This window comes from Equus quagga, unplaced genomic scaffold (assembly GCF_021613505.1).
Source record: "Equus quagga isolate Etosha38 unplaced genomic scaffold, UCLA_HA_Equagga_1.0 146_RagTag, whole genome shotgun sequence".
NCBI lineage: Eukaryota > Metazoa > Chordata > Mammalia > Perissodactyla > Equidae > Equus > Equus quagga.
The window spans coordinates 2,004,100-2,076,188 of record NW_025796728.1 but is presented as its reverse complement, the minus strand read 5'-3'; the positions used below and the strand labels follow the sequence as shown (position 1 = coordinate 2,076,188).

Here is a 72,089-nt window from a genome sequence, read left to right as displayed (position 1 = left end):
TTCCTTTAGGGTCTGGCTGTGTATCCTTACTTGGTTGTTAGTGCCGTTGAGTCAATTCTGACTCTCAGCGACCCTGTTTACACAGAGCAGAACCCTGCCTGGTCTTTTTGCTCCGTCCTCTCACCTTCCAGCGCTGTATCAGACAATGCTCCACTGCTATTCATAGGGTTTTCATAGCCAATTTTTCTGGAAGTGGGTGGCCAGGTCCTTCTTCCTAGTCTGTCTTAGTCTGGAAGCTCTGCTGAAACTTGTCCACCATGGGTGACCCTGCTAGTATTTGAAATGCTGGTGGCATAGCTTTTAGCATTATAGCAACATGAAGCTGCGGTATGACAACCAAGAGACAGGTGGTGTGGTTCCCTGACTGGGAAACGAACCCAGGCCACAGTGGTGAGAGCACCAAATCTTAATCACTAGACCACCAGTATCCTTATTCCTTGGCTGCAGTCAATCTTAGTCATAAGTCATAACTATACACTGAGTCCTGTGAGTCCTTCTAGCAAATCTGCAAATGTAGCGTTGGTCTTGAGGAGCCCCGAACAGTTCAGGGCTGGTGGGACAGCTCCACAACGATAGGGGCTCCTGCTACATTTGGTTTGCTGTCTTCAACAACCATCTGGGCCTCAAGGTCTCCATCTAACCAGCAGGAAGGAGGAAAGGAGCAAAGAACAACAGCGCTCTTTCTCCACCACTACTTAATTACAATTCCTGTTATAAAGGCAATGACATCTCATTTGCCAGGATTTAGTCAGATGGCCACCCTCAGCTGCAAAGGGGCCTGGGAAATGTCATTTGTTCTGGGCAGTCATGTGTCCAGCCAGCATCCTGGAGTTCTCTACTGGCACAGGAGAAAATGGATATTGGGAAACAACTAATGATTTCTGCCCCAGAAGGCAAGAAAATAGTAAGTTTTTTTTTTTTTTTAATTGAGATCAAGTTAAGAAATTTTATACTAATAAGCAAAGTTAAACAGTTCGAAGCGTTACATCAATTTTAGGCTGGATCTTCTAAACAATGAAAAAGAGGTAGGCTTCTTGCCTATAAAAAGATTTATTCTGGGAAAGGGACCAGCTGCTAAATCATTTACAAGCTATTAAATGATTTACATGTGGATGGAATTGAGATTTCCTGGACATTGAGTCCCTACCACTTTTCTCACTCTCCTTCTCACCTCATTTTCTAAATATTTCTAAAAATAAAGTATTTTTACTGGAAATCTTTAGACCAAATGGAAAAATCAAGCCTATGATACTTGGTTCTCTATACATCTCATAAAACACCTAATACATGAGACTGTACCAGGCCATCATATTGTAACTCTTGTCCTCAAGAAATTTCCAACTTAGTGTATGACAATATTGAATATTATGACATGCTTTTATGCAAATGTATGACTACTATTCAGCCACAGATGCATGGGTTATTAACCTGGGTATTCGTGGATGGGCTCCATGGAGTCCTACGGACAGCCCTGAAATGTGGAAAATTATGTGTGAACATGCATTTTTCTGTAGATTTCATCAGCTGATCAAAGCTGATGATGAACCTTTTCATTCATGGTCTAATTTCTAATTCTCCAGGATGATAGATATGCTGTGATCCATTCACACTAACTTCCCAGTGTCCTAGAGAGTAATGGTGAGGAGGAATTCACTAGCCAGCCAGTCAGGGCTAGAGCTGTGGTGTCAACAAGAAGCAGATCAAAGCAGCAGGCGCTAGGGTGTTAGAACTCACGCGCTCAGTCTTAATTATAGAGCAGCTCTTCCAAGCAACACCTTTTCTTAGAACAAGTCTCTCCTAAACAACGTGTCTGACTTTCATTTAGGATGGCTGGCAGTCTCCTAGATCAGCAGTTGGTGCCACTCCAGGGACCTCATTTTCCGTATAAATCCCAAGCTTCTTCCACACAGGCCTCCCGCAGCAGTCTCATATCATAAGCGTGACTTCTGCTTATCCTGGTGAAAGCTACAATGGATTAGGGCAATTAAACAAAAATTCAGAAGCCCAAATTCCAACAGGTAGTAGAGCACATCTTCTTGGGTATCCTTCAATAGCCAAGGTCGATGAGATCTGATAACAAGTAATACAGTCAGTGTGTTCAGGAATAGGGTGAGGAAATTGGGTGATGAAACACTTTTGTTTGGCAGATTTCCTTCATTTGATTAGAAGGTTATGGGGCAATGTAATGGTGATCTGAGCCATTCTGCTCAGTGATGGGGAAGCAGACTTATTCTCTTGAGATTAGCAGTTTGGTTGCAAGAGTGATTACAGTCTCCTACCATTGGATGTTAAGTGTGTGCAGCGCGTGGTCTGACATCTGAAGGCTGAAGTAGACTTTTAAAGCAAAAGGACGTCCAGGATCACACCATTTAGAGGTTAAGTCTAGTAATACTAGAAGGCAAATAGGCCTTTGTCAAGGGGCCTGTAAGTAGCAACCCATCGCAATTTGCGCTTTTCATATATCTGGAATGCGACAGCTCTGACACCCTAGGAAATTTTGACTAGTGCTCTTGCATTATGGAAATTATAATAGTTAGGGAGTAATGTAGGAGACAAAAAAACTATTGTGGGTCAAATAAGATAGAAATTTCTCTTTTACTAGCCCCCCAGAGGTAGGTGGTTATCCAAGCTCCACTCTACCAAAATGGTCCAGGGACCCAAGTTCTTTCTAACTTGTTGCTCCATTATATCAGGGAAGACCACCAGCACCATGTCCATGCTCCAGCCTACAGAAGGCAAAAGAAAGAAAGTGGGGGGCGGGGAATCTCCCTTTAAGGATGTGATGCCTAGGTAGCTCACAGTTACCTCCACTCACACTCTATTGGGGAAAACTAAATCACAAGGTCATGCCTAGCTACAAGGCAAGCTTACAGGTGTAAGCCATAGCTGGGCGGCCATGTCCTCTGCTAAACTACTGGGGAGTGGGAGGGAGTCAGTTCTATTACTAGACGGAAGAAAAGAAGGATGGATTCTGGGGAACAATGATCTGTCTCTGCCACAGTGTGGAGTCTCTTTTAAAGACTTAGCCAGAGGCAGTAGAGTGTAGTAGAAAGATCATGGGCTCTTGAATGAAACGGTCACCTCTCAATCCTGTGTCTCTCACTTAAGATGTGTATGATCTTGAACATATTACTCTACTTCAATGAATCGCAGTCTTCTTAACTATAAAACAGGAATAATAACACCACCTAACGCACAGGTCTACAAAGATTAAGTGATTATATGTCTGTAGTGTCTGGTACACAGAAAAACTCTGTATGAACATCTATATCATCGCTTTTACCAGGTTATGCAAGGAAGAAGATACAGAAAAGGTAAATGATCAAGGTTGCATTGACCTTGAAAATGGAAATGAGAAATGAGGTCCCTTTCCCTTATAAGAGTTCCATTTAGTCTGTGCCCTTAACTCGAGGGCACACTCATTTCTGAGAAGGAAACGAGACAAAATACTTCCCTTGTGTTAATGAGCCAGCAGATTTTCAGTCTAAGATGCTGCTAAATAATGGATTGAGAGCACCTGAGTTGATGTTACACTTAAAACTTCAGGTTTCACCAGGAGTTTTAAGAGTTTGAACTAAATATTTCTTCCTTCTCTGTGATATGCTTTATCGTCTCTCATTTTCAGAGTCCTGCTCTTAAGGCCCAGCTTACATGCTAACCCCTCCTCCTCCAAACCTTCCTTGTTCTCTCACAGACAGAATGAATTGCTTCTTCCGCTCTAGTTCCAAAACTGTGGCTTCTGCCCCCTTTCAAGCCCTCCCGCCCCTGGGACGACTGGTGGTCGGCAGGTTGGCATCCTCCAGAAGACTTTGAGCAACTTGAAGGCAAAGACCATATTTTACATCTTATTTATCATTGTCTCCCCTCTCCCTCTCCAGCCCCTAATACAAAACTTTACACATAACATATGAAAATAATCAACAGTGACTAAATTAATAAATGAAGGAATTCCTGCTCGGCCACTCCAGGCCAGTGACTGTATATTCTGAATAAAAAATTGAGACGTCATCTGATAAAGGAACATATCAAGGATAAAGAGCATATTGTTTTCAATCTTAACCTTCGTGGAGAAGATCTGAAACATTTGGCGCTGTTCACAAGTCATGCCTCTCTCAGTGAGTTAATACAGCTCTTAGTTTTGTTTGTCTTAAGTCACTTGACCTTGATGGCTTCTCATTCCTCTTGGCCCAATGCGGGTAATAATATTTGATCTGTCCACCACACAGGGTCGCTGTATGAGGAACAAATGAAATCATGATGTGGGTGAAACCCCTGTGGGAAATTCTAAATCACTGTAAGATCTGAGGTCATAGTTACAGAAGTAGCCTCCCATATCACGGGACGTAAAAGTTAAGCTCCCAATTTTGACCTTCTGGCCACAGAGCTCCATAATCCTTCATGGCACAGGTTCGTGTTTTTTTCTTGTCTTTGGAGCAGTGACCTCTCATTTTTCATAGCTAAGAAGACCCAAGACTTGGAGGCCACTTAGTAAACAATTCTGAGTTAGTCCAGTGAATGAAAAATTTCAATGAGCTGGTGCAGCCTCTCATTTTAGCCCATAGAGACTGGACCTGCTATTTCCTTTTTCTATCAGTTATAGACTTTCACCTTCTGCCCTGGAATGTATAATAATCTACCTTCTTGAAAGGAAATTCTGCAAAAATAAAGTCTCACTGAAGTGATGGATGAAGGCTACCCTCACTGTTAAGATGTTAGGTTTCCGCAAAAGCAGAGCAGATTGTAAATTTGAACCTTAACGGGGTCCGCATCAATCTAAGATATGGTCTAGTTGCCTAAGGCTACAATCTACTAACATTACAAAGAAAGTTTGATTAAGGACGTGGTTTTATGGTTTTAGAATTATGCCAAAGAGGAGGAAAGAAAGTACAAAATCCTCCAGGAAACAGGACAACTGGAAGATCAAAGGCTCTTGTCCTCAAAGTAAGCTTTTATTATTCACACAGTCCTTTTTGAAAAACCAGAAGGGTCCAGAGGAAGCACGGTGGATAAGTGATATCCGAGCACAGGAGGCCTTCTCTTGTGTCTGAGCAACACAGAATACAAAAGAGTAATTCAGCAGGAGGATGTAGGATCGCTGCTGGTGGGGATGCTCCAATGCTAGGTAAGCCATGGGATGTGATGCATTTTTAATATTTTACTTTTTTTAGAGAAAGGTTTCTCAGCCTCAGCACTACTGATATTTTGAGCCAGAGAATTCTTTGTCATGGGAGGCTGTCTTGTGCATTGTAGGATGTTTAATAGCCTCCCTGGCCGCTACCCACCAGATGCCAGTGGCATCCCCCAGTTGCAATGACCAAAAATGTCTCCAGACATTGTCAAATGTCTTCCTGGGGACAAAATAGCTGTCTCCCGCTGATTGAGAATCATCGTCCCAGAGCCTATGAGTACTGGGGGTCAGGGCTTAGCCCCCCAGCTCACGCTTACTGTAGAGAGAAGTTCAAAGCATGGTTCAAGAATGTAAAACTGCCCTGTGATTTTACCAGACATAAATAGAGTAGGCAAAGCTAGTGCAGAAGGCATGGACTCAGGAGGAGGGAAGGGCTGTTCTGGAAGGAACTATAGGTATAGCAGGTAAGGATGGAATTCTGTGGCAGAGTGGGCTGGGTTGGGGGAAGAGGGAAGGGCCAGTGGATGATGCTGCAGGGAAGTACCTGGGAAGGGAAGATGGGGTAGGTAAAGTCAGCTCAGATAGGATGAATCTGGTCAGCACCACAGGCCAAGGCAAGCAAGATTCAAGAATCCGGAGGGTGGGAGAACCCACACTAGTAGCAGCAGCCAATGAAACCAATTTCTGGCCCAGAAGCTGCACTAAAACTGCACCTCGTGCCTCTAAGTCTGATGCACTTTTCACTGGTTGTCCTTTATAACTGCATCTCTATTACGCACTAAACACTTTATATAATGGTGTCCCCTCAGGATGGTTTGAGCTGCAATTATAGAGAACTCAATTTAAAAAGGCTTAAACAGTTAAGGCATTTATTATTTCAGATTACAAAAAAAATCCTGAGGTAAACTGTCTTCAGGTTTGGATAATTCTGTGGCCAAACAATGTCATTGGGCATTCAGGTTCTTCTTTCCTTTCTACTCTGCCATTCTTAGTGGATTGGCTTGTCCTTAGCTAATTCCCTTCAAGGCTCCAGAATGGCTGCCACCACTCCCAACATCACAACATAGAGGCAATAGCAGAAGGAATCACTTCTTGTATACCTCTGGCAAAAGGAAAGAAATCACTTTAATTGGTCTTCCTGGACTGCAGATGGAGCTCATCTAACTTGAGCTTGAGCCTAGAGAGGTTCTGCAGATCCTCAAACAAAATTGTGATTCATAAGCAAGGAAGAAATGGAGGACTACTATGAGTAGGCATCCAAGGGTATCTGCTATGCGTGGATGCTGTAATTTCATCTAAATTTCACTACAATTCTGTGAGGGAGGTTTTATTATTAACTTCATTTTACAAATAAGGAATTTTGGTAAAATTAAATGCCTTGCCAAAGGTGGGGCAAATGGTGGGGTAATATTTCAAATATGTGGTTTGACTTCAGACCTCATGTTTCTTAAGAGTCATTCTATTGTCATCTATTCTGGCGACACTGGTTTCCCCCGACATACACACCACATTGTTTGTACTGAACTGGGCTACCGCTAGCACCCCGCCCCATTAGTTCCCACTAACAGGTCATACTTTCAAGGTCCTATTGAAGAACTGGTAAGTTTTCATGAGAGGTGTGTGTGTAAACACAAAAGTGAATAGGAGAGTTTTTCCTTTCTTTTCTCTTTCTTTTTTCCTCTCTCCCTGCATCTCTCTTGACTTACTCTTTCATCCTCTTTAAACACCTAAGTGAATAAACAGAGACTTTATGAGGATATCACTTCTGTTGTTTTGAATCCCCACCCAGAAATCTGTGGAAATATCTGCGGGGCCACCCAAGAAACTGCCACCATTTCTCCAGTTACGAAAAGTTTGGTCATGATGTGTTAAAAAGAGTTTAAGTAAAAGGAAAACCCAAAAAATATATTCTGCCACAAATCATAGTAATTTAAAGTTCTAATGTCCCTGATATTATTTACCTATTTTAAAAGGAACTTCAATTCCTCTATGTTTAAAAAAAAAAGACCAATTCACCAATTCACTGAGTTTACTTGCTTCTTTTAAGTACTTAAACAGGATACAACCTCGTTTCTTAATATAAGTCCACCTTCTGGCAAATTACTAAGGTCTCCGAGCCTCATCTTTCCTATCTGAACACAAGGACAACGATGGCTACCCCTCCGGGCAAGGTCACGTTGAACGATAATGGAGCCGATGTGTATTGAGCATGTAGCACAGTCTGTGCCCATGTAGAAACTCAATTCACTTTAGTTCTCTCCACTCTTCTGCTTGCTAATAAGTTTTTTTGTTTTTAGTGCCATGGAGTCAATTCTGACTCCTAGCTACCCTGTGTACCACAGAGCATAACCCTGTCCGGTCTTTTTGCGCCATCTTCTCACTTACAGCACTGTATCAGACAGTGCTCTGTGTTATTCATAGGATTTTCATAACCAAGTTTTTTGGAAGTGGGTACCAGGTCCTTCTTCCTAGTCTGTCTTAGTCTGGAAGCTCTGCTGGAACTTGTTCACAGATGGGTGGTGTGGTTCCCCGACCAGGAAACAAACCTGGGCCGCAGCGGAGAGTGCTGAATCTTACAGCACAGTTTGGGAACACCAATTTTCATACTGCCACACTTCTTGAGAGCCTACACACATGCTGCTCCTTCTGCATGAAAGCTTCCCCCACCCACTCCCAAGTCTCTTTCTCTCAAATAACTCTTACTCATCCTCCATGTCTCGGCCTAGACATCACTTCCTCAAGAAGCCTCTGATTGCCTCCTAGACTAGCCATGTCCTCCTGTTGAATCCTCTCTTGACACCACGTATTTCTCCTTTAAAATTCTTAATACTCTTGTGATCAAACTATTGGCATGATGAGTTGTTTAATGCCTTTCTTTACCTTCAGACTAAAAGCTCTCTGAGGAAAGTTATATCCGTCTTGTTTACAGTTGTATCCAGAGCATACAGAATGCACTCATAGAAGGATCAATTAAATGCATGAATGAGCTCCGAGTAGCGCCCTGTCCCTACCCGCCACCACCACTTTAAGAAGTAAGCTTCACCTGAAAACACATGGGACCTCCCATAAAACTGCCTTGGACTGGGCAAGAGGGCCCCACGCTTTAAAGCATCCTGCTCTGGCCAGTGTCTGGCTGCATGCCTGCCCACTAAGTGAGGACTCTCTGGGCCGAGAGGACGTGCCCCGGGAGTCTGTGCTCCCACGAATGCACTACGCCCAGTCTGTTTGCACCCCTAGACCGGAGAAGCAACCGTGGAGCGGCTGTTTGTGGGTATGTGGCTGGAGCTTGGAGAGAAAGCCTAGGGGTGTGGGATGGGACTAAGGGTGGGAGGAGGAGAGCAGCAGGCTGCAGGCTGCGGCTGGGGATTGATCTTCCTATGCTGCCATGTTCAAGCTCAGATCTCTGAGGAGCCCAGGAATTCTGAATTCAAACCTGGCCTTCTAGGTCTTCATAAAGGTATGTTTGTCAAGGTCAGAGGATATAACATTTTATTTAACAGTTTCAGTTGATTTATAACTTCTAAATGTTTAGATGTCAGGGATACAATACCTCCCTTTGTGCCTTGCCCAGGGCGCTGCAAAGATCTGGGGCAAGCCTGTCTCGCAGGGGGTGGAAACTTTCTGGATACCCCTCCCATCCCTCCGCGTTGATTCGGATCTTCCTCCTTAGGCGCCATGCCTGCTCAGACAGCAGTTGGCAATGGCCCCCAAGGCCTCCCTTTGTTGATAGCTACCTTGGAGGCAAAGAGTCCGCTTTCTCAGGTCCCTCAGAGCCGGATTGCAGCGGCCAGTCTCCATCCTTCCTGAACCAGGTCTTCATCAGTAGCCAAAACCCTCCCTATGGCAGGGGGCTAGATTCAAAAGTGGGAGGAGGGGAGACACTACTCCAGTGAACACCCGGAGGCAGGAACCACTGCTCTGACTCCTCAGCTCCAAAGAGAGCTCCTGGGGTAGCTCAGGGCCTGACAGAGTCCTGCTGTCTTGCCTGGACACAAGCCAAAAAAGCAAGACCTTATTTTTATAAATCGAACACCAATCACAGAGGAAAAATTCTATGAGACCATCTTCAACAATAAACGGAGGCGGTCACGGCTCGCTGCTGAACGGAAGTCTAGGAATGAGAATTGGGTTTGTGTGAAATGTATTGAATGTTAAATCCGCCAAGAAAATTTTATGCATGCAGTTAGGTCAGAGACCAAATTAACAAAACCGACACCAAGATGAGTTGCCTCTTAGCATTCTCAAGGTTTGTTAAATATTTTCTCCTAAACGCAGGCTGGTCCTGATGCGTTTAGAATGCAGAGGCCAAATCAAGAAATTCCTTGGCACGTGGCCACTTCTCTGTTACATTTTGGGAGTGCAAAGGTTAAGAACTTTACTTTTTCTGGCACTTAGTTTTATAGAAATTTCTAAAACTAGCCTGTAGCAGTCTCTCACTTACTTGAGAGTTAATTGGCTAAGTCGGGGATTACCCGGAATGCTGAAACAATAGCCAGGTCATCTATGACCTTCTGTCTTTGCAGGTAGAAACTTCTCTTCTGTTTCTCTGCCTTTGTCAGGATTTGGCTGCATTTAACAGGGAAAGAGAGAAAGGGAGAGAAAGAAAGCCTCTACAGCCATACAGGATCTGGGCTTTGCAGAAAATCACTGTCTTGGAAGATGAACGACTTTAGAAGTCCTCTTCCTGCTGGTGAAAGCTTAAGAGTTTAGAGATTTATTTTTTACCATCATGATAAGCTGTGTCATCAATGTGTCTTTATTTTGCTGAGCTTTAGCTATAAAACACTGAAATTAAGCCAAATGTCTAAATTCTTACTTTATCATTTTTTTCCCAAGAATCCAAGAACTTTAGAGCCAGCCCTGTTGGCCTGGTGGTTAAAGTTCAGTGCTCTCACCACGTCGGCAGCCCAGGTTTCATTCCCAGTCGTGGAACCACACCATTTGTCTGTCAGTAGCCATGCTGTGGCAGTGGCTCACATAGGAGAACTAGAAAGACTTACAACTCTGATATACAATCAAGCACTGGGGCTTTGGGGAAAATAAGAAGAAAAGAAGAGGAAGATTGGCAACATATATTAGCTCACACAATCTTTCCCTGCAAAATAAATAAATAAATCCTCTCATTTAAAAAAAAATCAAAAAACTTTATTTTCCTCTCCAGACAATGTGATTTTTAATTCTTTTGCTATTAAAAGAGTTCCACAGCTCTAGTTAATGTTATGCATGCTGAAGTACTTGAGGAGAAGGATACTGAAGTCTGCAACTTCCTTTGAAATGCCTCAAAGAATAAGAAGGATTGCTGGATGAAAAGGGGATTGACTAGATGCATAGAAAGTGATACATTTGGTATAGTAACATGTTAATTACAGAATCTAAGTGGTGAATATGTGGAAACTTCCTGTAAAATTCTTTCACATTTTCTATATTTTTTTAAACTTTCATAACAAAATGTTAAGTAAAACAAAAAAATAAAAAAGACTTCCATAAACTCCCTGACTGTGAGTAGTCCAACCATACCCTCAGTCAAAACATTTGGGCTGCTATCATCCTCAGTCTCCATTGTGCAAATGACAAGAAAAACTCCAAAAGAATGTGCATACTTGTGTCTAGTTTAAGAGGATAAAGAAATGACATTTTGATTAGTTTTTTAATAGAGACATTAGAACATTTTTATTTTATAAAGTCAAACTGTATGGCCTTGATAGCCTTGAATGGTATCCTCAAAATTATAGTATCACATAATATCTTAAAAGAATTACTGTAGCAGTAAGGGTTCATATTCTATAGATAGTTGTTTTGTATTAGATAACCTGTATAGATTTCCAAGATGATAGTTTCAGTATTATGAATGCAGAGAAGTTATAGCCTACATTATTTCATTAATTTCTTTTTCCAATATCTGGACTGCTTTTAATCTTTTAAAGCTTACCTAAAAATTATGATTTGTAATCCTTTACAATTTCCTTTATTGACATTTAAGCATTACATGTCCATGAAATGAAAGATGAAAATTTTATAGACAATCTAACCACTATATATTTTTTATCCTATTAGCATTATTTTATCACCTCTAGACTTTAACTGTTCATAAAAATCTCAGTTCAACTGAGAATATAAAAGAGAACCATTTTCAATTCTCCACACACTTTTCAAGTACAACATAGACACAGAAAAACTAAAGATACCATGCTCCCCAAAATGAATTTCTATTTTGTTAAATGTATAGTTACTCAATAATTTTCCCCTTAAGACAGCCTCACACTAATTTAACTACCTATTTAAAAGTTCAGTTAAAGAAAAAAAACAGACTCTGAAAAAATATAAAAGAATATATTTTCTTTGGCTTGAGATTATCAAGGTACAATTGATGTATTTCTAAAATAGCAAAAGCCATTTCTGCCTTCATTTTTTATGTTTCTTTTATTGGTTGAAAGACATTAGATTTATATTTGGGGATTTTGTCTGTTGGAGAGGAAATTACACCTAATTAAATATCTAATTAAGTTAGCCAAGAAGATTTACTTAAGATCAACTAAAACAATACGCTTATGTTCACAGTAGCTATATCTTCATTAAGTGAGCAGCTGTATAGTATTCAGGAGTTTAAGAACTACTTCATATGAGGGCGGAAGCAAATCCAACATATATGTACATACACAATCACATGTGTATCCTGGGGTTCCCACGTGCATCTTGAGAAAGGGAGGAGTATGGTGCACGCAAGTTATGACACTAATAACATTTATATACTGTGCAGATAAAATCTTTGATTACACAAAAAAATGATATAGCAAGAAAAGAGACATTGTATACCGCTCATTCCATTTTTACAGCATGAAAGCAGTTCCATCAATTGTTTATTTTGCAGTAATTCTTATCAGTGATTTAGAATTTGTATGAGATCCATAAAAATGGCCTGCATTTGTTCTCATCGTTTAATTGGTTCTAACATATACTCGGCATGAAGTTCAGTTCCTCTGTCTGACATTCACTACTCAATGCAGATCTCTCTTGCTTTTTACATTGCCTTATGCATTCCAAGGAAATTTTACCGGAAAAGAATAGATGAAGCTAAAAGCACAAAGTGAGCTAACATGAGGACCACCAGGAACACAGCTGCTCTTCTGTACATGATTAGAAGCACATCTTCAAACGGAAGGAGCACTTGGAGAGAGAATGATCTGTGAGTGTTGTGCTGCCCAAGATGAGACCAGGGTAGTTTTTGTTTCTCCAAGTAAAAGGCCAAGGACTGTTGACCTCATGGGTTCAGGCACTGTGCATGTGGCCATTCAGGATCAGGTGAGGCTAAAACCACCCCAGTAACTTCTCTGAAGCCTCGAGGAGGCACACCACATTTATCCTTAAATGCGCAGAATCTTCGCCACAACATTTAGCATCACATCTCCAATAAAGTGGATGCTGCTGCAGGACTGGGCTGCAGCAGGAAGCTGTTGCTTATCTCTACAGCGGCTGAAATGGTGTTCCTGCTGGTCAGAGACATTCTGTTTGTGAGAAATTTCAAAGAGTTCAGCTGCTGGGGCAGAGCAATTCCTGCAGCCATTGCCTTTCAGGGCAGTGCTGTTTGCCGTTGCAAAATTTATCCCTTTACAAGAAAACAGCTTTTCAGAGTTGAAAACGTTCTCAAGTCATCTTACTTTGTGTATGTCTTCATCCAACAGTGGAAGTCTTATTTTTTTATTTAATTTTTAATTGAAGTTCTATAGGTTTATAACATCATAGAAATTTTAGGTGCATGTCATTATGTTTTGACTCCTGTGTAGGGTAGAGTGTGCTTAATCCATCACAGCCACTCAAACTTGATTTTCTCTATATGCCATCTTCATTTTACTCACTGACTTGAGAATCTTGTTTGTTTTTTAAAGATTGTCACCTGAGCTAACATCTGTTGCCAATCTTTTGTTTGTTTGTTTTCTTCTTCCCAAAGCCCCCCAGTACATAGTTGTGTATTCTAGTTGTAGGTCCTTCTGGCTCTGCTATGTGGGACGCCGCCTCAGCATGGCTTGATGAGCGGTCCCATGTCTGTGCCCAGGATCCAAACTGGTGAAACCGAGCTGCAGAATTGGAGCGTGCGAACTTAATCACTCCGCCAAGGGGCCAGCACCCTGACTTGAGAATCTCAACCCTGATTAAGATACAATCCCACTCCTTTCTGTTTTCTAACTCTCTCATCATGGCAGCTTTTTTCAGATTTGCTGCTTGTCATTTTTTATGTGAAAGCACTTAAAGCTGCAAAGGGACTCACAAATAATAAGAACCTGTGTCATTGGGAGATCATGTTGTTTGGTATCAGAAGAACTTGGATCAAGTCCAGTTCTGCCCTTTACCAACTGTGAGGTCTTGGGCAAGTTACTGAACCTCTCTGAACTGCAGCTTCTTCATCTGTAAAATAAGGATCCTTATATAAACCTCATATGATTGTTGTGAGGATTAAATCAGACATTACGTGTGTAGGGCCTGCCAGTACTAGGAACTCGAGAAACGGTGACTATTTTTATTGTTAGGGACAGTTTGCATTGTTGATGGTTCTTTAACCAATTCTGGTCAAAAGATACTCTCCTTTGCTTTGTGGTCTGGTTTCAGTGCTCACTGTAACAGTAATCATCAGACTTCAGTCAAGATAATTACAAACTGTGAATGAAAGCAGTCAGAAGCGTCTTGAAAATGAAGATCCATAGGAATCTGTTTGCTTGTGTATTTTTGAGGATATGATTATGGCAGAAGGCAGTGACCCAAAGACCAGCAAAAAACATCTACCAGAGGGCTGACAATCCAGAATGAGAGAAATAAAATAGTTGTGGAAGCACAAAGGAGCGTATAAGAGGACAGTGACATATTCTAGCTTTGGCAGAAATTTTTTGAGTCCAGTTCCTCTTTTTTGATTGTATCTTGGACTCATTTATTTCTTTGTCCTCTGAAAAATCCTGATACCAATTCTTTTCTATTCATCAATCCTCATTGTAAGTTTAAAAGCTTGTCACTGCTTAGAATTTCTTTGTTGAAACTGAAGGAGCATTTTTAATAATTCAGGCTTCTTCAGAGCCTCTAATTATCTTTTTCCATTTACTAATCAATGGTCCTAACTGTTCTTTTTTTCTCATTTGCTATTGCCTTTCTCTCATCTGGCAGGTTATAACTTGCTTCAGCCTTTGCTTCTTGATTTTTGCTCCTTGCTAGCTGTCTTGTTTAGGAGCTTATAAAGCTTGCCTGGGACTTTTTAATTGCATTCTATTTGAACACAAATGGCTTCTGAACTTTTTATTCTTCACATTTCTGCAACGATAATAACTAATAGAGTCAAATTTAACTAAAGAAGAAGAATATCAAAAGTTCTCTCAAGTAGAACACAGAATAATGCAGCATTTCATTAGTTTTCAACACCCACACCAGAAATCTCACTTGCTGATAATTCTTTTCCATTCGTTGCTATTGCTCCTGCATTCACAATGTCTGCCATTATTTGAAAAGTGCCAAAATAAAGCAGTGATTCCTTCCACAGGGAAATGGAGGGCTGAAAATGAGCTGACAGCTAATAAAGGAAAAATACCAGCTGTACGGAATATTAGAATGCCACATCTCAAGTGTCTATGGCCTATATGAGTGCCTACTGTATACCTAGCAATGTACAAAAATGAAAATGAAATATGTCAAAAGCTCCTCCCTTCTCTATATCATCTCCTGCTTCCTTTCATTCTAAGCAACCAATTTTTATCCCAAATATTCTTTTTTGAAAAACATGAACCTTAAAAGCTCCCCAGGTTTGACTCTCCAGCCCACCAGAATATGTAGGTACAAAGAATCCTGATGGTCCAAGGGAGAGGACTGCCAGAGCCCCACCACGGCAAATGTAACACCACTCTGGTTTGTGAGGGTCCTTGCTGAAACAGCCCAGGAGCAGGACTGGATGGCGAAGGAAGATATGATGGAGCGCTTCTGTTTTGGCTGAGGAGTCTGGAAATCTGCTATAGAACTTGCTTATATGATTAATTACTTTTTTTTAAGGCTATTATCATGATAGTAGGCTGAGGAGTGGGCATTTGAAGACCTACATTAGCAAAGTGTTCTGAGCCACCATCTGAGTTTATTGCTGGCTTTTGTATTTCTAAGACTTTTAAGCTTTTGTAGTCAGCTAAGGAAAAATATATCTTAAAATGATAATGCTGTATCATAAATAAATTCCCAATAAAGATAATGAAAATAAATGTCTATGTAACTGACTGTCGAAAGCCAAACTAAGAGATTTTTTTTCTTCCCTACACGATAGAGTAATTCTTCTTGAACCAATCCTCCTGTTGAAAACAACTACAAAATTGAAAACGACACAGGAAACAACTCATTTCTTTGACTGTAGGAAGTGCAGAACCGTAATCCCTGGGTGAAGGGAAGCAAACGAGCGGAGCCCACAACTGGCCCAGCGCTTTCTGGACTGTGGCACAGGAGGTGGAACACTGATGGAGACTGGCCACCCAGAGAGCTGAGGGATGGGGACCAGACTTCAGAGGCTGAGCTGGCTGATGGGGCCCACCTGAGGTGCAGAGTACTGCCCGGTCCAGTCATGGCCTTCTAGAAGCAGCTTGCAAGGCAAGGTGTAAAGGCTAGACCTGAAACTCTAATGAGCAAAACTGGCTCCCCAGCGCCCTGCCTGCCAGGTTAGCCAGGGCTGGTCCAGCCTTCACCGCAGGTCAGCTTCTACTTTTACCCAGTACTCCTTCCTCTCCTGATGGAAGTGTTGATCACTGACGGACGTCTTTCATCCTCAGACTCCATCTCAGCATTTGCTTACGGAGACCCCAACCAGCCACACTGCTGAATTCTAACGTTTAAGGAGGAAATAATAGCAATCTTGTACAAACTCAAAAAATGGAGGAGGAGAGAACACTCCTAATCCATATAAGGTGGCCAGCAGACCCTGATACCGAAGTCTGACCGGGATGTTAGAACATCAATATCCTCAAAAACATAGATGTAAAATTCTTTTAAAAAATATAAAACAAACCCAACAATTTATAAAAAGGAGACTATGTCATGATAAACGGAGTTTATACGAGAAATGCAAGATACAATTAACATGTGAAAATCAATATATGTAAATTACCATATTAACAAAATAAAAGAGTTAAGTCGTATGATCATCTCAATAGATGCAGAAAAACCTTTTGACAAATTTCGGCATGCCTTCATGATTAAAAACTCTAAGCAAAGTAGAAAGGAATGTCTTTAATCTGATAAAGAGCATCTATGAAAAAAATCTACAGATAAGATACTATTTAATAGTGAAGGAATAAATTCTTTCCTCCTAAGATCAGGAATAAAGCAAGGATGACTAATCTCATCACCTCTATTCAACATCATACTGGAAAGTCTAGCCAGTGCAATAAGGTAACAAAAAGAAATAACAGGCAGAATGTCTGGAAAGAAAGAGTTACAGCAATCTTTATTCACAGACCACATGATTATGTATAAAATCCTAATAAATGTATAGAAAATGTTAAAACTAGTGAATTTAATAAGGTTGTAAGATACAAGGTCAATATACTAAAATCAAATGTATTTATTCATACCAGCAACAAAAAAACTGGAAAATACATTTTAAAATAATGCCATTTATAATAAGAAAAAATACCAAAATATTTAAGGATAAATGTAATGAAAAAACACATTTCTCTGTATTGAAAACTGAGAAATTAAAGACTGAGATAACTAGAGAGTAATTCTATGTTCATAGATTGGGAGATTTGATTTTATGAAGATCTCATTTTTTCCCAAATTGATCTACATATGGACTGAAAGGAATCCCAATCAGAATTCCAAAAAGCTTTTTTGTAATAATTAATAAGCTGATTATAAAATTTATTTGGAAATGCTAAGACCTAGAATAGCCAGAACAATCTTGCAAAGAAGATCAAAGTTTGGGGGCTTACTCTACTTGATTCCATGACTTAGCATAAAGCTATAGAAACCAAGACAATATGGTGTTCGTGAAAGGCTAGACAGATAGAGCAACGCAGTCAATCAGTATAGAGTCCAGAAATAGTCATATACGGCCGACTGATTTTGACTAAGTTGTCAAGGACATTCAGTGGAGAAATGATAACAGGTGGTGTTGGAATAACTAGCTATAGCACATGAAGGGGAAAAAATCTCAATATTTAACTCATACCATATAGAAAATTAATGTTAAGTGCATTATAGATCTAGGCACAGAAGCTAAAATCCTAAAACTTCTGAAAGAAAACATGTTAAGGAAATTTTCACAACCTTGGAATAGGAAAAAATTTCATATACGGGACACCAAAAACACAAACCATAACAGAAAAAAATTGATAAATTAGACTTGCATCAAAATTAAAATTTTCTTCTCTTTGAAAGACAACATTAAGGAAATAAAAAAGCAAGATGCACACTGGGAGAAAATAATTGCAAGATATATTCCTGACAAAAAACTTATTTAAAGAACTCAGTACTAAAAAAGGCAGACTGAAATTTCTTAAAGGGTAAAATATTTGAACAGGTACTTCAAAAGGAGATGGAAAATGGCCAGGAAGCAAACGAAAAAATTCTCAACATGATTCAATCATTTGGAAAATGCAATCATGAGATACAAGTTCACATGCACTAAGATGGCTATAATTAAAAAGACAGCTAAAACAAGTGTGAATGAGGATGTGGAAAACTTGGAACCCTCATTGATAGTGGGAATGTAAAATGGCATAGCCACTGTGGAAAACAATTTAGTAGTTTCCCAAAATGTTAAACATAGAGTAACTCTCTGACCCAGTAATTATACTACTAGGTATATACCAAAGAGAACTAAAAACATATGTCTACACAAGAACTTGTACGAACATTCATAGCAGCATTATTCATAATAGCCAAATAATGGAAACAACTCAAATGTCTGTCAACTGATGAATGGATAAGTCAAATGTGATATATCCATACAATGAAATTCTGATACATGCTACAATGTGATGAACCTTGAAAGCATTATGCTAAGTGAAAGAAACCAGTCACAAAAAGACCACATATTGTAAGATTTCCATTTCTACGAAATGTCCAGAATAAGCAAATCCATCTAGACAGAAAGCGGATTGGTGGTTGCCAGGGGTCAGGGATCAGGGGAAATTGGGAGTCACTGCTAATAGGTAAGAGACTTCCTTTTAGGGTGATGAAGATGTTGGTCTCAAATTATAGTGGTGATGGTTACACAACATTGTGAATATACTAACACCCACAGAATTGTACACTCAAAATGATCTTTATGTTGTGTGAGTAATATCTCAAAAAAAGCTGGGGTTTTCAATAGCATAGAAATATAATTATTGGCACAAATCCCCCGAACACCTCAGTCATTATCAAACTACAGTTTCCATTAACTCTTTCCTAAAAACCATTGATTGACATAATTTTGGGTACATAAAATACTGTCATTGTATGCACAGAAATGGTGATTCTTCTCAGGGTCTGTTCCACAGAGGCTAATAGTTTGCTCCTTCCACCCACACACAAGGGAGAATGAGGCATGGTGTTACTTACATAAACTCTGGCGCAGCAAGAGGTTAATTTATTTTTTAGCTTTGACAAATCAAATCCGGATTCTATTCTGCTTACTGCAGAGTGCTTACAGCATTTCTCTGTTCTAACACTTGTGTTTTTACTTGGTGATGTTGGCATTTGCTTGTGGAATTCAATCACCAATCCAGCTCCCAGACAGATTTTAAAGGATGTTCTGTTCCAGGGCTGACCATTAAAATAGCAAAATAAGTTTGTTTTCCACATCTTCCCATCATTTCAACCTAGGAAAAAATTTCATATAAAAAGTGAATTTTTATTTTACAGTTTCTATGGAGATTGCTCAAATAATAGGAGGCCTAAGGTCAACTGTACTTGAGAAGCAGTACATGACTATGCCCCTTAGTAAAATACAATGTATTTTCATCTGTAATGTGATCTGAAAGACAACGAAACACTCTGTGGAGAGAACATGAGATCGACTGTTAGAAGACTAGATCTACTCCCCCATTTGTGGCTACCTAATTTGTGGGGGCCACAATGGTTCTGGAACATCTCCCATCTGTTACATTTAGGGACTAAATCAGTGGCTTTCAGTTCTTTTTTTAAACTGGTGTATTAGGATTCTCCAGAGAAACAGAACCAAAAGGATATATATATGTGTGTGTATATATATTTTTATCTACCTATCTATCTATCTATCTACCTATCCATCTATCTATCTATCAAGAGAGCTTTATTAAAAGGAATTGGACTCATCTGATTATGGAGGCTGAGAAGTCCCAAGATCTTCAGCCAGTGGGTGGAGACACAGGAGAGCCAATGGCGTATGGTCCAGTCTGAAAGCTGGGAGACTCCAGACCCAAGAAAAGCCAATGTTTCATTTGAGTTTGAAAGCAGAAGAAGACCAATGTCCCAGCTCAAAGCAGTCAATCAAGAAGAGTTCTGTCTTATTTGTCGGTAGATCAGCCTTTTTGCTTTATTCGGACCTTCAACTGCTTGGATGAGGCCCACCCACATTAGAGAGGGCAATTTGCTTTATTCAGTCAACCAATTAAAATGTTAATTTCATCCAAAAACACCTCCACAGACACATTCAGAATAATGTTTGACCAAATATCTGGGCACCCTGTAGTTCAGCCAAGTTGATACATAAAATTAATTGTCACAACTAGGTAAACCTTTCTTCAAATAGTATCTGATGCAGGAGTCAACTATGTTAAATAAGTGAAGGAGATGCTGTACCTGTTGGAAGGTTTGTTGCAGGGTCACTCCCCTTCATCCTGTGATGATCCCAAGGGTGGATGCAGAGTAAGAGTTAGGCCAGCCACTTGCCCAAGTGCCAATCTCCTAAATTAAGTTCCTGCAGAAATAACTCCTTTGTGCCACAGAATTCTGAGAGGCCCTTCATGGAGAAAGATGGAAACATCTTTGTAAATAACGATGGCTTCTTTGACTGTGCTTTTTAAAACTTCTGTGATCTTGTAAAAGAAAATTTGCCTATGATAGGAGAGCTAGGAAAATTGGCTCAGAACATTTTTGTAGACAATATATTCATACCTGCCTCCACTAATACACTCATGAGTCTGTGAATCTGTAGCCAATCAAATGGAAGACATAAAGTCTTTCAGGAGCACCTGTATCCGTGTCTAGAGGCTGGCCAGCTTGTGACTATTCTAATGCAGATGGACAGCCACAATAAAATGGATTTCAAGAATAAATATATCATTGAGTGAGACATTCTCTTCTGTAGTGAAAAAAGAGAACTTTCGGATAATTGAAACTACCTCAACTCAATGCAACTGAAGAAACACTTCCTGAGAAGCCACTATATAATATGTGCCGTGAAAGAGGCGGGGACGAAGAAGAATATCTGTGTCTTGGTCCCCAACTAGGTTAGCAATGCAGTAGTCTAGACTAGTCTAGGCTAGCCTGGTTAAAATACAAAGTACATTTCTTTTCAATTGTCCTTCACTTCTCATTATCTTAGATGGGGAATAGAGTCTTTCTGCAATTTGGTGAGGTTTTGCTACGTTTCAAAACAAGCCTAAATGAAGTGCATCCTTTTTCACATTGGCAGAATATATTGCAATAGCTCTTCTGGAGTTATAATAGTCTGTTATCCTCTTTTGCTTGCTCTGTGCAACCATGCTGTACTTTCATTGGGGACATGCAGGAAAACCTACAGAAATTCAGCTGCACTGATCTAATGTGGCTGTCGACTTCAATAGAGTTTGTTGTCTTAGTCACAGTAATTACGAAACAATAGCTTTTAACAATCCCAGTCGAGGCGGTCTCTTGCTTTGACCTTCTTGTTTCTGCCTGTTTCTTCATTGATAAGAAAGATAAATTAGGTTTACAGTTAAGCCAGAGCTCTGCTTCATTTAGAAAAGTCACATATCCCAGTCAAACCAAGAGCCTGATGTTTAATTGCAGAACTAAGAAGCCAAAGGGCTTACCATTCTAGGTTGCACCTCTGTAGTTTCCAGCTAACATTCATGCTGTGCCAAGGCGAGTCTAACTCTAGAAACATGGTTCCGGTGGAGATAGATTCCTTTGTGCTGCAGAATTCTGAGAGGTCCTCCGTGGAAAAGAAGAAAGTCTACATAGAAATATATTTTCTCTTGTTGGGACATTAACACCATGCATCTTCATATTCTCCATTAAGGTAAATAGTCCAAGTGTGGTCAAAACACAACTATGTAGTAAATTGGGTTATTTTGGTGGGTCAGTGATTCAGTCAATGAAATTAAATTTTCTTTCCAGAAGTGGCTTAGTTTATGATCTCATTGATCCCAACTCCTTCCTTTTCTCTCACCCTGCTGCCACTCCTCCACCTCCAACGATAAATCAAGTCATCAAAACCCTGAAAACTTACCCTCTCCCTAAAATTGATCAGCTCACACAAACAAGCACAGGCTTTCTCTTTATAATTTTACAATTTCTTATAAACATCCCATACACAAATGCTCTGATGTTTGTTCATCTAACTGAGAAAATCTTCAATATTTATTCCTAATAAATAAAGACCAAAAGAGAAGGAGGAGGAAAAGAGAGAGGGAGAAGAAAGAGGAAAGGAAGAAAATTAGGAGAAATGGGAGGGGAAGGAGGAAGAAGAGCAAAAGACGAGCAAGTCAGGTCTGAGAGGCCAGGCAGACTAGTGAAAATAACCTGCTGTTAATTCCTGTTTCTTCCGGGCTTCACAAGTTCACCCTTCACCATCTCTCAGCTCCCAGTGTAATCGTTCCTTTCACAGGGAACCTTTTCCTGACCTCCCAGCCGAGTCAAACCTCCTTCACAGGTTCCCACGTCACTATATACCTCTCTTTCCTATTCTCTAGGAGAGACTAGATGTTAGGTCACAAAACAAGTCTCAATAAACCTGGAAAGACTGATCTCATACAAAGGATCTTCTCCAATCACAATGGAATGAAATTCGAAATCAATAATGGAAGGACGTATGGACTACCCCCTAATACGTGGAAATTAAACAACACATCCTTAAACAAAGGAGAAAACACAAGGGAAATTAGAAAATACTTCAAGATGAATGAAAAGCAAAACACAATATACCAGAACGTATGGGATGTGGTAAAAACAGTGTTTAGAGTGAAATTGATAACTGTAAACATGTATGTTAAAAAGAAGAGAAATATCTCAAATCTCTAACATAACTTTCTACCTTAAAGAACTAGAAAAAGAGGCGCAAACTAAACCCAGAGCAAGAAGAAGGAAGCCAGCAATAGAGATTAAAACTGAGATAAGCGAAATAGAAAAACAATAGGGAAGATTCATGAAATCCACAGCTGCTTTTTTGAAAATATCAACAAAATTTATAAACTTTTAGCTAGATTGATTAAGAAAATCCCAAGAGAACATTCAAATTACCAAAATCAGGAATAAAAGTGGGGATATTACTAATGACCTTACAGAAATAAAAAGGATTATAAGAGAATACTCTAAACAATTATACACCAAAAAATTAGATGACCTATGTGAAATAGACAAATTCTTAGAAACACACAAGCTACCCAAACGGACTCAAATAGAAATAGAAATCTGAATGGACCAATAACTAGTAAGAAGATTGAATCAGTCAGTAAAAAACTTCCATCAAGGAAAATTCAGGACCAGATGTCTTCGCTGGTGAATTTTATCAAAGATTTAAAGAAGAATTAACACAAATCCTTCTTAAAATCCTCAGAAAAATAGAGGAGGAGGAGGAAATACTTCCTAACTCATTTTATGAGGCCAGTATTACCTTGATACCAAACTAGACAAATATGTCACAAGGAAAAAAACCTACGGACCAATGTCTTTAAAAAATACCAATGATGGAGCTGGCCTGGTGGCATAGTGGATAAGTTCATGCACTCTGCTTTGGCAGCCTGAGGTTTGCAGGTTCAGATCCCAGGCAAGGTCTTACACACCACTCATCAAGCCATGCTGTGGCAGCACTCCTAAATAAAATAGCGGCAAATTGGCACAGATGTTAGCTCAGGGCAAATCTTCCTCAGCAAAAAAAAAAAAAAAAAAGAAAGAAAAAGAAAAAGAAAAAATCCTCACCAAAATATTAGCAAACCAAATCAAGGAGCAGCATATAAAAAGAATAATACACCATGACCAAGTAAGATTTATCACAAGAATGTATAGGTGATTTAACATATGAAAATAATGTAACACAACATTAGTAAAATGAAGGAAAATAACCACATGATCATCTCAAGTGATGTAGAAAAGGCATTTGACACAGTCCAATCTCCTATCATGATAAAAAACACTCAACAAAATAAGTACAGAGGGAATTCACCAATATGATTTAGGGGATCTATGAAGACCCATAGCTAGCATCATACTCAAAGGTGAAAGACTGAAAGTTTCCCCCATAAGATCAGGAACAAGACAAGGATACCCATTTTTGCCTTCTCTATTCAACATTCTACTGGAATTCTAGTCAGAGAAATTAGAGAAGATAAAGAAGTAATAAGCATGTAAACTCAAAGGGAGAAGTAAAATTCTCTCTCTCTGCAGATGACTTGACCTTGTATATAGAAAATCCTAAAAACAAAATCAACAAAAAAACTATTAGAGCTAATAAATGAATTCATCAAAGTTGCAGAATACAAGATTAGCATACAAAAATAAGCTGTATTTCTACATAATAGTGTGGGGAACTGGAATTGGCCACCCCAAGATATGTCTCTTTGGCATGAGGATTATTTGGGGCTGGTTACTTTTAAAAAACTGCAGACAGGAAAGAAATTCTGAAAAGTAGAGTTTACTTACCCCTGGTTAAGAGACATTTACACTGTAAAGGAAATCTCTGTCTGTAAAGGTGTCTCCCTCTCTGTACCAGGAAGGACGGATGACCTTATCTCTAGAAACTCTTATCAATGCAGAAGGCAAGGACTCAAGTCTGCATAAGAACATGACCCTTGTTTACTGTACTTGTCTGGTAAACTCCCATGATTGACACCCCCTCCACACCCAACATCCTCCTTTGCCTTTAGCTGAAGATGATATTTAAGGTGGTGGCTTCAGCCATTTTGGTGAGTTGCTTAGTTTGCCTGAGCCTCTCCCATGTATACATGTTATAAAGCTTTGTTTAATTTTCTCCTGTTATTCTGTCTCATGTGAATTTAATTCATCCTCCAGCCAGAAGAACCCAGAGTGGGTAGAGGAAGTGTCTTCCTCCCCTGCAATAGCAAAGAACAATCTGAAAATGAAATGAAGAAAACATTTCCATTTATAATAGCATCAAAAAGAATAAAATACTTAGAACTTGAATGTAAGACCTGAAACCATGAAACTTCTAAAAGAAAACATAGGCAGTATGCTGTTTGACACCAGTCTTAGCAGCATATTTTCAAGTACCATGTCTGACCAGGCAAGGAAAACAAAAGAAAAAATGAACAAATGGGACTACATCAAACTAAAAAGCTTCTGCACAGCAAAGGAAACCATCAACAAAATGAAAAGACAACCTAACAATTGAGAGAAGATATTTGCAAACCATATACCAGATAAGAGGTTAGTATCCAAAATATACAAAGAACTCATAAGTCTCACCAAAAAAACACCCAATAAAAAATGGGCAAAAGATCTGAACAGAGATTTCTCCAAAGAAGATACGCAGATGGCCAACAGGCAAGTGAAAACAGGTTCAACATCATTAACTATCAGGGAAACGCAAATCAAAACTACAATGAGATATCACCTCACTCCAATCAGAATTACTATAATTAACAAGACAGGAAACAACAAGTGTTGGAGAGGATATGGAGAGAAGGGAACCCCCATACACTGCTGGTGGGAGTGCAAACTGGTGCAGCCACTATGGAAAACAGTATGGAGTATCCTCATAAAATTAACAATAGATCTACCATATGCTCCAGCTATTCCACTGCTGGGTGTTTAAACAAAGAACTTGGAAATACAAATGCATAAAGATACAAGCATCCCTATGTTCATTGCAGCATTATTCACAATAGCCAAGACCTGGAAGCAACCTAGGTACCCATCAAGGGATGAATGGATAAAGAAGATGTGGTATTTATACACAATGGAGTACTACTCAGCTATAAGAAATGATGAAATCCGACCATTTTGTGCCAACATGGATGGACCTTGAGGGTATTATGCGAAGCGAAATAAGTCAGAGGGAGAAAGTCAAATACCATATGATCTCACTCATAAGTAGAAGATAAAAATAAAGACAAACAAACACATGGCAACAGAGATTGGATTGGTGGTTACCAGAGGGGAAGGACGGAGGGAGGAGGGTGAAAGAGGTGATTAGGCTCACATGTGTGGTGATCGATTATAATTAGTTTTTGGGTGGTGAATATGATGTAATCTACACAGAATTTGCAATATATTATGATGTACATCTGAAAGTTATACAATGTTATAATCCAATGTCACTGCAATAAAAATAAAAATTAAAAAAAAAATACTTAGGACTAAATTTAACAAAGGAGGTGAAATCCTTGTACACTATAAACTCCAAAACACTGTTGAAAGAAATTAAAGAAAATCTAAATCAATGGAAAAACATAGGGGTAAATATTCATGACCTTGGATTTGGCAATGGATTCCTAGAAACAACACTAAAAGCATGAGGAACAAAAAGGAAATATGGATAAATTGGACTTCATCAAAATTTTAAACTTTCATGCATCAAGGGATACCATCAATAAAGTGGAAAGATAATCTACAGAATGGTAGAAAATACTTGCAAATCGTACATCTGGTGAGGGTCTAGGATTCAGAATATATAAAGAACACTTGCAACTCAAAAACAAAAGATAAACAGCCAACCATGGAAAATAGTTTGGCGGTTCCTCAAAGGGTTAAACATAGAGTTTGTATAACACACTAGTTCCACTCCTGGGTGTATACCAAAGTGAATTTAAAACTTATGTCTACGGAAGACTCGTACACTAATGTCCATAGCAGCGTTATTCACAATAGCCAAAAGGTGGAAACAACTCAAATTTTCCAGTTAATGAATGGATAAAGGAAATGTGGTATATTTATGCAATGTTGTATTATTTGGTCACAAAAAGAAATGAATTTGTAATACATGCTACAACATAGATGAGCCTTGAAAACATTATGATAAGTAAAAGAAATCGTACGCAAAAGGTCAAATATTGTGTGGTTCCATTTATATGAAATGTCAAGAATAGGCAAACTTATAATGACAGAAAGTAGATTAATAGTTGCCAGAGACTGGAGGAAGGGAGAAATGGGGATTGACTGTTTATTGGTAAAAGGTTTCTTTTGGGGGTGATGGAAATATTCAAGAAAATAGACAGTCGTAATGGTTGTACAACATTGTGAATATCCCAAAAACAACTGAATTGTATACTTTATTATTTTTTAATTAATTAATTCTTCTTTTGAGGAAGACTGGCCCTTAGCTAACATCCATGCCCACCTTCCTCTACTTTATATGTGGGACGCCTGCCACAGCATGACTTGACAAGCCATGTGTAGGTCTCCACCTGGGATCCAAACCAGTGAACCCCGGGCTGCTGAAGCAGAACATGTGAACTTAACTGCTGCACCACCAGGCTGGCCCCGAATTGTATACTTTAAAATGTTGGGGGATAAAGGTGATTATTGGCATGTTTCATGCTTAAATAAAATACTATCAAGCTGTAATAAAAATCAGTGAACTAGAAAACAGCAAAACAACAAATAAAATGAAAACAAAAAACTGATTTTTGAGAGGATCAAAAAAATCAACAAACCTTTAAGCCAGACTTAAGGAAAAAAGAGAGAAGACACAAATTATCAGGATCAAGAATGAGAAGGATGACATCATTATTAGTATTCTGTGTGAGAGAATATTGTGAACAACTTTATGCCAGTAAGTTCAACAAGTAAGATGAAATGGACTAATTCCTTAAGAGACACAAACTACTAAAGCTCACTTAAGAAGAAATAGGCAACCTAAATAGCCCTGTTTCTATTAAATAAATTGATTTCATAGTTGAACTTTCCCACAGGGAAAACTCCAGCCCAGATAGCCTTCTTGGGTAATTTTATCAAACAGTTAAGTAAGAAATAATACAAACTAAACAAACACTTTCAGAAAATTCATTCTTTGAGGCTAGTATTGCTCAGATACCGAAACCAGACAAAGACCTTACAAGAAAGAAAACTACAGAATAATTTCACTCCTAAACTTAGATGCAAAAATTCTTCAAAAAATTTTAGCAAGTCAAAGCTAACAATATATAAAAGAGTAATCCATAACCAAATAGAGCTTTTCCTAGTTATGTAAGGTTGTTTTAACATTTGAAAATTAATCAACGTAATTCGCTATATTAAGAGATTTGTGTGTGTATGTGTGTGTGTGAGAGAGAGAGAGAGATCATCTCAATAAATACAGAAAAAACATCTGATGGTATCAAACATTTATTCCTGGTAATGCCTCACAGTAACTTAGAGTAGAAGAAAATTTCCTCAACCTAAAAAGGAGCATCTGTAAAAGCTCTACAGCGAACAATATACTTAATGGTGAAAGACTGAATGCTTTGCCCCGAGATAGGGAACAAAGTAAGGATTGCATTCTTGCTGCTTCTATTCAACATTGTATTGGGGTTTTAGCCAGTTCAATCAGGCAAGAAACATTAACTGAAGGCTTAAAATGGAGAAAGGAAGAAGTAAACCTATCTTTATTCACAGACGACCTGATGATCTACCTAGAAAATCCTATGGAATCAACAAAAAACTACTAAAGTGATACGAATAAGTGACCGTATGAAGACTGTAGGTTGTGAGACCAACATACGAAAACCAAGCATATTTCTTCACACTAGAAATAATCAAAATTGATATTTAAAAAAACAATGCTATTTCAACTTCTGTATAGACCACATTATGTTCACCACTAAAAGTCTAGTTGCCATCTGTCACCATACAAATGTGTACAGTGGAAACATAATGATGTACACAGGAAATTTATATAGTGTTATAAACCAATGTTACCTCAATTTACAAAAAAATACTATTTAAAATAATGTAAAAAAAGTGAAACATTTTGGGATAAACCTGAGAAAATATTTGCAAGGCATATAGACTGAAAACTCCAAACAGTGCTAAGAAAAATTAAATACCCAGACAAACAGAGGAATATACTATGTTCTTGGATCAGAAGACTCAATGTTGTTAAGATATCAGTTCTCTGCAAATCAAGCTATAGATTCAACACAACTCCAATCAAAATCTCAGGAAGTTTTCTGTAGAAATTGACAAGCTAATTGAAAAATTCATGTGGAAATGCAAAAGACTTGGAATAGCCAAAACAGCTTTGAAACAGGAGAAGAAAGTTAAGGACTTAGACTACCTGATCTTAAGCCTTGTCATAAAGCTAAATGACTGAGACAGTGTGATATTGGCATGAAGACAGGAGAATAGATCAATAGAACAGAATAAAGAGTCCAGAAATAGACCTACTCATATGTGGTCAATTTATTGTCAACAAAGTTCTAAGGGCAAGTCAGTGGAGAAAAGATAGACTTTTCAACAAATGGTGCTGGAATGATTGTATGTCCATACACAAAACAATGAATTTCATAGCATACCTTAGTTAAAAATTAACTCAAAATGGATCATAGACCTAAATATAAAATCTTGAACTGAAAAACTTCTAGAATAAAATATGAGAAAATTTTTGTAACTTTGAGTTACTCAGATATTTCTTATATATTACTCTAAAGCATGATACTAAGGAAAAAAAATTGGATAAATTGGTCTTCTTCAAAATTAAGACTTCTTTTCTCTGAAAGGTATACTGTTAAGAAAATAAAAGACAAGCCACAGACTGGGAGAAAATATTTGCAAATGACATACCTGATTAAGGAGTTTTATCCAGAATTTTTTTTTAAACTCTCAAAACTCAAAATGAGAAAAACATCCCAATTAAAAATGGGCAAAATATTTGAACAGACACTTCAGCAAAGAAGATATATAAATGGAAAATAAAAATATGTTCAACATTATTAGTCATTCAATTAAACGACAATGAGATAACACATACCTGTTAGAATGGTCAAAATTGAACAGCCATTCAAAGCTGAGGATGTGGAGGAACTTGAACTCTCATACACTGCTGGTGGGACTGTAAAATGGTACAACTTTGGAAACCTCTTTGGCAGTTTCTTAAAATGTTATACGTCCTGCATATGACCCAGACATTTCTCTCCCAGGTATTTATCAAAGAGAAATGAAAGAATGTGCCCATACAAAGACATATATACAAATGTTCATGACAGCTTTATTTGTAACAGCCAAAACCTGAAAACAATCCAAATGCGCATCAACAAGTGTCTTAGTCCATTCTTGCTGCTGTAACAAAATACCACAGGCTAAGTAGCTTATAAACTATCAAAATTGATTTCTCACAGCTCTGGAAGCTGAAGTCCAAGATCAGGGTGCCAGCATGCCTAGGTGAGGACCGTCTTATGGGTTGCAGACTTCTCATTGTATTCTTACACGTTGGAGGGGGCAAGCAAGCTCCCTGAGGCCTCTTTTATAATGGCACTAATCTCATTCATGTGGGCTCTAACCTCATGACCTAATTATTTCCCGAAGACCTCACCTCCCAATACCGTCAACTTGGGCCTTAGGTTTTCAACTTATGAATCTGCAGAGGACACAAACATTCAGACCATAGCAATAGATGAGTGGAGAAACAAATTATGCTATATTCATACAATGGAAGGATACTCAACAATGAAAATGAATGAGCTTTTGATAGGTGCAAAATCACAGGTGAATCTTAAAATAATAGTGCTGTGAAAAAAGCCAGACAAAAAAGTGTACATACTCTATGATTCCATTTATAGAGAATACAAACTAAAATAGAGATCAGTGGTTGCCTAGAAATGAAGGAAGCAGGAAAGGGAGGGAGGAAGGGATTAAAAAGGAGCACAGGCAAACTTTTGGGAGCAATGGACATATTCATTAACTTGATTGGGATGATGGTTTCATAGATGCATTCATATGTCAAAATTTATCAAATTGTACACTTTAAACATGAGAGTTTATTGTATTTCAATTATAGCTTAATAAAGCCATTTAAAGAAATAACTACATATTCCAAAACAAATTAGTGAGAAAAGTGTCATTGCTTGACATTTTTGCACATCTGTTTTATGTCACACTTAATAAAAGACAGCTGGATTCTCATATTTGCTTGCTGCATTCAGTATGTCGCACTATGTTGTCTTAGTTCAAGTATATAAAGAAAATCCATCTCCACACAAATATATATTGTTGGAAAAGGGAGAAATATTTTAATAGCCTTTTCAGATAATTGTGGATACTCTTCCTTGATAGATCAAAATTTGACATGTGGTAGTTTCTTAAAGGTTAGTTGCAGTGTGGAATCTGAAACCAGATTAATAAATTTTTTGTACTGTAATATTAAAATCCTTTGGTCCATTTTAATACTTTGAATAGATGCTTTTCCAAGCATAGCTTTATAACAGCATGCATTGGTCATTTGGAAAATATTCGTTCACTGAGTCATGCAGAACTTTCAAATGTTGACGCATTTCATTATACATATATATATATTTCAATATTATACCACTAATCTTATCAAAAAGCCTTTAAGTATTGGAAAGTATGGTCAAATTCACTGTGGTGGATACAAGTTTTCCAAAATCCTAATTTTCTCCTCAAAACTCAAAGTTTATAATTGGCAACAGATGCTATTGGCTGTTTTACTTGAAACGACAGCCTCATTTCATTTGTTTTCTAGGAAACGTCTGCCAAATATTCAAATTTAAACAATTGTAATTTCTATGTCAGTCATTTTTTAAAAAATGGTTTTCTCTAAGAAAAATAGCTAGTTCAGCTTGTAGCTCAGTCTCATAAGGGCTTTTCCTTGAACTAACCATTATATGTTGCTATGCAGCAAAAGTGTTTTATACGTACTTCTCATTTCATCACGCCAAATATTAAAAAGTCATTTACTCAATGGTTGAGATTTAATATAGTTAGTTTTTACATCAAGAACATTCTTAAGTGAAACAGCGTCTGTTGCCAATTATAAATAATAATTCTTTTTTCTATGAGTGCGCAGCGGTGAATGAGGCATTGGGTGCAATGCTACTACTGTGCAGTTTGGTGCCACTGCTTTAATTTGTGCTACATCAGCAGCAGCTTTACACACCATTGTTTTTGAACTATCACTCCAAACGTTAACGCAGTGAAAAAGGGTCTCTCAGACCCCCATGGGTCCAGAAAGCACACTTTAAGAACTGCTGCCCTAGCCTGAAAGTACAACTCTGTGCTTGACCCATATCACACTGCCTAGAAATCAGCGTGCCCTTAGCAAGACGAGCCCAGCTTGGAGAGTTCCACCTCATCCATCGCACAAGTATTTACTGAGTGCTTACTCTGGGCCACGTCCAAATCTAGCTGAGAATGGAGTGAATGAAACACAACCCCCGCTCCCTTAGATCTTATGTCCTAGAAGGGGGAGACAGACAACAAACAAACAAAAAGTAAATATTTAGGATGCCTGATGATGACGACAAGTGTTAGGGAGACAGGCAAACCCCGTTAGGAGATAGGGGGTGCCAGTGTAGGGGCTTTTTTCAATAGGGCTTTGGGAATAGGGGAAAGCCACATTGATAAGATATTTGAGTTAAAACATAAAAGAAATGAAAGAGTTAACTGTGCAGTAAATTCTTACAAAATAGAAGCATACACGTGGACATTGCAGTAAAGAATCAGGGAGTTATTATAATTCTCCAAAGAAGAAGGACCCATCCTGAAAACTGATGCAACCTTGCAAAGCAAATATCCACAAGCTTAAAATGAAAATTTAAAGATTGTCGCATTTGATGGAAAGAGCACTATTTTCATATGAAGCAATTATTAATGAGGAAGGCAGTTTTTAAAATTAATTTTTCCCTGTATTAAAGGTACAGCAATGAAGAGCATAAACAGGCACCTGCAGTTTCCTGTACTCCCTCTACAGGTTACAAGAACTGTCAGAGGAAACATACAAATGTTATTGCATAATTCATACTTAAAATTAAATTCAGACTGACAAGAAGCAGATTTGTATGAAGAGTTAAGTCTTTTTAGAAAAACTGTTCTGTGAGAATCAGCAGCTCTAAATGTACTAAGATTTATATTTTGAAATAATTTATCAAAATGTATCCCAGTGCTGTTACAAACTGTAAAATAATCTTCATAACTCCAGAAACAGTTGTGTCAGCAGAAAGAGCCTTCTCAAAATTAAAAATGATCAAAAATTATGTGCAATCTTGTATTTGCCGAGAGGAACTGAATCTCTCAATTATATCAATTAAAAATAAAATTGCTAAAATTATGTTTTAATGAACCAATAAATGAATTTGCAGAGAAGTGAGCCAGAAAAATATGATGATCAAGATATCACATTAATAAAGTATTATGTATCATATTGTGTAAAAATACGACAAAATTTTTTTCAATTTGCAAGTTTTTGTTGTTACTCATGTATTATTCTTACCCCTATTACATCTTATAGGTAATAAAATGTTTTCCATGGAAAAAGCTTTCTATTTTAGTCACTTCCACAGCACTTTCCCCCCACTTTTTTAAACAAAGGGCACATATCCGACAAGAAAGCCTGACAAAGCTTTCTCTGGGTCTCTAATCAGAAGTGCACTTCAGACTCTCCACATCGTCCACAAACCACAGGGCAGTCACTGGATCAGGACTCTAACTTCAGGTTTTTAAAATATGGATAAATTTTTTAAAAATACAGATATTGATTTGAGTATGGAGACTAAAAGAAACAAACCAGTTATCACACATAGTTTATTTAACTATGACCAAATTCATCTCAGAGTATGCATATCTTTTCTATGCAAAAGTAGTTTTACTCAAGACCAATATAAATGTCATTGACTGAGGTCGAAGTGTAATGAGGAAACATTCATAAGACCCATAGGTTCCAGCTGGAGTCTAAATGAGAGCCAGATATGTGTGGGCACATTTGGCAGATTGGTGGGGTGGGTCTGCCAAATGTTGACTGGCGGGAAGACTAAAGGCGTCTCAGGAGAACTCATCCTGGGAGAAGAAGATGCTGGATAAAACCAACTGTGCTCAATAAAACATCTATAGTGACTAGGGAGGATAGTGGCTGGTTAGACCATGCTGATTGTACTTGGCTGCCTCTCCGATCCAGCCCCATAGCTGGGTAAACAGGGTTAAAGAGAGGAAAGTAAAAACTGTAAGAGCTACTTGGCTAAAGTGTGTAATTGGAGGACAAGCAGGACTAGTCCAGGGCAGCTTTAACAGTGTGTGGCACCATGGAAGTACAGACACCCACACAGTGAGAGACAGTGGAGGGACATGCGTCTCCACGCACTCTCACCTTCCTTCAGTCCGATCTCCAACCAGCAGCCAGAGGAATCTTTAGAAAACAATCAAAGCAACAAGTTCTGCCTAAAACCTTTCGGATTGCTCCAAGGACATAAGATCTTGGGATGGAGAACAAGCTTAAGTCACAAACATATCCACTAAACTGCTATGCAGAAGACTGTGAGGGAAATTATTTTTACTCTTAGAAAAGATCAAGGAGAAGAGTGAAGAAGCAGGTGTCCAATCGCAAATTATCAGTAGAGTGCCCAACACCCACGGATGTTTGGTGTGAGGGCACGACCAAGGCAGGATGGGCGGCATCTGGTGTCCAGGATACAGGAGAGGCCGGAAGAACCTGAGTTTCCCTGGTATTTGATGGAAATCCCTAAGAGACCTTTGGACTTTCACATACCACAGAATGGGGGTGTTTAAAGAAATCTCTTCTAGATCTCAAGGAATAGGGAGTTCCTGGTTGACATCTGAGATAAGGTTGAATGAATGTGGGAATGAATGAGAGAGTTGAAGTTGTCAGTTACTGAAAAACTAGAGTGGAGGATTTCAGCATTCTATATACATCAGTACTCATAGAGTAGTCTAGAGAGTGATGTGTGATATCTGATACTCCAAAGTCTATCCATTTGACTAGAAATACTTCCTGATAATACTTTCATTCACTTGAGCACTAGATTTCTAGTTAGCACGAGCCTAAAACGTTGAGGTCAACCTTGTCTCCTCTCTTCCTCTCATACTCCACAACCAAACTGTTAGTAAATCCCAATGAGTCTATCTTCAAAATGTATCTTGGACCCAACCTCTTCTCACCAATCCACTGCCTGCACTCGGTCCAAGCCACCATTGTCTCCTGCTGGATTACGGCAGTCGCCTCTTCACTGGTCTCCCACCTTCCACATTTGCCTCTCTTGGAATTGATCTCAACCCTTTTAAAAGTTGTTAGGTTGTGCCCCTCCTGCCCAAAACCCTCACCAGTGGTTTACACCTTGGCTGTTGTGAATAATGCTGCAATGAACATGGGAGTGCATGTATCTCTTCCAGATAGTGATTTTGTTTCCTTTGAATATATATCTGGAAGTGGGATTGCTGGATCATATGGCAGATCTATTTTTAATTTCTTGAGGAATCTCCATACTGTTTTCCACAGTGGCTGCACCAGTTGACATTGATAGATGTGTTAACTAACTCGATGGGGGAAATCCTTTCACAATGTATACGTATACCAAATCATCACATTGTGAGCTTTAAATGTCTTATAATTTTGTCTGTCAATTATACCTCAATAAAGCTAGAGGAAAAAACCTCACACACTTCTTATTTCTCTCAAAGTAAAAGTTATAGTCCTTACAATGGACTGCAAAACCCTACATGATCTGCCTGCCTGCCCCCGCCTGATCACCGTATCTCCTACTGTCGTCCCACTGCCCTCCTCTCCAGCCACCCTAGCTTCCTTGCTTTTCTTGTATGCACCTCAGGGCATTGCACCAGCCATTCCCTCTGCCTGGAACATTCTCCCCCCAAATAGCTGTGTGGCTTGCTCCCTCGCTTTCTTCAAGGCTCTGTTCAAATATCACTCTCTCAGTCAGCCTTCTCTGGCCACCCTTTACAACTGCGAAGCTGCCCCCTCCCGGAACACTTCCTCTTCCCCTCCCCTGCCTTATTTGTTTCCAACTGTAAATCACCATCTGGCATAAAAGGTATTTCACTTAATGGTTTCATTTGTTGTCTCTCTCTGCCCAATAGAGTGAAAGCTTCATGGGGGCGGGGATTTTTGTCTATTTTATCAGAAATGTATCCCAAGCCCCACTAAACAGTTCCTGACCCTGTAGTAGGTACTCAATAAATAGATGAGTAAATACATTGGTCATTCTAACTCTGATCTGAGGCCATGGCTACTTGCAAACGTCAATTTATTTACAACTCTCTTAACACCAACTCGATCCTGGCAGCTGACAGTGACAGGTGAAGTAAATCACGCCTGGAAAAACACAGTCCATCGTCAGAAGCCCTAGAGGCATTGCTGGGGCAACAGAGATTCTGTTTTAGCTAGTTTGGACTCAACTGTTTCCTCTTATCATTCATAAATCTGGAGCAGAGACTGGCAGAGAACAAGTTGGCTCAGGCTGCGCAGCGGTTAAAAGGGGACCTTTAATAGGCCCCCCGAGAAGTCCAATGACCCTGTCCGAGAACCAGCTGGACTCTGGCAAAATCCCCAGAATTCTGGGAAGCCAGGCCTCAGCACAGGAAGCAATAATTCTCCTCTTCTGGGGCTGCTCACTGGCCTTTCCCCACAGAAAAGTTCTCCATGAACAGCAACAACCACTACGCCAAGACCAGACCAATGCCCCTGCATTGCTTGGGATATTGATGTTCATCGTCTCTTGGTTTTGAGATTAAAACCATGATATCTTACACTGGCTGTGCCTCTGTCCGCGAAACACAATAATTATAAGTCGTCTTTTCATGATGCTTTCTGTAAGAATGGTCTCTGTGGGGGGACGTTCTACCATGGGTGAGGTGACCTTGCCTGCCCCGTCCAGGTGAGCCAATCCAATGCCCAGCCACTCTACTTTACTCTTACTCACCAAAGCAACAGAAAGAATCGTCCAGATAGAAACAAGATAGATTTCACCACCTGTTATGAGCTGAATTGTAACCCCTCAAAATTCATATGTTGAAGTCCCAAACCCAGTAACTCAGAACGTAACTGTATTTGGAGATAGGGTCTTTAAAGAGGTGACTGAGTTAAAAGGAGGCAATTAGGGTGAGGCAGTAATCCAACATGACTGACGTCCCTACAAGAAGAGGAAGGGTTAGGGCACGGAGGAATGACCATGTGAGGACACAGCGAGCAGGCAGCCGTCTGCAAACCAAGGAGGGAGGTCTCGGAGGAAGCCTGCTGGCACCTCGATCTTGGACTTCCAGCCTTTAGAACTGTGAGAAAATAAATTTTTGATGTATAAGCCCCCTAGTCTGTGGTATTTTATTATGAGAGCCCTAGCGAACGAATACACAAACTTACTTCTCACACTCTATCTCTGTTCCCCTCTGCCCTATCAACAAACCATGAAATGCTGGAAATTCTGAAGACGTGTGTGCCTTCCAATGCAAATGCAGTTCTGAACTGCCTGCTGCAAAGTTCTTGTAAATGCCTTTATAAATTACAGCCCACAAGGCAATTCCTATGGCAACGGTGAGACGGTTTTTAAAATAAGCTTCCATGGTATAACTTAGAGACAACCACAAAGTTGACTTGCAGGAAAAAGCAGACCAGAATCTTGCTCTTAATCTTGTGAGTATGCCAGAGTGGGTCAAAAACAAGAATACTGACTTTTGCCATTCAAGCTCATTGAAATATATAAACCAAATCCCAAATGTAATTACTTTACAGTGAGTTATCTTTTTCTGGTGGCTAAAGTACTGCTATTCCTCTCCGAGGCACTGCCTTCCCACTCACAAAATAGAGTCATGTGCCACGTAATGACGTTTCAACCACTACAGACCACATATATGATGGTAATCCCATAAGATTAGTACCATAGAGCCTAGGTGAGTAGCACGCTACACCATCTAGGTTTGTGTGAGTACACTCTGTGATGTTCACACAACGAAGAAATTGCCTAACGAGACATTTCTCGGAATGTAAGCCCATCATTAAGGGCATGGCTGTACTATGGAAGACATATTGGCGACTTGGGATTGTGGAATCAGATCAAAGGAAGGTGGTGGATGCTTAGAGAGATGTTCTTCCAGGTCGTGGTCCCTGAGCCACTGGAGGCTCCTCCCAAGGCACGAGAAAACTGGTACCCTCCAGATTAGCATCTCTCTCCCCTGGGCAGGGTCAGGAACACACCGCCAACTTTGCGGGGTCCAAACTGGCTCTGCCCTTTTCTGTCCACCTAGTCTTTATCCAAAAAGGACGCAATTCAATTGATCAAACTTTTTCTAATGACAAATCACGTTCGGGTTGGAGTGTTAGCTGTTCCAAATTCTCTGAGCCCTCATTTACACAGCTTCTTGCTTCATTCTTGGAGACAACAATCATTACTATCGTATGTGGATTTTATTAGATAAACACTGAGGGCAGCCATTTCTCCAGGTTTTAGGGAGCACATTACTGTGATCTCCTGAATGGACAATAATACCTGATTTTCAGTAGGAAAAAAATATATTCTCGGCACTCTTGTTTATTTTATCACCCTTCGGCAATTCCTGTGGCAGCAGCAGTCCTAGCAGAAGCTGCCCGTGGCTGCTCTTCAACTGTTTCATGCCCTCTCCTGTTTGTGTTCAGCTTTTGTGGCAAGTTCCTGTTATGGCACCTAACATCCCTCTTCAGTACATAGAGCAATAGAAGTAACAGAAACTCCAAGTGAGCTCATCAGAATTTGTTTGGTTGCAAGAAATACCCAAAGTCGCTTGAATAGAAATAGAACTTCTGGGGCCGGCCCGGTGGTGCAGCGGCTAAGTTCACATGTTTTGCTTCGTGACCCAGGGTTCATTGGTTCAGATCTCGGGTGTGCACATATGCACCGCTTGGCAAGCCATGCTGTGGCATGTGTCCCACATATAAAGTAGAGGAAGATGGGCAGAGATGTTAGCTCAGGGCCAGTCTTCCTCAGCAAAAAGAGGAGGATTGGTGGCAGACGTTAGCTCAGGGCTGATCTTCCTCAGGACAAAAAAAAAAAATAGAACTTCTTACAAAGATACACAACCTATGGGAAACTGAAGGGATTAGGCCCAAACCTCACCCAGGCAAAGCAGCTCCAATTTGCTGCAGCGTGCAGGGTGGGAGGAAGGGAGGGTTGTAAGAAGAACAGGAACTTTCCTAATACTGCGGCTGATTGAACACAGCCTCTGTGAGATCTTGTATAAAATGAACTTCAGAGTTACTTGGACATCTAAGGAGAAAAGAAAATTGTTAAAATATATCTTCATGGGACTACTTTTAAACTATAAAAAGCACTCTGTGTTGCCTCTGGGTGAGAGAGTTTTTGATAGCACAGATGCCCTCTGTTCATCTTCCCTGTTCTTTCTCAAAGGACGGTTGGAAGCTTGGTTACGTAGAGTCTCTTGCAGAGCTCTTTCAAGCAGACCTTCTCCCTCTCATCTGGAGTCTCATCCCCATTCCTCTTTGCGCCTCTCCTGCATTCTTTTCCCTCGCACGGTCTCTCGGTCAGCTACCTTTCTCAACCTACACCTGCTTTCTCAAGCTTAACTTGGTACGTGGCTTTGCAGTCCTTTATTTAGCCACAATACTTATCCTATATGATCTTTCAGTGCAAATTAGCAGCCTCTGTAAATCTCAGGTCAAAATACCAAGAAGGAGACCCTGACCAGTCGCAGGCCATCCAGCAGCTTCGTAGGTCTGGGCCAGGCGTCCACCCGCCGTGTAATCAGCAGTGACTAAAGATGGAAGGTGGCCACTTGCTAGCTGTATAGGATGAAGCACAAGAAGCCAGGAGGGGTTGGACGGGGCGCAGACAGATCCATGTGTCCTCTACTCCCAAGTGTCGTAGCTTTCCGTGAAAAACCAGCCGTGGCAGCCAGGGCTTCTGGTGCCAGTCCCAATTCTGATGCCACACGCCCTTGAATATTTACAGTGACTATGCTAAAAACAGAGTTTCTCCATCCAGAAATAGACCCATATATATGCTGTCACTCGATTAACCACAAAAGTGCCACTGTACTACAGTAAACAAGGATAGCCTTTTCAATAAATGTGCTGAAGCCATTGGATAATCATAGGGAGTGAGGGGTGTAAATAAACCTTGACCCCCACCTCATATCACTCTCAAAAATTCATTTGAGGTGTATCATAGTTAAAATGTGACGGGTAAGATGATAAATATTCTAGAAGATAAATAGGAGAATATTTTCTTGCCTTTGCATAGGCAAAGATTTCTTCAATGGCACACAAAAAAGCACCAACTATAAGAATAAAAAATTTTTTTTATAAATATGGTCTCAATAAAATTAAGAACTTCCGTTTTTCACTATCAAGAAAGAAAACAGACAAGTCATAGAACGGAGGAAAATATTCATAATAATACTGCAACAAAGGACTCATATCAAGAATATATAACGAATTCCTACAAATCAATAAGAAAAAGACAATTGGCTCAAAATAAAAATAGGCAAAAGAAACTCATTTCACATTTAAAAAAAAAAGTGGCCTATAAGCATATGAGAAGTTGGTCTACACTATTACTCACCAGGGAAATGCAAATTAAAACCACGAGTTACCACCACACACCCACCAGAATAGCTAAAATTAAAAAGACTGGGATACCAAACACTGGTGAGGGTATTGAATGACTAGAACTCTTATATATTGTTGACAAGAGCTCAGCCATCAGAACAGTGTTTGGCAATAACCACTAAAGTTAAACATACACCCACTCTATGAGCCAGCAATTCCACTCCTGGGTATATACCAAAGAAAAATGAGCGCTTGTGCCCACTAAAAGACATACGCCTGTGTGTTTCCAGCAGCTTTATTTATAATGACCCAATATTGAAAACAACCCAGATGTCCATCAACTGGAGAATGGATCAATTCTGATGTAGTCATATAATGGAACGCTACCCCCAATTTAAAAAAGAAAAATCTACCGATGCAAGCAACAACATGAATGAATCTCACAGACATACGGAGCAAAAGAAACTGACACAAAGGAGAAACACTGTGTGAGTCCATTGACATGAAGTCCATGAGGAGGCAAAATGAATGGATTGTGATAAAAATCAACATACAGTGGTGGTAAACTCTAGTGGGGGGCCAGGCATGGACAGAAAGGGGCATGAGGGAACTTTCTGAGGTGCTGTAGACTTTTACTTCCTGATCTGAGTGGTAGTTACATGAGAGTATACATGTGTAAAAACGTACTGAGCACTACACTTATAATTGTGCATTTCGGGTTTTTAAATATGCACTTCCATTTTGCACCTCAGTAGAAAAGTAAATATATAAATCCTATGTAAAATGCTAAATGGTGGAAGCAACGATTCTCTGCATTTTTTCATCTTTTCTAGACTATGTTTGAAGTCATATGAAATAAGGGATTAGAAATTAATAGCATTGATACAGCAATGAATCCTGAATAGTCTCTAAAATAACCATAGCATCACAATATTTGAGATTTTTGAATCATTTTTCAAGAAATCCCTATATCCTCTCAAATGGAAATGGACAACGCTGTACCATTTTCAAGGTTCTGAGGGTCCTGAGTTTTCTCACAATCTAAGGTTTAGCTCTGACAATTCAACACACAGCACACTCTCTACCCTTCCATCATTCTGGAAATCAGTGAAGTTAGGAAAAGCAAAGCAAGGAAACAGTTCTTATCTTCTCCAATGAGAAAGAGGAAGACTGAATGGATTTCTATAAATAAGGAATAGAATGGAATTGTTGACACTATTTGCCGTGTAGGCAATGGCTTCTCTGGTGGGCAATGCAGCTGTCACACAAGTACTTCTCACCCTGGGCCTCTTGTTTGTTAGAAACAAGATGTTCCACTGGGAAGATAAATCTCAAGCAGTCCTCTGCTCCAGACAAAAGAGGCAAGAGAAGCAGCCACCCCTTCTAGACGGAAGGGGAGCAAAGGCAGTGTGTAGACATTGAGATACACTCCAGGAAGCACGAGGTCTTATCAGAAGCAATGTGCGGAAAAGTAGAAATAAACTTGAGCAGATGGAAACACTTGGGTCTGAATGACAGCTTGCCCTCATCCTTAGTGCCCTCGTGCTGACCTCCCAGAAAATTAGACATGCACCTGAGGGAAAAGTCTGTATACGTTTCCCTAGCCATAATTTATTATTTTAAAAAATACTATTAGACAAGAAAATAATAAAAGTAGCAGCATGATGGGATAGGAAGAACTTTCCAAATATTTCTTGAAGACCTGGTTCTGCCACGAATGGGTTATATGGCCGTGTGGGAGTCCCCCAACTTTTCTGAGCCTCGGGTTCCTCGTTTGCAAAATGGAGGGATTGAGCTGGACCATTTCTATGAGCCTTCCCCGCCCTAACATTAAATTGTGTTCCATATCCTCTATTTAAACAACTTGGAAAATGTGTGATAAAGTTTTAGAAAGATTTTCATCAAATGTGGTTTAAAAAGAAAATTTGGGGGCCGACCCTGAGGCATACTGGTTAAGTTTGGCATACTCCACTTCAGTGGCCCGGGTTTGTGGGTTCAGATTCCAGGCGTGGACCTCAATGACTTGTCAGCCATGCTGTGGCAGGAACTCACATATAAAGTAGAGGAGGATTGGCACAGACGTTAGCTCAGGGCTAATTTTCCTCAAGCAAAAAAAGAGGAAGATTGGCAACAGATATTAGCTTAGGGCTAATCTTCCTCAGGAAAAAAAAAAGAAAATTTTGTCTTTAAAGGGGTGAGCTTCCAGGGTATGACATTTTACTCATCTGAGCATCTCCTCTGAGCTGGTTTCATTTTGGTACTTTTTTTCTCTGCATAAGGTTCTTCTAAATGCCACTTCCTCGATTATCATCAGCCTCAACTCAGAGTACCAATCAAATGTTTTATTTCTTTTTCCTGCATGGTCTCAGGAGCCCCAGATAGAATGCCACTGGAAGAATAATTGTTTTTATCTGTTCACGTAGACTGAGAAGGGGCCATAATGACAGCCCCAGCTACCTCCTTTTGGGTCCTGGAACATGAAAATATACCAGCAACATGGCGGGGGGGGGGGGCTCTAAGATCAGCATCCCTACCAGAATTTCTCCCCTGGGCCTCCAAAGCAGACCCTGCAAAATCTGAAGACAGATATAAACATCACACCACACACAAAGGAGGCGGTGGATTTTTTTCTTCTTCATTTACAGTATGCTGGATCCTGAGTCTTTGCTACCCTAAAGTTTAGATCAAATCTGTAAAATGTCTCTGAAACAGAAACAACTTACAGTTCATAAATTCGATACAGAATGTGTTTAACTCTGGACCAACAAATTTCTGACACGAGGTGCATTTTTTTGAAAATGGAATTGCCTTTTCTGCTAAAAAGCGTGGCTGAAGATGGTATCACCAGCTGTACTTTCTCATTCAGGTGGCCAGGAAGACATTTGACACAAGTCCGCTAGGCTGAGTGAGTTAAAAATCCTCTCTTCATTGTAAAACTTTTTCTTTTATTTGGGAGCCAGCAGGAAGCATAAGGTAAAATGCTTTGAACACAGTTAACCTCGAAGATGGTGGTTTGGTCTCAGAGGCGAATGATCATAATCTTGAGTACAGCTCGTCAATACAAAGAAAGCATGGCAGCATCAGACACCACACCCTCTTCTTTCCTGACTTTTGTGCATGAGATACCCCGCTCTCACCTTTTTAACCTTTTCTTGCTTCTGGAATTTGTATCTAAAATTACCAACCACAGACACAAAAATAGCATTTTAAAAAATGTGATTCCCAAAACATGATCCATGGACAACAAGCATCAAAATACACTGGAGGGAATAGGGATGGGGGTAGGACATGCGGTCTTGGTTAAAACGCAGATTCCTGGGCCCAACCCCAGAGGGAGTAAGTCAAAATCTGTGGAAATGAGTCCTGACAATCACGCTTTTAAAAAATGTCCTGAGTGATTCTAAAATACAGTGAATTTGAGAACCACTTATAAAGCTTCACTGGCCTGAGCGAAACTGAGGTTTCACTGTTCAATTTTAATAGCAGCTAAAAAAAAAAAAAAAAAACACAGAAAAGAGCCTTTAGAAAAGAAATTTAAATGACCATAGCTTTGATCCTATAATCCAGAGCATAATTTTTTTAAGTGCTTTTCAAGTGCACAAGACTCTCCTGGGGACCTTGTTAAAATGCAGATCCTGATTCAGTGGGTCTAGGGTGAGTCCCAATCTTCTGCAGTTCTGATAAGCTGGTGCTGCTGATCCATAGCCCACAGTTTGAGCAGGAAAAGTGTAGAGCTTTGAGAGCCACTCTGGCGTTCTGCATCTGTCTCATAAATAAGGGATCTGGTCTCTAGCATCCTGTTAACCAGGATATCCTCTTACTGACACGCCTGCATCTGAAACATTACGGTAATTCATTTGGGAACAACCCTTCAGGTGCTGGTAGTATTCTAGAAACAGTGATTAGAGTTTGGGAGCTACAAGTTTTGGCTTCGTGTCCCACTTTCACTACCTATTTCCTGTGTATGGCATTAGGAAGAATATTTAATAACCTGTGCCTCAGTTTCTTCATCTATGAAGTGGGTACACTACTAATGCCTAACCCTCTGAGTTGTTGGGAGAATCAGGTGAGGAGACAAAAAGTGAAAACACTCTGAACTGCTGAGGACAGTATCGACACGGGTGATTGAGAACGTAGGCTCTGAAGTTCGACAGAGACATCGCTTTCCAGCTGTGGGACTTTGGATGCGTCCCACCATCTCTCTGGGCTTCAGTTTCCTCATTTGTGCAATAGACCTGTCTCTAGGAGTCGTTAAGAGAATTAAATCAGAGAATGTGCAACGCAAGCCACAAAATTGATATTTGTTAAATGTTAGTTAAGATAGTGTACATTACTTCTTGTTTCTCTGCTACAAGTATTTTATTGCACTCCGATTTTTTATAGAAATATGGGCTACACTCATTAATCAGATCCATAAATCCTTGCTCCTAATGTGACAACCTTCCCTGGGTTTACCTAACAACTAAACCCAGTTAAAAGATGAATTTCCTGAAAAGGACCATTAAGAGGGATCAATGGTGGGTATTTGGGTAGCGAGGGGTATTATGGGCTGAATTGTGTTCCCTCAAAATTCATATGTTGAAGTCCCAACCCTCAGTACCCGAGAATGTAATATATTTGGAGATGAGGTCTTTAAAGGAGGTGATTAAGTTAAAATGAGGCCATTAGGGTGGGGCCCTAATCCAATATGATCGGTGTCCTTATAAGAAGAGGAAGAGACACCAGAGGTGTATGCACAGAGGAAAGATGTGTGAAGACACAGCAAGAAGGCAGCCATCTGCAAGCCAAGGAGAGAGGCCTCAGGAGAAACCAATCCTGCTGACACCTTGATCTTGGACTTCCAGCCTCCGGAACTGTGAGAAAATAAATTGTGTTATTTAAGCCCCCACATCTGTAGTATTTTGTTACAGCAGCCCTCACAAACTGATGAGGGGTGGGGGAGGAAACCTTGGGGTAAAAGGAGCTTCTTTCATGCACAAACCACACTCCACAAACATGCTGCCATTTCCTAGGAGTGCCCCAAGTCCATATAACTTTGATTATAGTCAATAAAAATACTTAATGAACAGCTAAAATGTGTCATTTTCATATTTTCACATGAGTAACTTTTCCTATGAACCACTTTATGAATCTGGAGGGAGAAGCTTTTGTCAGACTGCTGTGTGAATTTCCATTCATACTCTGGTCTCCTTCCCTCTAGTGCACGTGGGGCTCATGCATAGCAGCCACCCATGGGGATCGCCCTGTTATCCGCAGGCCTGGGGAACTGGGCAGCTTGATGAGTGGTGGGCAGAATAACGGCCCCTCAAAGGTGTCCACATCCTGATCCCTGGGACCTGTGAATATGGTAAAGGGCCCTTGCAAGTGGGATTAAATGAAGGATCCTGAGGTAGGGAGAGTATCCTGGATCAGCCAGGTGAGCCCAGTGTAACCACAGGCATCCTTATAAGAGGGAGGCAGTGGGTCAGAGTGAGGAGGAGGAGATGCAGGCGGCTTCTACAAGTTGATGAAGGCAAGGAAACAGATTCTTCCCCGAAGCCTCCGGAAGGAACACAACCCTGCCAGCACCTCAATTTTAGACTTCTTACCTCTGTATCTGTAAGAGAATAAATTTCTGTTGTTTTAAGCCACTAAGTCCATGGTTATTTGTTACGGCGGCTATAGGAAACAAGGAATTATCACTCTGGTTTGCAGAGGTGATGGTTCCCAAGAAGCAGGCTGTCTCTCCCCTGAGGGACAGTGAATGAGCAGGGCTAAGAGACTCAGTGGGAAGCAGAGGGAGGGATGCAGCCTGGAGGAGTGGTGTTGGCCACCCCTGCCTGCTCACAACTGTCTCCCACAGAGCTGGGCAGTGCCAATCTTCTGCAGCTATCCAGGCGCCTCCCATACCTGGGGCAAGTCTCAGCACCCCAGCCTTTCCTGCCCTGCTCAGGGCACAAGCAATCAGAACCATTCATGTAGGAACTGGAGCAAGGTCTTGGAGGCTCCAGACTGTAGGGGTGCTTCCCTTTTTGTTGCTGGATCCTGGGGGTCCTGCAGGAGAGGTCTGGGCAGCTGGGGGCAGCAGGAAGCAGCAGAAGGACACTGAGGGGGCCGGGGTAGTGACTATGGAAATATTTCAATGTTTTAGCATCTTTGACAGCCTCACTTATGCAACCTGCTGCTGTTGCAGCCTGGCCACACTCCTCCTGAGGTTTTGTCCTCAGTCTCTCCCAGAGATGCAGGCCCAGCAGGTGGGCTATAGGGACAAGGCAGTTGGGGTGTCCAGCACACTGACACTCAAACTGGCAGCACACCCAGGCCTGGCAGCAAATTATAGCCCAGCCATGGGTCCAGAGTCAGACTCCAGTGTCTGAGAGAGGAGGAAATGGCAAGAGACCATTTAGTGGGGCCAGAATAGGAGACAGGGGAGCCAGAGAGGCCACAATCACTGAAAGAACTTCAGCATCACCAACCAGTAGGTAGCAGATCTGAAACCCACAGTTTCTCACATGCTGCGGTCCTGCTCATCTATGATGCCTTATTGCTCTTAGAAACAACAGTGCCCAAGAACCACAAGCAAGAGATCCATGGTCCCTGGCCCAGAAACAAGGAAGAAGAACCAGCACGGACAGCATCTGCCCATGCGCTGACTATCTGTCTGTCTGCAGCAATCTGTCTGCAGCTGCACTTCCTGGTTAGAATGGAGACGATCCTTCTGCCTTCAGACCCTGGTGACGTCATGCTGGAGAGAGTGTCCAGGGAATGCTGTGGGAGCAGGAGTGATTTTAGCCTATGCAGCATTTAAGAACTCAGATCCCCACCTGTGTTTCCCCCAAAAACCCGTTTTTGGACTCTTTGAAAATAATTCATTAGTCTGATAAATGTCATCGGGGAAATTGCATTTAATGTGAGATAAACGCAGGACAAGAAGTATCCAGTATCTTGCTCTGTGCTCTCTCTCTGCATCTGTGTGTGTGTGTGTGTGTCTGTGTCTGTGTGTGTCTGTGTGTGTCCTTCCCCCTGCTCTCTGTTGCTGTCTCATTGTTTCTTTCACCGTCTTTGTCTGTCTGTCCATCTTACTGGTTAACCATCTCTGTCAGTCTGTCTCTCTGTCTGTATGTCTCTCTGTGTCTCTTTCTGCCTGTCTTTTTCTTTCTGCTTCTCACTCATTCTCTCTCTCTCATACTTGCTTTGAGTCATGCAAATCTAGAGAGCCCTGTTGTTTGTGAAATATTCAGAACGATAATGCTTTTTCAATAGGAACAGACATTCAAAATGTCCAGTATCCATCTTTAATTTCTGTTTCCATTCATCCATACAATACACACACATATACACACACGTATATCACCTTGACCCCTCTGTGATCCTCAGGGCCACAACACCTCTATGCCTTTGGGACTGGAGCTCTGCAGCTGACTGCCAGGTCAGGAAAGCATCAGCCTTCTGAAAGGGGATGTACTGATAGCTGGCGAAGCTTCAATCCTTATGTCAGCTGCCTGTCTGTGGGCAACACCATTTTATTCATATCATGAAATGAACTATGAAGATTATTTGGATATTTGTGATTATTTCCAGATGGTCTCAGAACCTGCCTGGACAGACCAGCTCTGCTCCTGCCACACAAGGGAGCTTGCTTTTTGCCTTAAACTTGGAGGCCCCCAGAGAAATGTGCATTCTCCTAATTACGTATGGAGCACTTACGCTGGCGTCTTGGGGGTCATACCCTCTTCCCTCCTGCTCCGGAGTTTGGAGCTGTGGGACACGAGACGAGAGCTGGACACCAGAATGCAGCCCCAGCACTGATGAAGTGCCTGGAGAACGAGGCTTTAGACTGTGGACAAGTGAGTGTGTCACGTCTGATCCCTGAGTTGGGCTGGGTCACCAATTACTGACAGTGCTCCCCAACCACAGACCCTGAGCCCAGAGCTTGTCCCCCTTAGCTTACCACATGCAGAGACAGACCAGAACACACCCCTCTGTGGCCTGGCTTGTTTCAAATGAGAGTCACTGAGGTGTTGAGCTCCTTTCTTCTCCCAGATTCCACCTCAAAGAACTCACTTCTCCTTCTGGGGAGGATGGAGTGAGAAATGGGGAGAGAAGTGTTGCCCTAAATAAAGTCCCTCCACCTGGAAACACAAAGAGTGGAGAATACAGGTTCCCCCAACCTTTCTCAGCTTGGAACCTGCACTAACCATTTCTTCAGCAAGCATTAGCTCATATAATCCCTAAAGTAACCTTGTGAAGTAAGCCACATTTTATGAATGTGGAAACTGTAGCTCAGAGAGATTAAGTAACTTGCCCAAGATCACACAGCCAATGAGTGGTAGCATTAGGAATTGAACCCAGGCAATCTGATGCCGGAGCAGACATGCTTAAACCACCCCATTGGACTGCCTCAGTCTATCAGTTTTCCTAACATCCCTGAAGAAAGAAAAACACAAAGATTATAGTCTGAAAAGCAGAGTTGCACCCAGCTATTTCATCCTTAGAGAAACTCATGCACCTGTGCACCAGGAGCTAGGTACCAGAAGGTTGAAAGCACCACTGTGAGTGAGAGCAAGACCTGGAAGCAGCCCAGATGTCCACTGATAGGGGAATGGATAGAGAAACAATGGTCTCGCCCAACAGTGGCATTATACGGTAGCAAAAGGGAAGGAGCCACAGTACACGAAAAGACGTGACTAAATCTCAAGAACACAATGGTGAGAAAAGCAAGCGAGAATAGACCGAAGTTTAAAAACATGGAACCTAAGTCTAAAAACACGGAAAACTAAAATATCCACTATTTAGGGATAAAATCGTAGGTGATAAGGCTATAAAGAAAAGCAAAGGCTTAATTAACACAGAATTCAGGAGAGTGGTCACTTCAGGGGGAAGGGAGGGGATGCAATCGGGAGGACCACACAGGAAGCTCTGGGCTTTGGGAATGAACTATTTCCCGGCCTGGGGTGTATATCCTTGTGTTGTGTTATCCTTAACATTGTACAGATATGTTTTATGCACTCTTGCATATACAGTATGTTCCACAATAACTTTAAAAATTAAATCTTAAGAACTTTAATATTCAAAGAAGTCTGTGAATTAGCTCAAGTCCACAGTTCATGAAAAAACTAAGAACAAAACTCAATGTTCTGATGTATTTAGATTACAACTGTTACGGCAAATTCTCCCCTAGGTATGCCCAGATCAACATTAGCGCATGCAGTGGGAAACAGGAGCGGGTTCCTGGGCCTTGCAGAACACCAGCTGCAAATAGCCTCCGTCCTGGGGAGGCAGCGTTAAGCGTGCAGGCTCTAGAGACTGGCTTCGCTTGTAAAATGGGCCTAAAAATCACACATCGTTTAGGATTGGTATTTCTTAATGGTAGTACATATACAGCACTTCAACTAGTTTCTGTTACAAAGCAAAGACTCAATAGCTAACAACAATTATTACCGGCCTAGAGATGAAAAATCAGAAAACTCAACTTTCAGGGCATTAACAGAGTAGATGTTTTACACCTTTGAGGACTTTTGTGCTGAGAGTGGGATATGTTCTATGGTCTTTCTGAATTATGAAATTAGTGCACAGAGAAATCTGGATCTGCAGTCATTGGAAGACTTGGCTGCGGTTATGACACATTCAAGGAGTAGGATCTGGAAACCATGAGGTCTCGAGTTTTCACCTGTCAGAGGCTCTAGTTTAACTCGACTTCCACCCGCCTCCAGTCTCTTTTGCACCTGAATTTTCAGGGATTGAACTACTCTCATGTTCCCTCCCAAACTGAGGAGTCTCATAGGATCTTCTCACACTGGGGTCTTTATCCTTTTACCTAACTGGCCTGAGCCAGGGGCCTGCATAGGCTTGTTGATATTGTTGATAAGACAGAATTGGACAAGCAGATCTGTTCCCTCTCCAGGGCCCTTAACACACATCCCCCTATTCCTTAAACTCTGTCTTCACTTGGTTTCCAAGATGCCAGGACAGCAAGCTAGAGTTGGGTGAGAACAAAGGCTCTGAAGAAAGAGAAATCTCGGTCCAAATCCTAGGTCTGCCTCAGGCTAACAGTATGACTTTTGGCAAGTTCCTGACTCTATCTAAGCCTCTATTTCCACATGTGTAAAATGGGCATAATATCAATTTTGTAACAGTTTTGTTGTTATGAGAATCAAATCATATAACGCATAGAAATTATTTAGCATAGTATCAGACATATGGCAAGCATTCAGTAAAATGTTAAGTATTCTTACACTCCTCTCAGTTTTATCAGACTCTGAAACCACCCTGTAGGTTTCATTGCTTGGTTCCCCCTTCTCTGCCTGCACCCTAAATTTTGGGGTTCATTTTCTCCCCGCATTTTGCCCACTTCTCTGTGGAATCTCACCCAGTTCCATGACTTTCACTGCCACCTACCTTGCATGACACAGATGTTGATGCTGCTCAGAGCTCTCTGTCCAACCCTGATCACTTGTCCAATTTCTTGATTTATATTTCCAACTATTTACCATGTCACCTTAGATGTTCCAACCAGAACCCGCCATCATCCTCCTCTAATCCATTTCACCTCCAGTCTTCTCAAGCCTGCTTAATGGGGTCAATCTCCCAAGGTAGAAGCCATGAAGACATCCACACCCCCTCCTACTCCCTCACCAAGCTCTGGGATTCAAAAATGTCTCCCAGCCCCAGCCTGTTGGTTCTGGTCCTCCTACCGCACCTAGATGAAGGAAACAGCCTTCCAGTCGACGCCTGTTTGCCCTCACACACTGACTCCCATATCCAGTCATCCTCTAGTCCTCATTCAATTTATCTTCCTCAAAAATGAACCAGGATTACAAAGACACTCTCAGAATGTGCGAGAAAGGGAACATCTTAACAAATATTTAACAGTAAAATATTGGAGGTATAAATATTAAATTCCAGACGCAAAAAAGATACCTAAGAATATTATTTAACATGGTTCTGCTTTTTATTATTTAACAAGGTTAAATCACCACTCCAGATAGAATGAGTTGCTCAATTATAGTTGCTCTGTCCTCCAGGCTCCAGGGAGACCTTGAAAGCCGCATGTTGAAGATGTCAGAGCCACAAGATGAAAAATCTCAAATTTCTGCTTGAATGAGACATCCACTCACCAGGAATGCCCACTGTGAACCTTATGTGAGGGAGTAATAACTTCTTTCATGTTTGAACCATTACACAGTCTTGAGTTTGTTTGTTACATGTTCTAGAATTGCCTTAACAAATATGTCCATCTTGATCATCATGAACCTATGGTTCCTATAGCAGGGCCTGGTGAGTAGCAGGAATTTACGCCCTCAGAACCCTGGATTTTACCAGAAAACAGAGCCTTGCATTTAAACAGCAGAGTAAGGGTCACGATTAACATGCAGGAGACAGACTCTGGCACCTTGCTGCGGGGTGTAGTTGTCACATTTCTGAAACACGAGAACACTACGAGGAGAAAGAAAATGTAAGGTATTTTTTCCCAATTCCAGTTCTCCTCAGATTTCACAAATCAGATCATCCAGATCCAGAATTACCTGAAGTTATTTCATTCAGAGGCAATAGATACCGGGGCACTTAGAAACGCCGAGAAGATTCCGCTTTACACAATCAGCGACAGCTATTTAAAGAGAATGAACATTGAGACTGCGTAGGTAGGGGTCAAAGCCTTAGGTTGGTGCTAAAGGACTAAATAAAAAGGCTGACTGAGTCGTGTGGCCCCAGAGTTGGCACTGTCCCAGCAGACAGTTGGGGGACCAGAAGCAGTAATGGGAAAAGGACAGTTGCCTGAGGTTACTTTCCAAATGCCTCCCACCCCACCCCACCTCTCCTCATTCCCGAAAAAGTTCTTCTTAAGGGCAGAGGCCCAGCACGCGGCATTTGCCACTGATGGTGCGCAAGATGTGTGTGTTGTTATATATCGCCGTGACATACTTCTTTCTTTCTCAAGGTCTTTTGTGATTAAAGAAGCAAAATTATACCAGCTCTCCCCTACCCCATCTTTAACTCTCAACTAAAAAGAAAAGTAAGACTGGTCCTCTGTCCAAGTAGGGCAGGGGGTAACCTACCAAATGTGATCTGGGGCCAAGAGGATGAACAATAGGCAGGAAAACGTTGCTGGAGGTGGGAGTTGGAGGAAGTATGCAGACGTGTACGGGATAGGAGGAACTCACCACTCCCATCAACCCCTCATAAATGGTCATACTCAGGGTTATCCACTTCACTAAGCTTCTGGTCCATGAGCATAAATGACTACGTTCTGTGCCAGGTGACCCCACCCCCAGAGCCACAGCCAACTGAATTGGGGATGGATATCCAACCTAAGGGCAGCCAATTTAGGGTGGATCAGCAGCCTATGAGATAGCCTGGTGAGAAATCTCTGCCCTACAGAGATGATGATGATGAAGGCATCATATTCTTTTCCTCAAAAACATGAAATGGAGATAGGGAGAGAGTCAGTCCTTGGGAGCAAGAGAGGAAGATAGAAAAAACACAGAGAAAAGACAGGCAGGATTAGAAAAAACATTGAAGGGTCAAGATAAAGCAGAAATTATGAAAATGGAGTAAGCAGGAGCCAAGAGGAGGCAGAAGTCAAAATATATACCTAGTAGGGGGCTGGCCCCGTGGCCGAGTGGTTAAGTTCGCGCTCTCCGCTGCAGGCGGCCCAGTGTTTCATTGGTTCGAATCCTGGGCGCGGACATGGCACTGCTCATCAGACCACGCTGAGGCGGCGTCCCACATGCCGCAACTGGAAGGACCCACAACGAAGAAGATACAACTATGTACTGGGGAGCTTTGGGGAGAAAAAGGAAAAAATAAAATCTTAAAAAAATATATATATATATATATATATACCTAGTAGAGAATGAAGTAGTTGTTTAGAGCATGTTAGAGACAAAGACAGAAAGGAGATGTGCCCCATAATGGTTGACCACTTGAAGATCAACACAACCCAGCCTCTGGGAGTTGGAGAAGACAGGATATGGGCAAGCAACAAGAGAACTGGTCTCCAGGACAGCGTGGAAACTAACTGACATTCTGCATGCCATAGTTCATTCCGGACTCTGGGATGCTCTGCTGCCTTGCGGTTCTTATTCTTCTCTGGAGGTTGTGTGACTTTCCCTCGATTCTGAAGAGGCCTGGCAGCAAGCTTGAGATTCCTGTTTTCCTTGTTTCCGTGTATACACTAGCCATATCCACCTTACTTGAAGTAACGCAGGTAAGTGTGTTCCTCTGTATTCTTTGCTACCAAGGAATGGAGCGTGTGTGTGTGTGTTTGTATAGTGTGTTGTGTGTTGGGAAGATGAGGTGAGAAGTCAAAAGATATAGAAGGCAGTGCAGCAGTGAGAGTTTGGGAGGACAGGGAGGTGACAGAGTAGAAGAGTCCTGTCACGGGAGAAACAGAAATGGACAAACTCACTTGGGCTTCCTCACACTTTTGTCTGGCACCAGGGCTGTGGCTTCCTGTGTCTCTCTGATTCCCTTTCTCTTAAATATACCACACACAGAGGGAATAGGGTACGTATCCCCTTTGTTTACATTGCTGATCCATTGATGTATTTACTCAGAAAGTTGGCTCATCTTCTTCTCAAGAAATGCTTTATGGACTGTATTGGTCAGGACTCCTGGTCGACAGGGGCAGAAGGCCAATTTGGGCTAACCTTTAAAGTCTGCTTCTCCTGGCTTCTCAGGCCCCTTCTCGAAGGCCTGCTGACTCTTTAAGGTTGGAGTCTTGAAGGAGCAGCTTCTACATTCACATCCTTGCAGCTTCACCCACCCAGACGACAGAGACCCTCAAAGCCAGTGCTGTGACCAGAAGGGTTCCCTCAGCTCCTGTCTGCATCGAATGGTAGACCCTTGGCAAGGGAGCGGGGCAGACCGGGCAGGCCCACTACAGGAGTTGTTGGGATCCCCCCACACCCCCTGGGTCTGCCACCTGAACCACTGGCCTCCCTCACACCTATGACCAGCGCAGCAGCTGCCACTGCACAGGGCCACCCCACTGTAGACTTGCTCCCCCCTCTGCCCACTAGGAGGCAGCATCGCCCCCCCTTGTCCGCTAGGCCTCTCCACAGGCTCCGATTCCAGGCTTCCGACTCAGCAGGAACAGAGTCAGAAAAAAGATTTTATCTTCAGAAAACTCTATCATGCCTCACATGTCAAGAATCTCTAGGATTACCCTAGATTTCCCTCCTCCTTATAAGGCCTCAAATTTTAAAACAGAATCATAAAATCCTAAAGCCAGAGGAGGCTTTGGGATTACACCACAGCCAGCACTGTGGTTTACAGTAGAAGAAAGAGACCCACAGAGGCAAAGAGACTCAAATATATATTTCAATATTGGGTAACAAATGATGAAATCATCTAAACCATACATAAAAAGCAAACAAGGAGAGAGAAAATATCTGGATGAGGTATTGGTTATTAATTTCTGGAAGGCAAGACGAAACTTTTAATAGGAAAACAATTTATAAAAAATATCCAAGTAATCTTTAAAAAGAAACTCGTGTTCAAATGATTTGGACAAGCACTGTGCAATAGAAATATAATGTAAGCCACAAGCGTTAAGTCATAGATGTAATTTTAAAGTGGGCACTAGAAAATTTTTGAAAGGTAGAAAGAAACAGGTGAAATTAATTTTAATAATGCTTTAATGTTTAGCTCCTCTATCAAAGATATTGTCAATTCACGGTGTAATCTAAAAAGTTATGAATGAGATCTTTCTTTTTCTGTATGAAGTCTTTGAAATCTGAGGTGTATTCTAGCTTAGAGCATATCCCAGTTCCTACTGGCCACACGTCCAGCGCTCGGTAGCCACGCCCAGCTAGCGGTTACTGTATCAGAATGTGCAGAAGTGAACAACCGGTTCATTCCAGACCTTGCAAAATCTTCAGGACGCGCTGCCTGGACATCAGTGCTCACCTAGAGCCCTCTGGGGAAATGTTTTATCCAAATAGAATATAATGGGCTGATAAAATTTGATCAAAAAGAGCTTCCTGTTTCAAAAGAACTTACTTTTAATGCCACCTCCCCTCCTCAGATAAACTCCAGAAGGAAGCATGATAATCGCATCATTATTCTTCTTACACAATGAGTGGAAGGGCACGCGCCATCAGGTCAATGCCAAAGGGAGTGTGATGGAAGAGGCTGTCCAGCTCTCTCCCAGAGAGACCTCGCATGCCAGGACCCAGGAGGGTTTCATAAGATATCAGCAAGCCTGCTGAAAGCAAACGGATATTTTTTTTCCCCAGTGCTGCAAACACCAAGAGACAATTTTCACGTATCCGCCCTTCTTTTCTGTAGGGGACGGTGGGAGAGGCAGGCTGTCATCACAGCGGTTAACTGAGGACACATGGAGCACACTGGGCAGATTGCTCCTTCTTGACAACAGCCAAAAAAGCGAAACAGCTTCCGGGATTTCAAGTCACTTTTAAGCACTCAGGAAAAGACAGCAGTTTCAAACTCAGCACCAAAATGGAGGACAGTCAAGGGCAACCTAGACAGCAGCAAGGAGGGGTGAAGAGCGCCCCCAAGCCCTCCTTCCCAGGAAAGACGCAGGCGCGGGCCAGTGTCCATTTTAGGGAGTGGGTGTTTTGCACTCTGCTCTCCGCAGCAGCCTTTGAGATTTGTTCTGTTGTTGCCTGGCAAGTAGTTACAGGGCCAGCGTTCGAGCCCGGGGCTGCTGCTCTTCTGTCTTCCTTGTAGCCCCACAGGCTTGGCAGGGACCTCTGAGGTTGAGGGTTTCTCACTCAACAGTGAGCAGAGCTGCAAGCAGACCTTGACTTGGCTCCATCCTAACTGCATTAATAAAGTCAGCAACCACCCTAAAAGGAGACCAAGTCTTCCCTTTATGGTGGACTCCTCCTTCTGTGGAAGAATCTACGATGAGCGTTTTTGTCATTCTGAGCCTCTGAGGCTATCGTGCTAATAATAATGATTGACATTCACTGACCACTTACTGTATTCCCCACTGGTTCCCTGTAGTAACTCATCTGCTGTGCTTTCTAATGATAGTAATCCCAACCCTGCTCTAAGTGCTTCACCTGCTGTATGAGTGTGCGAGGGCTGCTTTGACAAGGCACCACAGACTGAGCAGATTAAACAACAGAAGTTTATTTTCTCACGGTTCTGGAGTATGGAAGTCCAAGATCAAGGGGTTGGCAGGCTTGGTTCCTCCTGAGGGTTTTGAGAGAGACTGGGTTCCATGCCTCTCCCCCAGCTTCTGGCGGTTTGCTGGCAGTCTTTGGCTTGCTGTAGCTTGTAGATGCATCACCTCGATCTCTGCCTTCGTCTTCACACGGCCTTTCACTGTGTGTGTCTGTGTCCAAACTCCCCCTTTTATAAGGACACCAGTCAGACTAGATTAGGGCCCACCCTAATGACTTCCTCTCAACTAGTTACATCTGCAATGACCCTTTTCCAATAAGGTCACCTTCTGAGGTACTGGGGGTTAGGACTTCAACATATCTTATTCGGCGTATATAATCCAACTCATAACATATACATTAACTCATTTAGTCTTCCCCAAAACCCTCTGAGACAGGTTCTTTGATAACTTATCCCCAGTTTGCAGAGGAGGGCACCTGAAGCACAGAGAGAGGAAATGACTTGCCAAGGGCACGTGGTTGGCAAGTGGTGGAGCCGCCCCAGACCTGTCCAGCTGCAGCATCTGAAGAGCAGGTCAGCCGTACGACCCAGTGAGACCCGTATGGTTATTACCATCTCAGACTTATGCTTGAGGAAGCAAAAGTACACAGGGGTCACGAAACCCACCCAGGGTTACACAGCTAGTCATTGGCAGGGCTGGAATTCGAACCCATTGCTATTTGGCTCCAGTATCTGAGCTGTTAACCACTGAGCTGTTAACCACTAAGCTATATGACTTCTCTAAAATAAAATAGTCTTCCCAGAATTCAGGAAAGCCTAGTTTGCCATTCTGCCCTCTCCAAGCCCTGCACAATGTTTTGGTGGTGTTGGTTATATATCATATTAGCCCTTGGGAGAGAGCGGTTCTGGTAATTTATACCAGTCGAACCAGGTGAGTATCAGGAAGTGGCAAAAGGACCAAAGAGGTTTGCAAGTGCTTGAGCCCCCTGGCCCAGCGCTGCCCTTAACCACCTCAGGCTCTGCATGGAAGCAGGAGGAGGATGGACTGGTAGAAGGGCCATTCTGGGCTGTTTTGGTTAAAATAAGAGCAGGGTGGGGAGTGAAAGGATTCAGGCTGTTAAAAGAAGGAGTCCAACAGATCCCACCTTATGCCTTCTTCATGACTGGAAGAAAGGGGGTCGCACCTTACTCTTTCATGAGGAAAAGGGGGAACCCGGCTCATGAGCCATCAGGCCAGTCTTGCTTTGAGCCATAGTGTAATGATTTTTCTCTCTGAAAAACGTAAATGAAGAGACACAGAAACTGGGAGTCGAGAGCTGAGTCTCATTAATGTCACAGCTGGGGTCCACTTGGTCCTCAGGACTGGCTGTTCAACTCCTCCTTGAATCTGAGAGAAATCGATTGAATTGCCTTCTCCCAACCCTGTTACTTGTTGTTATTGTTGATTAAGAGAGCTTAAGGTTTTTAATCAATACACTTAGTTTGAGCCCTGTATACTCATACAAGTAGTATCACTACCTTTTATTTCATTGATTCTAAAAGATCTCCCCCTGTTTGCCCAATTTAAAGAAGTTTCCTTTATTTCGTTCTTACAAACTAAGCACCATACTCCAAATAGCTGTGCCTAAAAGAAATCAATGTTATTTACAGCAATAGTGTAAAAGCTTCCTGAGGGTATCGATTTCATCTGTTTTGTTTACTTCTGTGTCCTGAGCATCTAGCAAAATGCCTATTACGTTGTAGTAGTAATAATGAACAAATATTTTCTCCCATTTTATACAGGTGGTAACTTGCTATACATACTGTTCCGCATGTATTTTTTTAAACTTATATATTGGAGATTGTCAACAGTTACAGGGGCAGGAGACAGGACTCTTGTTTACTGGAAGAGTTTCAAGCAGAGAAAGCAACTGTCCATCCATGCCTTCACGTACTAATCCCAGCAAGCAGCCGTCACCCAGCATGAATGACACCTGCTGTGCAGGGCATGCCTGGTATGTGACAGAGCCCTCTGTGTGTTCTGTTTTTAAGTGAGATGACCCACACAATAGCCACCGTTTCCTAGTGCACAACATTCAAGATCCAGCTAAATTTTTATTTTATTTTATTTTATTTTATTTGAGGAAGATTAGCCCTGAGATAACATCCATGCCCATCTTCCTCTACCTTATATGTGGGACGCCTACCACAGCACAGCCTTTTGCCAAGCAGTGCCATATCTGCACCCAGGATCCAAACCGGTGAACCCCGGGCTGCCGAGAAGCAGACCGTGTGAACTTAACCACTGCGCCACAGGGCCAGCCCCTAAATTTTTATTTTTTTAATGCTTTTTTTGTGGTGAGGAAGATTGGCCCCACACTAATACCTATTGCCAATCTTCCTCTTTTTTTTTCCTCCCCAAAGCCCCAGCACATAGTTGCATATCCTAGTTGTAGGTCATTCTAGTTCTTCTAAGTGGGATGCCTCCACAGCATGGCTTGATGAGCAGTACATAGGTCCATGCCCAGGATCCGAACTGGCAAAACCCTGGCCGCCAAAACAGTGCACGTGAATTTAACCACTCAGCCATGGGGCCAGCCCCCAGCTAAATTTTTAAATGTCTGTTTTACCCTGTGGAATGTTTTTATCTTCCTATCAAGCTAAACACAAGTGACTTACACATTATAGGCACTCAAACATATAGGAGTGAACAAAAAGTTAAGGTGTGCTAAAAAATAAATAAATTTTTTTTAAAGTGAATGTGATTAAACAACAATGAGATACTACTACACGCATATTAGAATGGCCAAAATCCAGAACACTGACAAGGCCAAATGCTGGTGAGGATGTGGAGCAACGGGAAATCTCATTATTTGCTGATAGGAATGCAAATGGTACAGGTACTGTGGGAGAGATCTTGGCAGTTTCTTAGAAAACTAAACATACTCTTACAATATAATCCAGTAATCATGCTCCTTAGTGTTTACCCAAAGGAGCTGAAAACTTATGTCCACACAAAAATCTGCACACGGATGTTTACAGCAGCTTTATTCATAATTGCTAAAACTTGGAAGCAAGCTAGATGTCCTTCAGTAGGTGAGTGGATAAGCAAACTGTGGTACCTCCAGACAATGGGATATTATTCATCACTCAAAAGAAATGAGCTATGAAGCCATGGAAACACATGGAGGAAACTTACATGCATACGACTAAATGGAAGAAGCCGATCTACAAAGGCTGCATCTGTATGATTCCACCCGGATGACAGTCTGCAAAAGGCAACACTTTGGAGACAGTGGAAAGATCAGTGGTTGCCGGGGGGTTGTGGAGAGAGGGGTGGGTGGGAGGATGAATAGGCAGAACACAGAGGATTTTTAGGGCAGTAAACTCCTCTGTAGGATACTATAATGGTGAATATGTGTCATTATAAATGTGTCCAAACCTACAGAATTTATAACTATGAACTTTGGGTGACTATGATGTGTCCATGTAGGTTCATCAATTATAACAAATGAACCACTCTGGCGGGGGATGTTGATAATGGGGGAGGCTATGCATGTGTGGGGGCGGAGGGTATATGGGAAATCTCTGTACTTTCCATTCACTTTTTCTGTGAACCTAAAGCTGCCGTAAAAAAAATAAGGTCCTTTCAAAAAATTCAATACATTTTAATTTTTTAAATGAGGTAGCCTTTGGAATAGCCTTGAGGTTTGACGCAATAGGCTACTTGTAAAATCATTTAGGTGACTTGTCCCTGGTGTCTACCCATTTATCTACCTCATGACCTATGGCCAAACTTTTCTATCTGCATTTGGGTGTGTATCACTTCTATAAGAATCAGGTAATTCAAGAGTTCCATTCCCAGACTGCAGTGTCAAAAGTCTCACTTATGGCCAAGGCCATCTTGGTTACTTCCAAGTTTTGGCAATTACGGCTTTGTAGGATAAAAGTGGGATATAGGCAGAAGTCTTGGAATCTAGAAGTTGTAACACTGTGAGATGAATGGGTCATCGCAGATCAAAGGGGTCCAGCCTCTTATCAGGGTTACTCTTATAAAGTAGACTTTAATTTCTTCAGAGCACTTACTCCACCTCCTGAAATTATCGTGTCCATTACTTTGTTCATTGATTCTCCATCTCCTCCTGCAGGAATGTATGCTCCACGAGAGCAGGGCCTGTATCTGTCTTGTTCACAGCGGTATCTCCACTGCCTAAAATAGTTCCTGGCATGTGGCAGATGCTCAATAGTTATTTGTTAAATACATGAATAAAAAAAGAGAAAGATGAAGGTGTCCTCGTGTTTAGGAGTCATTCGTTTTAGAAATGTTTCTGGAAATTATCTAAGAATGCTTTTTCCATACAAACAAGGGGTCACTGAGAAAGGAGCAGCCATCTGGGGCTCAGTGAAAAGTTACTCTTAAACTGTAAAGTTACAGGGGCCAGCTCTGTGGCCTAGTGGTTAAGTTTGGCATGCTCCAATTCAGCAGCCTAGGTTCATGGGTTTGAGTCCCAGGCACGGACCTACATCACTTCTCAGGCATGCTGTGGCAGCAGCTCACATATAAAGTGGAGAAAGCTTGGCACAGATGTTAGCTTGGGGCTAATTTTCCTCAGCAAAAAAAAAATATATATATATATATATATATATAGTTACAACCAAGTGTCAGTGGAGCTGGACTTCAGGTGTTTCCAATATTCTTTAGGCCTTCAATAACACTGTTCTCAAAGTCCTTCTGTCCACTACCCCATTTCAAAATCACATCCATATTTTCAGGATTTTATTATGCAGCACCCCTCTTCCAGGTACCAACATCTGGATTAGTTCTTAATTACCAAGTAAAATTTGACCTCAGAGTTTAGTTTGGCTTAAAACAATTGTGGTATATTGGGAAATATATATTTGGTTTTTGTCTCCAGTTCCTGGCATGTAGCTCCTAAAACCCTTGGAATCTCCAGAGTGTTAAGAGTGTCTTTTACATGCTAATGAGATGACTGGAGGCTGGGCATCCCTAGGTAGCTTCAGGATGGGGACTGGTCACTGGAAAGCCCAAGCCATGTTTAGAAGGTTGGGAATTTCAGATTCCCCCATTCCCACTCCCCTATTCACTCCCCAACCTCTACCCTGGCCTCTGGGGAGGGGAGAGGGGCTGGAGGTTGAGTTCAATCGCTAATGGCAAATGATTCAATCGATCATACCTGTGTAATGGAACCTTCACTAAAAGCCCTAAATAATGGGTTCAGAAAGCTTCTGGGCTGGTGAACACATCAAGGTGCTAGGAGCGGGGTGCTCCCAAAAACGAGACAGAAGCTTCACACACCACCGTCAGCCCCATACCTTGCCCTGTGCCCCTCTTTCATTTGGCTGTTCCTGAGTCGTAGTCTTTAAAATAAACTGGCAAACATAAGTAAAGCGTTTCCTGAGTTCTGTGAGCCACTCTAGCAAGTTATCAAACCTGAGAGGGTGTCGTAGGAATCTCTGACTTATAGCCAACTGGTCAGAAGCACAGGGGGCCCAGAACTTGTGACTGGCATCTGAAATGGGGGTAGTCTTCTGGGACTGAGTTCTTAACCTGTGGGGTCTTTGCTAACTCCAGGTAGTTAGTGTCAGAATTGAATTGAATTGTTGATCACCCAATTAGTATCCAGAGAATCAGAAAATTGGTTGTTGCTGTGGAAAACCCCCATACATTTGGTGTCAGAAGTGTCATGAGTAAAAACAGGTCAACGATAAACATATTAACTCATAGTTTCTGTGAGTAAAGAAATTGGGAACACCTTACCTGGATGGTTCTGGACTGGAGTCTTTCTGTGCGGTCACAATCAAGATGCCAGTCCAGACTGCCATCGTCTGAAGACTTGACTGGGCCTGGAAGATTCGCTTCCAAAATGGCTCATTCACATGGCCGCCAAATTGTTGCTGGTTCTTGGCAAGAGATCTCTGTAGAGATCTCCGTTCCTCACCACTTGAGCCTCTCCAGGGGACTGCTCGGGACATGATGGTTCCCTCCACAGCAAGTGCCCCAAGAAAGCAAGATGAAAGCTCTAATGTGTTTTATGTCCCAGCCTCATAAGTCACACCCCGTTATTTCCACAACGTCCTGTTGGTTACCCAGATTGGCCCCAGCGATGGCAGAAGGGAATTACAATACAAGAACATAAATAACATGGACAAGGATCTTTGGCAGCCATCTAGGAGGCTCAAACACAGTGTTCAAATGTATTTTTCAAATAAATGAATGAATTACTTAACTCCAAGTCCTCTAAACACAGTCCATTCAGATCTAGCATTTGGCATGAGAGCTTAGGCTTCTGGCAGCATCAAACTTTTTATTGGCTTTCCTGTTTTCACTCTGGAGGAGCTCAAACAAATGATCTGCTTTCATTGTGCCTCAAGTCTTAAAATGGGAGTCGTAAAATCACCATGAAATTAAGTAATTTTAGAGCCATGAAGAATGTTCATTATTAAAACTCTCCCACAGGGCCAGTCCCAGGCAAAATTGTGAAGCTAGAGAAACTTGGCTTTTCTACCCCAATTCTGCAAATCTTCACCACCCTCCCCCCACCACTGTTGCTGAACATATGCAATATTCAGTTCAATAAACAAACATAAATTCTGCAAGTTGCTGTTACATACCTTGAGAAAGCATCAGTTGGAAATAGTAATACTGTATAATGCACATTTCGGTAAATTCAATAAGGCCGCTTTTCCTCGACTGTGAAACACATCACTAAATCTCAGTTGACTATCTGTTGTTCATTTACAATTAGGAGTTGAGGTGTATGAAAATCCTTACCAACGGGAACGTTTGTTGTGGAAAGATAATCGCATTCTAGATCTCAATAAAGGGCAGGAAATTCCCGCACACCATCTCAAGCTCACCTGCAGAACACATTAACTGAGTGAAAGGATAGACAGAGTTTGCTTATTTATTCATTTAACAAATATTTTCTGAGCCAGGCATTGTTCTAGGTGCCAATCTACCCTCACTTCCGGTCTTTGCTCAAACATCATTTCAACGGAGCCTAGCCTGACCACTAGATTTAAAATCGCAATTTAAATTGCAGCCTTCCCATATCCCTTACTTGCTCTACACTTTCTTGCTTCATGACACATGTTATTTACTAACATACTATAATCTACATCTTTATTGCCTTTTATTTGTGTTTTTCTCTATCACTCTGACTCCATGTCAGAATTTCAGCTCCACCATGGCAAGAATCTTAGTCTGTTTGTTCACTGATACAGCGCCTGGCTCATAATAGGTTTTGAATAGTTGGTGAATTCACTGAATGAGTGCTTGGGGTACAAGAGTGAATAAAACAGACAAAATTCTCTGTCTTCTGCAAATCTCTCTCTCTCTCTCTCACTCTCTGTCTGTCTCTCTCTCTCTCCCCTCCTCTCCATCCCTGCATAAGGTTGCTACTCACTGGGCTAAATCCCACTACGAGGCTGCACACCGTCCTGACCTTCCCATGTTTCCTGCACATGCCCCAGGCCATGTGTGCTCTCTCCTTTCCCGAGCAGCCTAAGTGCCTTCGCTGCAAAACCTAGATCCCCAGGCAGCTCCAGATTCCAAACTCACACTAGTGTTTATGAAAATAAAGTTTGCCCTCCAAATGTCAGCGTCCCAGAGCCCCAGTCATGGTTCCTGAACTTTCCGCCTGACAGTAGCTCTAGGCTTATGGAAGAAAACCTATTTGTTCTTACTCTCAAATTGGTCAAAACAGGGTCACAGAGTTACACACTTTTGTCAATAAGGTTAAGATTACCACCCGCCCTTTTCCAAACTATGAAAAAGACAGTGCTCGTCACTCTCCAAAAGCCACATTAAAAGAAAGAACATGGCAATGACAGTTTAATAAAAAACAGGACATACCCAAAGGAAACATGCAGAAAATGACAACTGGAATTAAACAAGAGGGATGGACAGGCCAGATTAAAGATTCTTAGTGAACATCGTCAACAGCAAGAATGTTTAAACACAGGTTTAATTAAAGTGCATGCGAGCGGTAACCGGCTTAAGTAATATCAACAACCTTCCGACGTAAATGATTACGTTCGTGTACATGATACAGCTTAGACAGGACGAAGCACTCACATTTTAGTCAGAGGAACAGATGCGAAAGATACTAACTGTATCAAGATGGTAAATATTATAACAGAGGTGTATATAAGGCGCTGCAGCAAATTGGATTTTCCAGAAATGACCATGGCGATATTTTCAGTTCCACATGCTTTTCCAGAACCCCCATCAAGAGTTGGAGTCTATTTCCTCTTCAACCTGGGTGGGCTCATGACTGCTCTGACTAATACAGTATGGCAGAAGTCATGCTATGTGACTTCTCAGCTAGATAGTCTAGAGAATACAGCTTCCTCCTGGTTTTCTCTCTCTCTTTGGAGCCCTGAGCCATCTTGTATAAAGCCCAGCTACCTTGAAGTTACAATGCTGGAGATGCCCAAGGAGCCCCTGCTGTTCCTGCCCCCAGAAGTTTGGCCCTGCCCGTCAACCACCAGCCAAGTGCGTGAACGAGCTATCAGGTGATCCCGGCCCAGCCTTCAGGTCTTCCAGCTGAGGCAGAGCCAGCCGCCCCTGCTGCGCTGTGTTCAATTTCCAGACCCACAGAATTCGAGAACATAATAAATGGCTATTTTCACCACTGAGTTTGGGGTAGATTGTTACACGGACACAGTAACTAAAACAGCCGCTCTGGGAGCATAAATTCTTCACTCTACTTAGGGAAGTCAAATAAGATTGTCAAGAGCTGCAGATATTTGAGCTCAGTCCCAAAGGATGATGCATTGGAGTTCTCCAGACGAACAAATTCTTCCAGACACAGAATAGAATGTGCAAAATGCAGAAGCCCGAGAGCAAGGCCCAACCTGGGAACTGCCGGCAGTCAGGTACAGCTGGAGCACAGGTAGGTGTGGCAGAGGTAAGAGTTTCATTCATTCATTCTCTTATTCATTCATCCAATAAATATATATTGAGCCCTAATGTGCCTGGAACCTGGCTTGTGTATGACTTAGGATTGCTTTTGGCTGCAAATCCCCTCCTCCAAAAAGAGTGGCTTAATCATTAAGGGCCTATTGTTTACTTACTGAGAAATTCAGAGGTGGACAGTCTCAGTAACAGTTTGCTGTCTCCAGCCAATCTCTTGCCACCTTTCTATTTCACCAATTCAAATGCTGACTTTTTATCTTGATGCCTCGTGGTCACAAGATGGCTGTAACAGCCGCGAGCATCACACCCACAGGTAGTCCTTTCATACCACACCCAAAGGCGTGGGGCAGAAGAACACCAGGGGTCTCCTCTTGTGTGTGCCCTCCTTTTATTAAAGAGGAAATTGACCAGGAGTGCAGGGTGGGAGATGGTTTCGATGGGACTAGGGCGGAGTCATGAAGGCTAGACTTTTCCAAAAAAATCCACCTTAGTTTCAAAACAGACATTGAAAGCTAAGTTTGAAGACCCTACTTCCTTATTATAGGATCTACAGAAAGATAAAAATTACTTTCTCCAGAATTCCTTTAAATTTAAATGTTTTATATAATCAGAGAAATAGAGTAAAGGCAGAGCGGCAGAAATAAATCTCTTGCGATTCAAAGAACTTTCCAGTGCGTTAAAAAAAGAACAAAGGAACTTTGTAACACAAAGGATCGTCGCACAGAGAATGCCGCCCCCCCTCCCGCACCAACAGCACAACTTTCCCCAGTTCTGGGGAGGAAAACGCGACTAATTTTTCACTGAACTGTCAAACCACATTTTGTGTTCTCCAATGTAGTCCTGAGCTTGATAGATAGGAGGTGTTCAAACAAGAAATGGCTCTAGGACATTCTAAAATAATAATTAAGCCGCATACAAAATTGCTCTAGCTGAAAGGCTCTCTCAGCATTTTTCGGTGGATAAGAAATAGACATGATTACCCGAAGGCTTCTGAGCGTCAATATTCAACAGGCGCACTGAGAGTGTGACTCAACTAGAAGGGGAGACGAAACATAAAACTGAACTGGGCTATTCTACTAGGAAAAGTTGTCTTTTTGTGGAAAAATGAATCCAACTATTAGGTCTTGCTTTTCTCCCAAATGAATGTTCAATGAGATTTGAAGCATCTACAGGGATGAAAGGAAAATATGTAAGTGATCTGTGTATGGACTTTGGGAGGCGTTTGGCTATAGCTCATTTTTTGAGGTGGAAAGGGAGGTAGAGGATTCTAAGACACTGAATTCTCCCTTTGGTCTTCTCTGCGTCACTGAGCGGCCCCAGCCACGTGCGACCCCGGATGAAGTGAGAAATCCTCTAGATGCAGCGACAGTGGGGCCTGAGCAAGACGAGAAAATACACATTTACCCAGCTGCCCTCTTGGTGCCCTGACTGAGCCACACTCTGCCGGTCCTCCGAACTCCGCAGCCGTTCCCTGGGTTCAAGCCACGCCCCTCGGAGCCGCTGCCCAGTCCTGGTAGGTACATGTGAGAGAGTGACAAGCCTGGTTGGGAAATAAGACAGGGGGAGAGGGGAGTGACAGTGAAACTGCACCTCCCCTTCCTCCGCCACAGTCTATTCCTCCTTGCCCTCTCTCACACATACACACTAGGATGATGAATTTTATGTGCCAACTTGGCTAGACCACACTGCCCAAATATTTAGTCAAACATTGTTCCAGACCTTTCTGTGAAGGTATTTTTCAGATGAGATTAACATTTAAATCAGTAGGCTTTGAGTAAAAAGGATCACCCACCATAATGTGGGTGGGCCTCATTCAATCAGTTGAAGGCCTTAGTAGAACACAGATTGATCTCCCTTGAGGAAGAGGGAAGCTGCCAGCAGACTGTCTGTGGATTCAAGCTGCAACTCTTTCCTGGGTCTCCAGCCTGCCAGCCACCTTGCAGATTTTGGACTTGCCAGCCTCCACTGTTATATGAACCAATTCCTTAAAATCTTTCTCTCTCTCACCTGGCATGCTGGGGGAAGCAAGCAGCTATGCTGTGAGCAGTCCTGTGGAGAGGCCCATGAGGCAAAGAACTGATATCTCTAATTAACATCCAGCAAAGGTCTGAGACCTGACAAGGTCTGAGCCATGTGGATTAGCTTAGAAATGAGCATTCTGCAGCCTGCCATCAGTGACCTGCATAAGCCTAGAAGGAGACCCGATGCCAGTGAAGCCTTCATCAGCCCCAGCTGACAGCTTGACTGCACCATCGTGAGAGATCCTGGGTGAGAGGCCCTCAGCTGAGTAACACCCAAATTCCTGACCCATAGAAACTATGAAACAAAGGATATTTGTTTTTTTAAGCTGCAAAGTTTTGGGGCGATTTGTTATACAGCAGTAGATAACTAATACATGGTTGATGAAAATACAACCATGCGGAGAGCAAAGGTAACAGCTAATAGGACTGAAGATAAGTATACCTTCAAACAGAAATTCTAATTTGGGGTATTGCAGTGAACATTTATTATACTTTTTAGCCACCAAATACCCTTTGAAAACTGTCCTCCATTTGAGGAATTTCCCACCTCTAGCTCCACCTCCCCTGGCAAAAGCCAGCCTCCTCTTTCCCAGCCTCCCTTTGCCGCTAAGCACAGGGATATGACCCAGACTTCATATTTAGTTGCACCCATATGAACCTATGATTCGAAAGAGAGTAGCGTGGAACTGATTCTGGCAAGGGGGACTACGTGCCCTCGGCCTTTCCCAGGCAGGAGACAGAGTTCCCAGCACTAACATCACACTCGGCATCATGGTGAGAACTGCGCTGTCTCTGCTGGAGGCATCGGCGGCAGGTCTCCAGCAGGGCAATCTGACAGTGTCCACGGGCATTTTCCCCGCTATGAGTTTCCAAATCTTCTCTGCTCCTTCTGGAGATTCCGTTTGATTCAGAACCCTCTAACAGATCCCTTTCACGCATGCCTGCACCAGCCAGAGCAGAGTCTATTTTTTGCTACTAAGAACCTGAAGGAAGTCCAAGGCACTGTTAAGTTGGAGGCCTCAGTTCTTCACTGGCTGGTGATCAGAGTCTTCTCTGAGAGTCTCAGTCTATTTGAGTTTCTATAACAAAGTATCATAGACTGGGGGTTTAAATGACAAACATTAATTTCTCACAGCCCTGGAGGCTGGGAAGTCCAAGATCAAGCTCCCAACAGATGCAGCGTCTGGTGAGAGCCTGCTTCCCGGTTTAGAGAGGGCCGCCTTCTTGTTGTATTCTCACATGGCGGAGAGAACGGAAGAGAGAGAAATGGTATCTTGCGCTTCTTATAAGGGCACTAATCCATCATGGGGACACCTCATGACCTCATCTAAACCTAATCACCTTCCAAAGGCCCCACTTCCAAATAACATCCCCCTGGGGGTTAAGACTTCAACATGTGAACGCCGGGGTGGTGGGGGGGGGGGGGGGGGGAGTGCGGAACTGGCACAAACATTCAGTCCCTAGCACAAAGGAAAGTTTTGTGCTTTTGTGAACAAAAAGACATATACTATTACAATGTTCACTGCAACCAGAGACTGGAAGAATAAACTGTGGCGTGTTTACCAAATGGAACTATATACTGAGGTTGAAAGGAACGAAATATATGTGTATCAGCATAGATAAATCTGAAAAATATTATGGTGAATAAAAAATCGCAAGCCCTCTTGTCCCATTAAAAAACGTTTCAAATGTATGACGCAAAACTATTTTTGTTTATGGATACATACATAACAGCAACAATCTTAATATATGTGCTTTAAAGATACATACCAAGTCCAGGCAAACAGCCACCTCTGGGGAGAGAAGAGGGAGAATGGGATTAGGAAAGGGTCTCAGGGGAACCTCCATCTGTATATGCGGTGCTTTATTTCTTTCTTCCCCAGCTTTGTTGAGATATAATTGACATATAACATTGTGTAAGTTAAGGTGTACAACGCGATGATCTGATGCACATATTGTGCAGAATGATGAACACAGTAGGGTTGGTTAACACCTCCATTACTTCACATTATTACCGTTTCTTTTTTGTAGTGAGAACTTTAAGGTCTACTCTCTTAGCACCTTTCAAGTATATAATACAGTATTGTTAACTGTAGTCACCATGCTGGACATTAGATCCCCAGAACTTATTCACCTTATAACTGAAAGTTTGTACCCTTTGCCCAACATGTCCCCATTTCCCCCACCTCCCAGGCCTTGGCAACCACCGTTTTACTCTGTGCTTCTATGAGTCCAGATTTTTTAGATTCCACATATAAAGGATATCATACAGTATTTGTCTTTCTCTGTTTGACTTATTTCACTTGGCATAATGCCCTCAAGATTCATCCACATCATTGCAAATGGCAAGATTTCCTTCTTTCTTATGGATGAATAAAATTCATATACATATATATATATATATATGTATATAAATCACATCTTCTTTATCCATTTATCCATTGACAGACACTTACGTTGTTTCCATATCTTGGCTATTGTGACTAAGGCTGCAACAAACATGGGAATACAGATACTCACAATCCTGATTTCATTTCCTTTGGATATATATCCAGAAATGGGATTGCTGAATCATATGGTAGTTCTGTTTTTAATTTTCTGAGGTACCTCCATACTCTTTCCACAGTGGCCGCACCAATTTACATTCCCACCAACAGTGCACAAGGGTTCCCTTTTCTCCACATCCTCTCCAGCACTTACCTCTTGTCTTTTTGATAATAGCCATCCTAACAGGTGTGAGGTGATATCTCATTGTGGTTTTGATTTGCACTTCTCTTATGATTAGTGATGTTGAGCATCTTTTCACGTACCTGTTGGTCATTTGTATGTCTTCTTTGGAAAAATGTCTATTCAGTTCCTCCACTCATTTTTAAATTGGACCGGTCAGTTTTTTTGTAATTGAGTTGTATGAGTTCCTTATATATTTTGGATAGTAACGCCATATCAGATTGTTTGCAAATATTTTCTCCCATTTGGTACGTTGCGTTTTCATTTTCTTGGTTCTTTTACTGTGCAGAAGCTTTTTAGCTTGATGTAGTCCCACTTATTTATTTTTGCTTTTGTTGCTTGTGCTTTTGGTGTCATATACAAAAAAAATCATTGCCAAGACCAATGTCAAGGGCCTTTTTCCCCTGTTTTCTTCTAGGAGTTTTACCATTTCATGCCTTCTGTTTGTCTTCAATCTACTTTGAGTTAATTTTTGTGAATGGTGTGAGATAGGAGTCCAATTTCATTCTTATACATGTGAATATCCAGTTTCCCCAGCACCATTTATTGAAAAGAATATCCTTTCCTCATTGAGTATTCTTGGATCCCTTGTCAAATATTAGTTGACCATATATGTGAGGGTTTATTTCTAGACTCTCTATTCTGTTCCATTGGTCTATGTGTATTTTTACCCTAGTACCAAACTGTTTTGATTATGATAGCTTTGTAATTTAGTTTGAAATCAGGAAGCATGATGCCCCCAGCTTTGTTCTTTCTCAGGATTGTTTGGGCTATTCAGGGCATTTTGTCATTCCATATGAATTTTAGGATTGTTTTTTCTATATCTGTGAAAAATGCCATAGGAATCTTTATAGGAATGGCATTGAATCTATAGATGGCTTTGAACAGTAGGGACATTCTAACAATATTAATTTTTCTAATTGATGAACACAGAATACCTTTCCATTTGTTTGTGCTGTCTTCACTTTCTTTCATCAAAGTCTTATTGTTTTTAGGTTACAGATCTTTTGCCCCTCTGCTTAAATTTATTCTAAAGTATTTTATTGTTTTTGATGCTATTGTGAATGGGATTATTTCCTTTATTTATTTTTCAGATGTTTTGTTGTTAGTCTACAGAAATGCAACTGATTTCTGTATGTTGATTTTGTATCCAGCAGCTTGACTGAATTCATTGATTAGTTCCAACGGTTTTTTGGTGGAGTCTTTAGGATTTTCTAGTTATAATACCATGTCATCTGTAGATGGAGACAGTTTTACTTCTTCCTTTCTGATTTGGATGCCTTTTATTTCCTTTTCTTGCTTAATTTCTCTTGCTAGGACTTCCATAGTATGTTGAATAGGAGTGGTGAGAGCGGGCACCCTTGTCTTGCTCCTGATCTTGGAGGAAAGGTTTTCAACCTGTCATCATTGAGTATATTAGCTTGTCATATATGGTCTTTATTATGTTGAGGAACATTCTTCTATGCCCAATTTGTTGAGAGTTTTTACCATAAAAGTATGTTGTATTTTACCAAATATTTTTCTGCTTCTATTGAGATGATCATATGCTTTTTATCTTTAATTCTATTAACATTGTATATACCATTTATTCATTTGAATATGTTGAACCATCCTTGCATCCCAGGGGTAAATCCCACTTGATCATATATGATCCTTTTAATGTGCTGTTAAATTTGGTTTGCTAATATTTTGCTGAGAATTTTCACATCTACATACATCAAGGATATTGACCTGTAGTTTTCTATTCTTATAGTGTCCTTATCTGGCTTTAGTATTTATGTATCTTCCTCAAATGCTTCCAAGAAAAACACACACTATCCTACTGCCTTCACAGTAAATCTGCTCCAGGATATTGGTTATAAACTCAATTCTTGCTCTCTTGGCACCTTTTAAATGCACTTTACAATATCTGACATCAGCTTACACTGAGATTTGAAGTCTAGGGGAAGGAATAGCCAAGAATTTCTGAAAGAGGATCTGTTTGATTAAAAAACATCAAGTGTTGTGAACTGGAACCAGAAAAGGATTATTGTTGACATGGTGGCACAGTACATAAGCCTCGAGCTGAGGGTCTCGGAACAAGGAGGTCCGACCACTGTCCCTGGGTGTGTGCGAGTCTGAATACCTGCAGCGTTGCATTTAGACTCTAAATAGGCTCTGCATTTGCTCCATTCCAAGCATGAAAGCTTTATTTTCACTTTTTGTTGGTAATTGCATGCTAATCCACAGAGGTTGGTCAAAAATCAACCCCAGTGTACTTGAGTGGTCTCCTAATATTGATCGCTCCTCTTTACTTCGCTATCATCATCATCATCATCATCTTTCTCATTAGTAATAGTCACCATTGATTTTTTACTATGTGCCAGGTATGGGGCTAAAATATTTGTTTATCGTGTCATCCTTTTCTTCAAAACAACATAATGAGTTAGTTATTATTTTACCTCCACATTTTAAATTTTAAAACTGTGGCCCAGAATGATTAAAGAGCTAAAGTTATGCAGCCGGCAAATAGCACACCAAGACTCAGAGCCAGGTGAGATTCCTAAGCCCGAGCTTTTCACCATGACTCTCCCCAGGCTTGGCTCAGTCTCACCT

The 72,089-nt window shown here is 41.4% G+C and overlaps 1 protein-coding gene across 1 annotated transcript; it reads right to left on the bottom strand.

Moving 5' to 3' along the window:
* Nucleotides 1–12,176: 12,176 nt before the first annotated feature.
* MPPE1 (metallophosphoesterase 1) lies at nt 12,177–61,799 on the bottom strand. The gene is given in 5 exon segments (XM_046649821.1): nt 12,177–12,289; nt 12,292–12,561; nt 12,564–12,768; nt 59,005–59,074; nt 61,585–61,799. Coding segments are annotated over 5 exon segments (873 nt in total).
* Between the last annotated feature and the right edge of the window lie 10,290 nt (nt 61,800–72,089).